The sequence below is a fragment of the Microcaecilia unicolor genome, chromosome 12 (genome assembly GCF_901765095.1).
Source record: "Microcaecilia unicolor chromosome 12, aMicUni1.1, whole genome shotgun sequence".
In the NCBI taxonomy this organism is placed as follows: Eukaryota; Metazoa; Chordata; class Amphibia; order Gymnophiona; family Siphonopidae; genus Microcaecilia; species Microcaecilia unicolor.
The window spans coordinates 107,091,328-107,163,416 of record NC_044042.1 but is presented as its reverse complement, the minus strand read 5'-3'; the positions used below and the strand labels follow the sequence as shown (position 1 = coordinate 107,163,416).

Genomic DNA, 72,089 nt, shown 5'->3' with positions numbered 1-72,089 from the left:
TGGTCTATGGACTTTTCCTTTAGGAAGCCAGCCAAGCCTTTTTTAAAACCCCGCAAAGCTAACTGCTTTTACTACATTCTCTGGCAACAAATTCCAGAGTTTAATTGCATGTTCAGTGAAGAAAAACTTTCTCTGATTTGTTTTAAATTTACTATTTTATAGCTTCTTCGTGTGCCCCCTAGCTAGTATTTTTGGAAAGAGTAAACAAGTGCACTCATTATTTTATAGACCTCTATCATATCTCCCCCTCAGCCGTCTTTTCTCCAAGCTGAAGAGCCCTAGCCACACTTTCCTTGTTGTCATGGAAAGTGTCTGGAGAGTGCTAAGTGTTGTGTTCGTGAAAAATAGTAGTTTGTGCGTACCAGAAAGAAAGGTGAAAATCCTGCCTTAATCTAAAATCAACCTAGTGCCTGATTAGAACTTTTATCTAGAGAGAGAAAACGAGAGAGAAATGGATAGTACTTTCTAAAGAAGCAAGAATTACACGAGCAAAGTAAAAAAAGAAATTGTTTTATAAACTGTGACAACAACCCAGCGCGTACCCAACATCTAGAGCGGCATTTGGTGGATTCAGACAAAATAAGCAAACCTATCAATTAAGCAAACATATTGGGCACTAACAGGAAGGGAGGCAGGGACCTGTAGTGCGATGATGGACGGGTAATGGTGCGCTGGTATAAGCTGTTGTATAGGTTAATCACAGGCACGATTCACTGAGCACTATCATATCACAATTTTATAAGTATATTTTATTGACTAATAGGGCAGAGATTTGACAGGTGTCCATGTCATTCTAAGTTAAAATTTAATACCAAGAAGTGTAGAGATGTACACAGATGGAACTGTTATACCCTAATGTTCTCTCGCCATTGTTCTATCGCCGATCACTTCCCCGTTGTTACATTCTACTGTTCCATTCCCAAACTATGTTTGACTTTGACTTGTTTTCCCAAAACATGTATGACTTCGACTGTCTTCCCATAACTCTTCTCAATATAACCCATAACCGTATTGTAACCAATGTAATTCCATGACTCACAATGTATTGTAAGCCACACTGAACCCGCAAATAGGTGGGAAAATGTGGGATACAAATGCAATAAATAATAATAGTGATGCACTTGGGGTGCAGATACCCAAAAGAGAGATACCGAATAGGAGGGGAGAGATTAGTAAGCTCGACTCAGGAGAGAGACCTTGGGGTGTTGGTGTCTGAGGATCTAAAGGTGAAGAAACAATGTGACAAGGCGATGACCGTGGCCAGAAGGATGCTAGGCTGCGTAGAGAGGGGCATAACCAGCAGAAGAAAGGTGTTGTTGATGCCCCTCTACAAGTCATTGGTGAGGCCCCACTTGGAGTATTGTGTTCAGTTTTGGAGGCCGTATCTTGCTAAAGATGTAAAAAGACTGGAAGTGGTGCAAAGAAAAGCTACAAAATTGGTATGGGATTTGCGTTGCAAACTGTACGAGAGACTTGCTGACTTGAACATGTATACCTTGGAGGAAAGGAGAAACAGGGGTGACATGATACAGATGTTCAAATATTTGAAAGGTATTAATCCGCAAATGAACCTTTTTCGGAGACGGGAAGGCGGTAGAACTAGAGGTCATGAATTGAGGTTGAAGGGGGGCAGACTCAGGACTAATGTCAGGAAGTATTTTTTCACAGAGAGGGTGGTTGATATGTGGAATGCCCTCCCGCGGGAGGTGGTGAAGATGAAAACGGTAATGGAATTCAAACGTGCGTGGGGTAAACACAAAGGAATCCTGTTTAGAAGGAATGGTTCTGTGAAATCTTAGCTGAGATTGGGTGGCAACGCCGGTAATTGGGGAACAAAATAGGAGCTGGGCAGACTTCTACAGTCTATGCCCTGATTGTAACTGAATAGATAGGGATGGACTGGAGTGTAAATTTTAAGGGGCTTCGACGTTAGCTCCAGAACTTAGTACAAGAACAGTGCTGGGTAGACTTCTACGGTCTGTGCCCTGAGAAAGGTAAGAACAAATCAAACTCGGGTATACGTATAAAGTATCACATACTATGTAAATGAGTTTATCTTGCTGGGCAGACTGGATGGACTGTACAGGTCTTTATCTGCTGTCATTTACTATGGTTGTACTTTCTATGTGGAGGTTTCCCACGTAGAGGTTTACTATGCCTTTTCTCCAGGTTCCCCAGGTGTCCTCAATACCTGCTTCAGGGTCCTGCATCCTAAGCTACTGCCAGGTGAAACTTTTGCAGATTACTAATAAGTCTAAAGTTTTAGGTGTAATATTGGATTCGAGATTATCCTTTGATGATCATATTACAGCTTAGAGTAATTTGGTCTAGTCTTAGCCAGTAGCGTAGCCAGACCTCAATTTTTGAGTGGGCCTGGGGGTGGACTGGGTGGGCATGACCCACATATTTCCTCTCTGTCCGTCCCCTCCCTTAAAGATAAATACCTGGGCTGGCGGGGATCTCCGGGCCCTGCCAGTTGAAGAATCTTCTGGAGGCCCCCAAGGCTTGAGAAGTCTCATCCCTGCACCAGTCACCAGCGTGGCGGGAAGCAGCGTTCAGCAGCGTTGCCTGCCTGCCTTTTAAAATAATTCGTCTCCCCAGGCTCTGCTGCATTTACTTCTTCGCCCGTCGCAAAGCGCTGCCGTTCACACAGGCAGCTCTGCTCCCCTTTGCCGCGTCCATCCGGCCCCCTCTGATCCACTTCCTGTAGTGGATACATAGGGCCAGATGGATGCGGCAAAGGGGAGCGGAGCTGCCTGTGCGAACGGCAGCTCTTTGCGATGCAGCGGAGCCTGGGGAGACGAATTATTTTAAAAGGCAGTCAACGTTGCTGAACGCTGCTTCCCGGACCTGGTGGAACCGCGGGAGAAAAGGCAGTGATAGCAGCAGGATGTTGGATGGGCGGGCCTGGAGGGAAAGTGGCTGGGCCTGGGCCCGTCCAGGCCCACCCGTGGCTACGCCCCTGGTCTTAGCATGGAGAATTTCAGAATAACAGCCCAGACTGTTCTTTTACCATTTCTGGATTATTCTAATTCTCTATACGGAAGACTTACATTGAAGTTATCGCACAGATTACAACTCCTTCAGAATACAGCTGCCTGTTTGATTAATTGTAGAGTGAATAAGTTTGAGAGAGTGAATCCACTTTTTAAAAAATTACATTGACTTCTGGTTCATTCACATGTACAGTTTAAAATCGCCTGCATGGTTTTTAAAACTTTAGCGGGACAAAATTTGATCATATTGTCTGCTAGACGTGCTTTTCATTCTATACATTTAAATATTCCGTTGTTTCCAAATTTTCAAGGAATTAGGCTCTTAAGAGTTATTGGAGTAACTCTTTTCAATACTTAGCTGTAAAGATTTAGAATGATATTCATTATTACTACTACTACTACTTAACATTTCTAGAGTGCTACAAGGGTTACGCAGCACTGTACAGATTAAGAAAAGGACAGTCCCTGCTCCAAGGAGCTTACAACCTAATGGGCGAAATGTCAAGTAGGGGCAGACCGGATTTCCTGAATAGAGGTATGGTGGTTAGGTGCCGAAGGCAACATTGAAGAGGTGGGCTTTTAGCAAGGCTTTGAAGATGGGCAGGGAGGGGGCCTGGCATATGGGCTCAGAGAGTTTGTTCCAGGCATGGGGTGAGGCGAGGCAGAAAGGGCGGAGCCTGGAGTTGGCGGTGGTGGAGAAGGGTACCGACAGGAGGGATTTATCTTGAGAGCGGAGGTTACGGGTAGGAATGTAAGGGGAGATGAGGGTAGAGAGGTAGGGAGGGGCTGTAGATCGAGTACATTTGTAGGTTAAAAGGAGAAGCTTAAACTGTATGCGGTACCTGATCGGGAGCCAGTGAAGTGACTTGAGGAGAGGGGTGATATGAGTGTACCTGTTCAGGTGGAAGATAAGACGTGCAGCAGAGTTTTGAACGGACTGAAGGGGGGATAGATGGCAAAGTGGGAGGCCAGACTAGATCTATTTTATCTTATTTTTTGTTTAGAAAACAGTTGAAGGCCTTTTTATTTTCAGATATAGACTTAGGCCCCAATAGACCACGGGAGATAGCTGGGCTGTCTCCCGCAGTTGGATATTCAATGCTGGTCCATTTCCAGTGACCAGCATTGAATAACCGGTTAAACTTTGGCCGGCCCGATCTTAACCAGCCACGCTGATATTCAGTGTTGGTCACTTAACGTAAGGCTGGCCAAAGTTATTGTGGTGGCCAAATATGGCCGCCAAACATGGCTGCTCTCACTTTAAAAATTGACGAATAACCGTCTATCTTTAAGCCGCTAAGCAGCGATATTCAGTGTCTGATAGCTGGCTATCCGTCACTGAATTTCACCAGATAGCCGCTTAAAGTGCCGTTTTTGCGGCCATTTTCGTTTGAATATCGGGCTGTCTTATTTAGTCTGTACTATTCTGGTGTGTTACTTTGGAATTCCATCTGATTGCGATGCTTCTTTTCTTGTAATCTGCAATGAGGCGGGGCTGGAGGTTGGGAGGCGGGGATAGTGCTGGGCAGACTTATACGGTCTGTGCCAGAGCCGGTGGTGGGAGGCGGGGCTGGTGGTTGGGAGGCGGGGATAGTGCTGGGCAGACTTATACGGTCTGTGCCAGAGCCGGTGGTTGGGAGGCGGGGATAGTGCTGGGCAGACTTATACGGTCTGTGCCAGAGCCGGTGGTGGGAGGCGGGACTGGTGGTTGGGAGGCGGGGATAGTGCTGGGCAGACTTATACGGTCTGTGCCAGAGCCGGTGGTGGGAGGCGGGGCTGGTGGTTGGGAGGCGGGGATAGTGCTGGGCAGACTTATACGGTCTGTGCCAGAGCCGGTGGTTGGGAGGCGAAGCTGGTGGTTGGGAGGCGGGGATAGTGCTGGGCAGACTTATACGGTCTGTGCCAGAGCCGGTGGTGGGAGGCGGGGCTGGTGGTTGGGAGGCGGGGATAGTGCTGGGCAGACTTATACGGTCTGTGCCAGAGCCGGTGGTTGGGAGGCGAAGCTGGTGGTTGGGAGGCGGGGATAGTGCTGGGCAGACTTATACGGTCTGTGCCAGAGCCGGTGGTGGGAGGCGGGACTGGTGGTTGGGAGGCGGGGATAGTGCTGGGCAGACTTATACGGTCTGTGCCAGAGCCGGTGGTGGGAGGCGGGGCTGGTGGTTGGGAGGCGGGGATAGTGCTGGGCAGACTTATACGGTCTGTGCCAGAGCCGGTGGTTGGGAGGCGGGGATAGTGCTGGGCAGACTTATACGGTCTGTGCCAGAGCCGGTGGTGGGAGGCGGGGCTGGTGGTTGGGAGGCGGGGATAGTGCTGGGCAGACTTATACGGTCTGTGCCAGAGCCGGTGATGGGAGGCGGGACTGGTGGTTGGGAGGCGGGGATAGTGCTGGGCAGACTTATACGGTCTGTGCCAGAGCCGGTGGTGGGAGGCGGGGCTGGTGGTTGGGAGGCGGGGATAGTGCTGGGCAGACTTATACGGTCTGTGCCCTGAAGAGCACAGGTACAAATCAAACTAGGGTATACACAAAAAGTAGCACATATGAGTTGTCTTGTTGGGCAGACTGGATGGACTGTGCAGGTCTTTTTCTGCCATCATCTACTATGTTACTATGTATATGCTAGAAGATAGGTTGCGCCCAAAGCCCTCGTCTCTAAGAGCCAAGAATTGTTCCCTTCTATCTTGTGTTGTTTTAGTATCCATCATTTTAAATTGCACACGTATTTTCAGGAAGACTGCAAGGTATAACCAAATGGTACATAGGAATAAATAAAACTGCTAGTACCCAACCGGCTCCTGGTGCGTAGGCCATATGCTCCAAAGATGAACACACCACCCGAACTCTCGTCCACGCTCTCATTACCTCTCGCCTTGACTACTGCAACTTACTCCTCACCGGCCTCCCACTTAGCCATCTATCCCCCCTTCAATCTGTTCAGAACTCTGCTGCACGTCTTATATTCCGCCAGAACCGATATACTCATATCACCCCTCTCCTCAAGTCACTTCACTGGCTTCCAATCAGATACCGCATTCAATTCAAGCTTCTCCTTCTTACCTACAAATGCACTCAGTCTGCTGCCCCTCACTATCTTTCTACCCTCATCTCCCCTTACGTTCCCGCCCGTAACCTCCATTCACAGGATAAATCCCTCCTCTCAGTACCCTTCTCCACCACCGCCAACTCCAGGCTCCGCTCATTCTGCCTCGCCTCACCCTATGCTTGGAACAACCTTCTTGAACCCTTAAGCCAAGCCCCCTCCCTGCCCGTCTTCAAGTCTTTGCTTAAAGCCCACCTCTTCAATGCTGCGTTCGGCACCTAACCCTTACCGTTCAGTGAATCCAGACTGCCCCAATTTGACTGCCCCTATCGGACCGACCGTTCACTTGTCTATTAGATTGTAAGTCTTTGAGCAGGGACTGTCTCTCTTTGTTAAATTGTACAGCGCTGCGTAACCCTAGTAGCGCTCTAGAAATGTTAAGTAGTAGTAGTAAGTTAGTTGTTGAATGTCTCCTGGAAAAAATAAACCTATAGTAGAGCTTTAATGTTGAGAGGGTGTCCACTGTTTGTATGGTCCGAGGTAAAGAATTCCACCAAAAAGGGACCAAAACATTAAATTTTGAATTACAAAAAGTACTCAAGGGCACCTCACAAAGTCCCGGAACTACTAATTGGAGCCTGCTGGAGACCAGACCTTCTATGTGATTCTGAAAGTTTCTCTGGCATTGGAACTGTGTGTCCATTCCCTGATACCATCTGAAATCTGCATTCCCAGCCTTCAAAGAATTGGCATGGAATGGGAGGAGGCAAGGAAGAGACGGAGGAACAGGAGCATGGGAAAGGGTGTGTTTTACAGGACAGTGCTGCCATTGATGAATTCTGCGAGAACTATTCCGAGGGCAAAGTCCTATGTCAAAGATTTTATTCAGGCTGTAATTTGACTGATCCTTCCCTTCCCCTGGCAAACATTTAACAAGGATGGAAAATAGACCTAAACTTAACCATTTGTACTGTGATCTTGAGGTCTTCCCCATGCACCATTTAGGAACAATAATCGTGAAGTGGCGAATGTTTGTCTCAAAGCTGCCTAGTTACCCAGTTCCAGGAAGGAGACTTTTGGCCTATCCTGGTTTTCATCTTACACCCCAAAGCACTGTGGGATTCGTAATCCTTGATTCTACCCATTGAAGTCAGTGCTGCAGGTCCCATAATGCAGCAGGATAGAGTTGTTAAAAAAGCCTGACAGCTCCACATATAAAAATGTTCATCCATGGTAAGCCCTTAGTTGGAGCCTGCAACATGTCTCATTCCAAAGTCTTTCATGTCCTAATTATTCAAAATTGCTCAAATTTTCTGTCCTTCCACCACTAGCATCATCAAAATAAGCAAGCATGCAGCTTATGGTGATAGGGAAGAACCTGGAAACTACAGGCCGGTAAGCCTCACTTCGGTTATTGGAAAAGTAATGGAAGCCATGCTGAAGGAAAGGATAGTGAATTTCCTAGAAGCCAACAAGCTGCAAGATCCGAGACAACATGGTTTTACCAGAGGGAAATCGTGCCAAACGAATCTCATTGAATTCTTTGATTGGGTAACTGGAGAATTGAATCATCGACGTGCTATAGACGTAATCTACTTAGATTTCAGCAAAGCTTTTGACACGGTTCCCCACAGGAGGCTCTTGAATAAACTTGACAGGCTGAAGATAGGACCCGACGTGATGAACTGGATTAGGAACTGGTTGATGGACAGATGACAGAGGGTGGTGGTAAATGGAGTTCGCTCGGAGGAGGGAAAGGTGAGTAGTGGAGTGCCTCAGGGATCGGTGCTGGGGCCGATTCTGTTCAATATATTTGTGAGTGACATTGCCGAAGGGTTAGAAGGTAAAGTTTGCCTATTTGCGGATGATACTAAGATTTGCAACAGAGTGGACACCCGGGAGGGAGTGGAAAGCATGAAATGGGATCTGAGGAAGCTAGAAGAATGGTCTGAGGTTTGGCAATTAAAATTCAATGCGAAGAAATGCAAAGTGATGCATTTAGGGAGTAGAAACCCACGAGAGACGTATGTGTTAGGCGGGGAGAGTCTGATAGGTACTGAGGGGGAGAGGGATCTTGGGGTGATAGTATCCGAGGATCTGAAGGCGACGAAACAGTGTGACAAGGCGGTGGCCGTAGCGAGAAGGTTGCTAGGCTGTATAGAGAGAGGTGTGATCAGCAGAAGAAAGGAAGTGTTGATGCCCCTGTACAAGTCATTGGTGAGGCCCCACCTGGAGTATTGTGTTCAGTTTTGGAGGCCGTACCTTGCAAAGGATGTTAAAAAAATGGAAGCGGTGCAAAGAAAAGCTACGAGAATGGTACGGGATTTGCGTTCCAAGACGTATGAAGAGACTTGCTGACCTGAACATGTATACCCTGGAGGAAAGGAGGAACAGGGGTGATATGATACAGACGTTCAAATACTTGAAAGGTATTAATCCGCAAAAAAATCTTTTCCAGAGATGGGAAGGCGGTAGAACGAGAGGACATGAAATGAGATTGAAGGGGGGCAGACTCAAAAAAGATGTCAGGAAGTATTTTTTCACGGAGAGGGTGGTGGATGCTTGGAATGCCCTCCCGCGGGAGGTGGTGGAGATGAAAACGGTAACGGAATTCAAACATGCGTGGGATATGCATAAAGGAATCCTGTGCAGAAGGAATGGATCCTCAGAACCCTAGCCGAAATTGGGTGGCAGAGCAGGTGGGGGGAAGAGGGGTTGGTGGTTGGGAGGCTAGGATAGGGGAGGGCAGACTTATACGGTCTGTACCAGAGCCGGTGATGGGAGACGGGACTGGTGGTTGGGAGGCGGGAAATACTGCTGGGCAGACTTATACGGTCTGTGCCCTGAAAAAGACAGGTACAAATTCAAGATATGAGTTTATCTTGGGCAGACTAGATGGACCATGCAGGTCTTTTTCTGCCGTCATCTACTATGTTACTATGTTCCTGTATTCAGCTGTTTTGTAGAACACAAACTCAGTGGGACAAATGCATAATTATTTATATATATTTCTGTTTCCTCTTTAAAGCATATTTATGGTTGATTAATTTCTATTTTGATGGAGTTCTTTTTGTATATGAGTTTTGCATTTTAAAAACGTTCCTTATATTTATACTAGTTAAAAAGGCCCGTTTCGAAACGCAATGAAACGGGCGCTAGCAAGGTAAATTCCCACCCATCCTCCCTTCCTGGCGAGTTGCAGACCCCCTTCTTCTCTCCCTTGTGAGTTCCAGAGCCCCCTCCCTCCCAGTTCAAGGCCCCCTTCACGCCCCTCCCACCGAATTGCGCGCTCTCTCTCCTCCATCCAATTTGACCCCCCCTTCGCGTTACTGCCTGGGCCACCCCCACCCCCGTGGCGCGATCCTGTGGACACCAACCTTTTGTCCATAAAACCTCCCCCCGAAGCCTCTGTGTACATCTGGTGATTGCTGATGGAGGCGAACATCTGCGTTCCCCGCCCCCGACGTCATCGCGTTTTGACACGAGACCGGAGCTACAGTTCCCTGTAATGTACTATAATAAAACGCACCCTCATTCTGAAGCCCTACTGTTCCGCCCTCTACGTCATCACATTGTGATGCGAGGGCGGGGCAGAAAGACATGTTCAGTTTGATGGCTTCACCGCCACGAACCCTTCATGAAGTAAGTGACGTCAGAGGGCTTCAGAACATTGAGGGTGCGTTTTACTATAGTAGATTGTTCTTCACCAGTATGGTTTTTATTTAATTAATTTAATTTAATTCCTATTCAATTTTGATGCTCATTTTAAGTCATGTTTGTTTTTAGAAAGTAGACCCCCGATGAAGGCATTTGCTGAAATGTGGCCATGTCAGGGTTGCCAACTGGATCCAGATTCATCTAACAGGGTTGATTAAGTTTTGGTTTTACCCCATTGCATGCAGGGACTTATAGCTCTGATTTCCCTATTGCATTACCTAAGAAAAGCAAGAGTACAAGTCCCTGCATGCAATGGGGTAAAACCAGGACTGGATCAACCCTGTCTGTTGACTCTGAATATTTATATACTAGCCGTTAAGCCCGTAACAACGGGCTAGTTTTTTGTTTTCCTATTGGCCCCCTCCGGGTCCACCAACCCTGCTCTCTCCCCTGCCCTCTCCCCAGTGTTTCCCTCAGTTCCGCCCCCTCCTCCCCTCCCTGCTCCCTCCTCCTCCGATTTCCACGCCCATGTCCAAGCCCTCCTCCCTATTGGGCTGTACTGCTGGTGGAGGCGGGGCTTGGACTTCTACACTCTTAGTGTTCTGAGTGACTCTACTGCACATTTGCAGGAGAGTCGGTCACTTGCCGTTTATATGTTTGATGAGCCATTTCAGCAATACAGCCTTCTTTGCCGCATTGGTGTTCCTATCTTCTTCATTCTTTGTACCTGACTCTTTGTCTCCCTATTCCAGCTGCTTTGTATCTGGGATATGGAACAAAATATTCACATGAAAGATTCATTTTACTTTCAGAAGAAAAGTCAAAATGTCACTGTTTACTCAGGCTGGTCTCTACTGTGGACCAGGAGTTCTCAACCCAGTCCTCTAGACATACCCAGCCACTCCGATTTTCAGGATATCCACAATGAATATGCATGAGATAGATTTGCCTAGAATTAGGGTTACCATATGGCTCCAGAAAAAGGAGGACGGATTGAGCCAGCCGGGTTTTACTTCCATTGCTTTCAATGGAAGTAATTGAGCCAGCCGGGTTTTACTTCCATTGCTTTCAATGGAAAGCAATGGAAGTAAAACCCGGCTGGCTCAATCCGTCCTCCTTTTTCTGGAGCCATATGGTAACCCTACCTAGAATGGAGGTTGTGCATGCAAATCTATCTCATGCAAGGAGTTTTGATAACAGGAGATGACATGAGCATATCTGACCCATTATGTGGGCTGAAGCCAGTAGGCGGAGCTTGTCTCCCTATCAATGTTGTTATCTTGGGTGTACCAAGATGACTTTGGCTGCATTGAAGAGAATTAAAACCTCCTTGGGAGGAGTGGGTGGAGACCGGTTTCTGCCTTGTGACATCATGCCATCTCCTGTTATCAAACCGCCTTGATCTGATTCATATTCATTGTGGATATCCTGAAAATCCGACTGGCCAAGTGGTCCCTGAGGAGACCATGGACACATAACTTTAGTCTTGGAGGGCCAAAAACTGATCAGGTTTCAGGAGATCCATAATGAATATGCCTATAAACAACTCCAGTAACTATATAAATGTGTATCAAAAGGTTTACAAATCATCATTTGTAAACATTAAAATATTTGTACTATATCATTCACCCACCACATCACCATTCATATCAGCCTATCTAAAATCTTCTTCTCTTATACACCACATACCCTTGTTGTGACCGGATAACATTCAATGCTTGTTAAATAACCCTTTACTATAACCCTAAATTGTCATTCATGCAGCAATATCCATTAACTATCTTACAGGTCTTTTCATAGCTGACATTGTCCCATTATTAAACATGTTACAATCTACTAATCCAGATTAAATCAAATTTATTTGTTTATTGATTTGGATTTATTTACCACCTTTTTGAAGGAATTCACTCAAGGTGGTATACAGCAAGAATATGTCAAACGTCTATATATATAAAAGGCACTTTGAAGCCTCAAGCCGGAAACTTGAGGCGCTCGAGATATCTGGTTTGGCCTGCAGGCTCCAGTCACTGTAGCTCTGCCCTCGCGTCAAAACGTGATGACGTTGAGGGCGGGGCAACCACGTCACTGAGGGACGAAGGGACGAAGAGGAGAGGTGTGCAACTCGGAACGGAGGCACGGAGGGGGTGTCTGCAACTCGGGGGGGGGGGGGGGATTACCCTGCTAGCGCCCGTTTCATTTTTGCCAGAAACGGGCATTTCTTACTAGTAAGCAATAGACAGAGCAGTAAAAAATATTCAAACAACAATACAAAGTATGGCATAATATTACTCCTTGGGAGGACCTAACCTTGACGGAGTATAGAGGGAGATCCTGTTCTTCAAGTACTCTGGGCCATTTCCTTTAAGGGCCTTGAAGGTCAAACATAGAGTGAAGTTTATGCAAAAATGGTGTGATGTGGTCATGTCGCTTACAACCTTCTATTAGTCTGAATCAACTGGAGCTGGTGCAAACCCTTTGTAGTCAGACCAGTGTAGAGTGCATTACAATAATCCAGTCTTGATGTTATCATGCCATGCACAACTGAGACGAGGCTTGCCTTCTCAATGTAAGGAGACAACTGGAGCTGGTGCAAACCCTTTGTAGTCAAACCAGTGTAGAGTGCATTACAATAATCCAGTCTTGATGTTATCATGCCATGCACAACTGAGACGAGGCTTGCCTTCTCAATGTAAGGAGACAACTGGAGCTGGTGCAAACCCTTTGTAGTCAGACCAGTGTAGAGTGCATTACAATAATCCAGTCTTGATGTTATCATGCCATGCACAACTGAGACGAGGCTTGCCTTCTCAATGTAAGGAGACAACTGGAGCTGGTGCAAACCCTTTGTAGTCAAACCAGTGTAGAGTGCATTACAATAATCCAGTCTTGATGTTATCATGCCATGCACAACTGAGACGAGGCTTGCCTTCTCAATGTAAGGAGACAACTGGAGCTGGTGCAAACCCTTTGTAGTCAGACCAGTGTAGAGTGCATTACAATAATCCAGTCTTGATGTTATCATGCCATGCACAACTGAGACGAGGCTTGCCTTCTCAATGTAAGGAGACAACTGGAGCTGGTGCAAACCCTTTGTAGTCAATCCAGTGTAGAGTGCATTACAATAATCCAGTCTTGATGTTATCATGCCATGCACAACTGAGACGAGGCTTGCCTTCTCAATGTAAGGAGACAGGCAGAGCAGTTGTCGCAAGTGACAGAAGCTGCTCTTGAAGGTTGCTTGGATTTGAGTAAGCAGAGTAAGTGTTGAATCTAGTTGTATTCCAACTTGTGCTTTGAGGGGGAGTTCATATTTCGCAGAAGAGATTTTGATGTCAGGTATGTGCCCACTTGTGTTAAGGGCGCATAGAAGCTCGAATTTACATGGGTTCAGGTAAAGTTTGTTGTTTTTAGCCCATTCTTGAATTCATGTTAGACAGGTAGTCAGTTTAGTCTGGGCTGTTGGTAAGTCAGGTATCATACGTCACTCCTGAGAGCTATCAATGAACATCCCCTTTATTCTTCAGTCGTCTGCGTCACTCCTATGACCTGAAGTGTGAGAACATATGATACAATAAATCAAAATTACCCTGTGTCCATTTTTGGTCTGAGACCTTGCCGCCAGCCATTGACCTAGCGGTAAAGACTCACATGGTAACCGAGCGGTAATGACCTACACACGTCAAGTGCCACTTGGCGTGCGTCTGATACGCGCGTCCGAAAAGAAAAATTATTTTTCAGACGTGTGTGTCGGATGCACGCCAAAAATGAAATTAGCGCAAGAGCCATGAGGTAGCCTTGTGGTAACTCCATTTTGGCACGCATTGGGCGCATATAGATGCTTACGCAGCTTAGTAAAGATATTATGGCATCATTTACACTGTACTGACGTTTATCATATTTCAGTTATATGATTGTTCTGCAGTGCTGTTAAATGTGTATATTTCTGACATTGTTTCATGTCCTATTATTAGGATTTAATTTGCCATTTCCAAATTTACTTTATCGATTGCATTTATGCTTATATTTGGTCACTTTAGTACTGTTATATTGTTAACAAAATTGTAAGTTTTATATTAAATTGTACCTGCTGTACATCGCCTTGTGTGAATCTCTTCATAAAGGTAGTTAATAAGTCCCAATGAATAAATAAAAGAATAAAATCATTTTTCTGGGTACTAGAAAATTCTTTGTGCATTGAGTGAGAACACATCTGCATATCTGATTCTGCATATTCATGAATCATCGATCTGTCTGTAGATTGCTATGTATTCTTGCCAGCCTATCTATATCTCCAAAGTGCAGTGGACTGAGGACCAGGGGAACTGGGTTCAATTCAAACATCCTGTTCCGAGGGAATGGATCCTCAGAAGCTTAGCTGAGATTCGGTGGCAGAGCCGGTGGTGGGAGGTGGGGCTGGTGGTTGGGAGGCGAGGATATTGCTGGGCAGACTTATACGGTCTGTCCCAGAGCCGGTGGAGGGAGGCGGGGATAGTGCTGGGCAGACTTGTACGGTCTGTGCCCTGAAAATGACAGATACAAATCAAGGTAAGGTATACACAAAAAGTAGCACATATGAGTTTATCTTGTTGGGCAGACTGGATGGACCATGCAGGTCTTTTTCTGCCGTCATCTACTATGTTACTATGTTCAATTCCCACTGCAGCTGCTTGTGACTCTGGGCAAGTCACTTGGGCGCCCTTTTACTAAGCCATGTAGACCCGTACACGGGACCTACTTGCGTCAATTTGGAGTTACCGCCTGGCTACTGTGTGGCCCAGGTGGTAATTTTGGTTTTTTTTTTACGCGCGTCCGCTATGTGCGCGGGAAAATAATTTTTATTTTCCTGCGCACAGCGGAAACTGGGCGGTAATAGTCATTCTACATGCGTAGATGATCACTGCATGGTTACCGCATGAGACCTTACCGTTAAGTCAATGGGTGGCGGTAAGGTCTCAGACCCAAAATGGAAGTGCAACAATTTTTATTTTGCTGCACGTCCCTTTTCATCAAAAATTTTTAAAAAAAGCTTTTTTTTTGCAGGCACACTGAAAAATGGATCTGTGCACACCCAAAACACGCACATACACTAGTTCAGCCCATTTTTCAGCGCACCCTAATAAAAGAACCCCTTAATCCTCCTTTACCCCAGGGTCAACCGCTTTGACTGTAACCACAGAAAGGTAGTATATCAAATCCCATTCCCTTTCCTACAGATGGTGTTCCCTTAATGCCAATCCATCCATACTTGGCCCAGTGAGGCCACCTGAAGGGCCACCTCCAATCTGTGTCCCCATAACATAAGCTTTGCTGCATTTGAAAACAAGTTGCACTTTTAAAATCAACTTCGTCTGCTAAATTCCCCAGAGAAAAAAGTATAGGTTTGAACCTTTAATTAGGAATCTAATCCAAGTATACTTAGACTAAGCTGAGACTTATTTTTAGAAAAAAATATAAAGTTGCACAAGACAGACGTTTACTGGGAGTGCTGGGGTTAAATTCTTGCAATGACAGGAGAAGGAAAGGGAAGGAAGGAAGGAGGGAGAGATTAAAGAATTTGACAGATGTAAATAGCTAGAGAGGAGTCAGCATGTCCCAGTGTTTGTCCCCAAATGAAAAATGACATAATTTATTTGTGTAGTAAGTGCCCAGAGCTGCTTTCTTTAGTCTTAGAAATAACTTTCCACCTCCAGCATGAAATTGCTGGCATAACAAAGAGATAAAGATATCTGTTTAATTTAAGAGCTTCGTAATCCATGAGTAAATATATTTTTTCTCTGCATGGACCCAGGAGCAGATTTGCAGCTACTCAGAGAAACTGGAACTTATATGAGCCAGAGAGGGAGGAGAGTGGGGGGGGGGGGGGGGTTCAGAAAGAGCAGCGAAGATTGTATGAGCATGTGAGGAGAGAGAAAAAAAGGGGAACAGGGGGAAAAAGAGAGTGAGCGGCAGAGATTGACACGGAAAGAGTGAGGCGGAAGGAAATGAGTGCGACACACGATTAGGAAGTCTCACAGAAGCATGGACCTTTTTTTGCATTGGCGCATAGGTGCCAACTTTTCAAAATTGTTGGGGGTGCTAAGCCCAGTGAAAATAACCCCTCCCTAGACACATACAAGTGGAGGAGTGGCCTAGTGCTTAGGGTGGTGGACTTTGGTCCTGGGGAACTGAGGAACTGAGTTTAATTCCCAGCACAGGCAGCTCCTTGTGACTCTGGGCAAGTCACTTAACCCTCCATTGCCCCATGTAAGCCGCATTGAGCCTGCCATGAGTGGGAAAGCGCAGGATACAAATGTAACAAAAATAAAATAGATACTATTGGAGATTCTACATGGAATGTTGCTACTATTGGAGATTCTACATGGAATGTTGCTATTACACTAAGGACGTCAGACTCACAGAAGCCTGCGCGGCCACATTGGTGATCTGCAAGGGCCGACTTCTACATGGAATGTTGCTACTATTGGAGATTCTACATGGAATGTTGCTATTCCACTAGCAACATTCCATGTAGAAGGCTGTGCAGGCTTCTGTTTCTGTGAGTCTGACGTCCTGCACGTACGTGCAGGACATCAGACTCACAGAAGCAGAAGCCTGCGCGGCCACATTGGTGATCTGCAAGGGCCAACTTCTACATGGAATGTTGCTACTATTGGAGATTCTACATGGAATGTTGCTATTCCACTAGCAACATTCCATGTAGAAGGCTGCGCAGGCTTCTGTTTCTGTGAGTCTGACGTCAGACTCACAGAAGCAGAAGCCTGCGCGGCCACATTGGTGATCTGCAAGGGCCGACTTCTACATGGAATGTTGCTAGTGGAATAGCAACATTCCATGTAGAATCTCCAATAGTAGCAACAGTGGAGAAGTGGCCTAGTGGTTAGGGTGGTGGACTTTGGTCCTGGGGAACTGAGTTTGATTCCCACTTCAGGCACAGGCAGCTCCTTGTGACTCTGGGCAAGTCACTTAACCCTCAATTGCCCCAGGTACAAATAAGTACCTGTATACAATATGTAAGCCGCATTGAGCCTGCTACGAGTGGGAAAGCGCGGGGTACAAATGTAACAAAAAAAAAATATTGGGGGTGCTCAAGCACCCACAGAGTCAGCTCCTATGCATTGGCGTGAGGAACCGTGTGTGGTAGGGGCTCTCTTGACGGTTTAGTTGGACAAGAATACGCAAGTGTGATAGGGGAGTTTGCTTTCCCCAGTGAGGCCAGTGAAATGTGGGATCCAAAGGGATCTGTCCACCCCCCTGTACTGTTTAATGTCTATATATGTAGCCCCTAACAGGGTTGCTTGATGAGTGTGGCCTTTCTTATCTGCAGATGATATTCCATTGAGCTGTATGCGGCCTATCAAAGACAGGACTGAACTGGGGACTTGAACAGGTTACACCTTCCTTCCTTCCCTTTCCTTCTCCTGTCATTGCAAGAATTTAACCCCATGGATCTTCCTCCACTCCCATCCCACTATCTGTTGGAGTTCCCCAGGGATCTGTCCTTGGACCCCTTCTCTTCTCAATCTACACCTCTTCCCTGGGCTCGCTGATCTCGTCTCATGGTTTTCAGTATCATCTTTATGCTGATGACACCCAGCTATACCTCTCCACACCTGACATCACTGCGGAGACTCAGGCCAAGGTATCGGCCTGTTTATCCGACATTGCGGCATGGATGTCCAACCGCCACCTGAAGCTGAACATGTCCAAGACCGAGCTCCTTGTCTTTCCTCCTAAACCCACTTCTCCTCTTCCTCCACGCTCTATCTCTGTTGATAACACCCTCATCCTCCCCGTCCCATCTGCCCGCAACCTCGGAGTCATCTTCGACTCCTCCCTCTCCTTCTCTGCGCATATCCAACAGACTGCCAAGACCTGTCGCTTCTTCCTCTTCAACATCAGCAAAATTCGCCCTTTCCTCTCTGAGCATACCACCAGAACTCTCGTCCACGCTCTCATTACCTCTCGCCTTGATTACTGCAACTTACTCCTCACCGGCCTCCCACTCAGCCATCTATCCCCCCTTCAATCAGTTCAGAACGCTGCTGCACGTCTTATATTCCGCCAAAACTGATATACTCATATCACCCCTCTCCTCAAATCACTTCATTGGCTTCCGATCAGTTATCGCATACAATTCAAGCTCCTCCTCCTTACCTACAAATGCACTCAGTCTGCGGCTCCTCACTACCTCTCCACCCTCATCTCCCCCTATGTCCCGCCCGTAACCTCCGCTCACAGGACAAAGCCCTTCTCTCAGTACCCTTCTCCACCACTGCCAACTCCAGGCTCCGCTCATTCTGCCTTGCCTCACCCTATGCCTAGAACAATCTTCCTTTACCCATACGCCATGCCCCCTCCCTACCCATCTTCAAATCTCGGCTTAAAACTCACCTCTTCAATGCTGCCTTCGGCGCCTAACCGCTCGAGAAATATAAAATGCCCCAATCTATCCACCCTATCAGATTAACTCGTCCTCTAGATTGTACACTTGTCTTTAGATTGTTCTCTTGTCTTTTAGATTGTAAGCTCTTTGAGCAGGGACTGTCCTTCTATGTTTAAATTGTACAGCGCTGCGTAACCCTAGTAGCGCTTTAGAAATGTTAGTTAGTAGTAGTAGTAGTAAATTAAAGCTCAACCAAGACAAAACTGAGCTGTTATGGGTACACATCTCATCAGTTTTAGGTTGTGGTGCCATGTTTAAGTGGACAGGACAAATCGTAGCCCCTGCGGATGAAATTAAGGATAATTTTGGATGACTCCTCCCTTTAGATAAGCAAGTTGCATCAGTGTGGAAGAAAAGCCATTAGCATCTGTGGAATTTTCAATTTATGCATCGTTATTTTGAACAGACTGATTTGGTCTTACTGACTATGCCTGGGTTATTTCACATTTGGGATTATTGCAACGTGAAGAAATTGCAACTGCTCCAAAATACGGCTGCCAGAGTGATACTGGTCCTGAGTTGGGTGACAATTGGGCTCATTTTCAAAAGAGAAAAACATCCAAAAAGTGGCATAAATCGGCATTTGGAGATTTTTCTTACAAAAACGTCCAAGTTGGTATTTTCAAAACCAATTTTTAGACGTTTTTTCTTTGAAGTGCAGGACGTCAGACTCACAGAAACAGAAGCCTGCGCAGCCTTCTGCATGGAATGTTGCTACTATTGGAGATTCTACATGGAATGTTGCTATTCCACTAGCAACATTCCATGTAGAAGTCGGCCCTTGCAGATCACCAATGTGGCTGCGCAGACTTCTACATGGAATGTTGCTAGTGGAATAGCAACATTCCATGTAGAATCTCCAATAGCAGCAACATTCCATGTAGAATCTCCAATAGAATCTATTTTATTTTTGTTACATTTGTACCTTGCGCTTTCCTGCTCAATGTGGCTTACATGGGGCAATGGAGGGTTAAGTGACTTGCCCAGAGTCACAAGGAGCTGCCTGTGCCTGAAGTGGGAATTGAACTCAGTTCCTCAGTTCCCCAGGACCAAAGTCCACCACCCTAACCACTAGGCCACTCCTCCACTGTTGCTACTATTGGAGATTCTACATGGAATGTTGCTATTCCACTAGCAACATTCCATGTAGAAGTCGGCCCTTGCAGATCACCAATGTGGCCGCGCAGGCTTCTGCTTCTGTGAGTCAGACTCACAGAAACAGAAGCCTGCGCAGCCTTCTACGTGGAATGTTGCTAGTGGAATAGCAACAACATTCCATGTAGAATCTCCAATAGAATCTATTTTATTTTTGTTACATTTGTACCTTGCGCTTTCCCGCTCAATGTGGCTTACATGGGGCAATGGAGGGTTAAGTGACTTGCCCAGAGTCGCAAGGAGCTCCTAACCTTTAGGAATCGAATTGTCATTCCTTTGTAGATTTTATGACAAGGGCACCTGACTGAATATACTACATGGTCAGAGAGGCAATTAGTGAAATGCTGTAATTCATGTGTCTTGTTGGTGTTGGCATTGAAAACATTTTTTGTTTGGTTTGTAATCTTACAAATTTGGCAAGTGCCACATTTGTAATGACCACGGATCTATTTTTCATTTCTTTTCTTTCTTGATACCACATTCGCAGGGCTTAAAATGTCCTTAATTTATTTATTTGTTGCATTTGTATCCCACATTTTCCCACCTCTTTGCAGGCTCAATGTGGCTTACATCATGAATAGCAGAGATACATGAGAAATAAACATTTAGTATTACAGAAGGCTCTTGGGTAACATGATAGTGAAAAGCATGATATTAATATAACATAAGTACATAAGTAATGCCACACTGGGAAAAGACCAAGGGTCCATCGAGTCCAGCATCCTGTCCACGACAGCGGCCAATCCAGGCCAAGGGCACCTGGCAAGCTTCCCAAATGTACAAACATTCTATACATGTTATTCCTAGATTTGTGGATTTTTCCCAAGTCCATTTAGTAGCGGTTTATGGACTTGTCCTTTAGGAAACAGTCTAACCCCTTTTTAAACTCTGCCAAGCTAACCGCCTTCACCACGTTCTCCGGCAACGAATTCCAGAGTTTAATTACGCGTTGGGTGAAGAAAACTTTTCTCCGATTTGTTTTAAATTTACTACACTGTAGTTTCATCGCATGCCCCCTAGTCCTAGTATTTTTGGAAAGCGTGAACAGACGCTTCACATCCACCTGTTCCACTCCACTCATTATTTTATATACCTCTATCATGTCTCCCCTCAGCCGTCTCTTCTCCAAGCTGTATAGCCCTAGCCTCCTTAGTCTTTCTTCATAGGGAAGTCGTCCCATCCCCGCTATCATTTTAGTCGCCCTTCGCTGCACCTTTTCCAATTCTACTATATCTTTCTTGAGATGCGGCGACCAGAATTGAACACAATACTCAAGGTGCGGTCGCACCATGGAGCGATACAACGGCATTATAACATCCTCACACCTGTTTTCCATACCTTTCCTGATAATACCCAACATTCTATTCGCTTTCTTAGCCGCAGCAGCACACTGAGCAGAAGGTTTCAGTGTGTTATGGACGACGACACCCAGATCCCTTTCTTGGTCCGTAACTCCTAACATGGAACCTTGCATGACGTAGCTATAATTCGGGTTCTTTTTTCCCAAGCAAATAGTAGAGACAGTTTTGGGTATATGTGAAGGAATTCATATTTGTTGGTCTTTGTGGTATGCCTTGTTAAAGAGATGGGTCTTCAATAGTTTGCGGAAGTTAGTTAGTTCATAGATCGATTTTAGGTTGCGTGGCAGCGCGTTCCAGAATTGTGTGCTCAAGTAGGAAAAGGTTGACCATGCGTTAGTTTGTATTTTAGTCCTTTGCAGTTGGGGAAATGAAGGTTGAGGAATGTGTGGGATGATTTCTTAGCATTCCTGGGCGGTAAGTCTATCAGGTTTGACATGTAGGTTGGAGCATTTGCATGAATGATTTTGCGGAACGTGATGCGTTCCTTAAGAGGGAGCCAATGCAGTTTTTCTCGTAAGGGTTTAGCACTTTCATATTTAGTTTTACCGAATATGAGTCTAGCTGCCGTGTTCTGGGCTGTCTGAAGTTTCTTGATTATTTGTTCTTTGCAACCAGCATAGAGTGCATTGCAGTAGTCTAAATGACTAAGTACCATTGATTATTTCCTCTTGAAAACACAGTGCACAGACTTTTTTTCTTGAAAAATTGGACTAGATTGCATAATGTCCCAACGGTTTTTCACAATTCGTGCTAGATTGGGACTTGCTTCAGTGTATCGCATTACCATGGTGAAAGTATTGTCATCTTCCTCTCTGATATTGGAACTAGATAAAAGAAGTTCTTGATCATTAAATTTTGCTCTTCTGTACGCTTTTTTGAGGACTTTTTTTGAATAACCCCTTTCTTTCAAATCAGTCATCAAGACTTTAGCTTGTTGCTTAAAAATCAATGGATAAGTGCATAGTCTCCGTAGTCTAAACATTTGTGAGAATGGGAGACTTTTTAAGCTGCACCAGATGACAACTGGAGTTATGTAGAAAGGTAACATAGTAACATAGTAGATGACGGCAGAAAAAGACCTGCACGGTCCATCCAGTCTGCCCAACAAGATAAACTCATATGTGTATACCTTACCTTGATTTGTACCTGCCTTTTTCAGGGCACAGACCGTACAAGTCTGCCCAGCAGTATTTCCTGCCTCCCAACCTCCAGTCCCGCCTCCCATCACTGGCTCTGGCACAGACCGTATAAGTCTGCCCTCCACTATCCTCGCCTCCCAACCACCAACCTCTCTTCCCCCACCTGCTCCGCCACCCAATTTTGGTTAAGCTTCTGAGGATCCATTCCTACTGCATAGGATTCCTTTATGCATATCCCACGCATGTTTGAATTCCGTTACCGTTTTCATCTCTACCACCTCCCGCGGGAGGGCATTCCAAGCGTCCACCACCCTCTCCGTGAAGAAATACTTCCTGACATCTTTCCTGAGTCTGCCCCCCTTCAACCTCATTTCATGTCCTCTCGTTCTACCGCCTTCCCATCTCCGTAAAAGATTTGTTTGCGGATTAATACCTTTCAAATGTTTGAACGCCTGTATCATATCACCACTGTTTCTCCTTTCCTCCAGGGTATACATGTTCAGGTCAGCAAGTCTCTGCTCATATGTCTTGGAACGCAAATCCCATACCATTCTCGTAGCTTTTCTTTGCACCGCTTCCATTTTTTTAACATCCTTCGCAAGGTACGGCCTCCAGAACTGAACACAATACTCCAGGTGGGGCCTCACCAACGACTTGTACAGAGGCATCAATTATTACGATCGGTGTCTTTTTTTGTAAACCTTAGTTTCAAATTTGTTGTCATTTATAGACACCTCTTCATCAAGGTAGTGAATAGTTGTAAATGAATGTTGTTCAGTAAATTTAATGTCAGAGTTGCAGCTGTTTATCCAAAGCATGAATTTCTCTAACTCTATCATTGTACCTCTCCAAAGCATGAAAACGTCATTAATAAATCTCCACCAGTGGGCTATCGCATCACTAAAAGGCGACTGGGCAATCCATTCTGCTTCAAATTGTGTCACGTATAGATTTGCAATGGACGGAGCGAAGGTTGCTCCCATCACGATCCCGCTGGTTTGCAAATAGAATGTGTCGTTGAACATAAAATAATTTTCTTTCAACGCTATTCTTGCCAAAGTTAGCAGAAAGTTGGTGGGCACAAAGTGTGGTCTAGCCCTGGATTCAAGTGTGTTCCTAATAGTTTGCATTGTATCATTCTGTGGGATGGAGGTGTAAAGCGAACAAACATCAAGGGTTACCATTAGCATTTGACAGTGATCAAAATCAACATTTTTTAATTTGGATAAAAATTGCGTGCTGTCTCTGATGAAATCGGACGTTTGGAGACCTGCCTTGGTTGTTAGCGCGGACCCGGCGAGGTGCAATGGCAGGGATCTCGTGCTGCATGGTGGGTGGATGAAAGGTGAGAGAGAGAGAAACATGGCGAGGGGAAGTGGTGTGAGTGCGCCGCCACTCCGGTTTATCCCGTCTCGAGGTAAGAGCGAGAGCCCCGGCATTAGCCACCCTGAGTAGCTTTGCAGAAATGGTCCTTGCCTTGTTCGGTTGCCCCAATTTGACCGCCCCTATCGGACTGTCCGTTCACTTGTCTCTTAGATTGTAAGCTCCTTGAGCAGGGACCGTCCCTCTATGTTAAATTGTACAGCGCTGCGTAACCCTAGTAGCGCTTTAGAAATGTTAAGTAGTAGTAGTAGTATTTGTGCCCCCAGCTGGACCCACCATCCTTATCCCATTAAATGCCTGGTCTCCCAGGGTGCGGCCTCCTCCTTTTCCCTCGGTTCTCCAGCCCCCCCCCCTTTGTCTTCCTTGCAGGGGGGAGGGAGGGGAAGGTATGTTGGTGGGTTTCTGGGCAGGGATGGGCTCAGTGTCAAGATTAAAATAATTTTTAAAAAGGTTGTATGTTTTTTGTTGGGTGGGGGTTGTCTCTGCAGTGCCCAATACATTAAAAAAATAAAATGTTTTATATTTAATATTGGTTTGGTTCAGGGTGGAGGGAGAGGGAGATTGGGAAGAGCAGACTATGGGGGATAGGTAGAGGGTAGAACAGGGCTGACGCTAAGCTACAGGGAGAGATGGGGGAGTTAGGGTAGAGCTGATGCCTAGCTGCAGGGATAGATGGTGGGGAAGGGAAGGATAGGGCTGATGCTGGGCTGTGGGGATGGATTGGGGGATAGAGAAGGGCTGATGCCGGGTTACAGGACAATTCTTAATTTTTGGTCCTCTATTCTGTAATTGTTGAGGGTTGGTATGTGTTCTGCATGTGAGTGAGGTGAGAGATTCTGCTGGCATGTACTTGTGTGGTATGAGTCTGACGTCTGAATTTTCCAGTGGAATGTGCATTGCTGCTATGAATATTCACCTCTGCCTTCATAAAAGTACTGTCATTGGTAAACGTGTTCAGAATTGGTGTTAAGCAGCTTCTTTGCAGCCTTTAGTGTTACTTCACAAAGTACCTGGCAGTGAGGGGATTTGTAAGCTCTTTGAGCAGGGACTGTCTCTCTATGTCAATTGTTCAGCGCTGCGTGCGTCTGGTAGCGCTATGTAAAGGGAAATAGGACTTGATATACCGCCTTTCTGTGGTATTTTGCAACTACATTTAAAGTGGTTTACATATATTCAGGTACTTATTTTATACCTGGGGCAATGGAGGGTTAAGTGACTTGCCCAGAGTCACAAGGAGCTGCAGTGGGAATTGAACTCAGGTCCCCAGGATCAAAGTCTGCTGCACTAACCATTAGGCTACGCCTCCACTCATTCCACCAATAAGAGCCAACCTCATCAGTGATGTCACAATGGCTTGATTGCCCGATACTTGGCTCACTTCTGATATCGTGATGTCATGATGCCTCATTCCACCAATAAGAGCCAACCTCATCAGTGATGTCACAATGGCTTGGCTCACTTCTGATATTGTGATGTCATAAGGGAAAGGGAAATGGGACTTGATATACCGCCTTTCTGAGGTTTTTGCAACTACATTCAAAGCGGTTTACATATATTCAGGTACTTATTTTGTACCAGGGGCAATGGAGGGTTAAGTGACTTGCCCAGAGTCACAAGGAGCTGCAGTGGGAATCGAACCCAGTTCCCCAGGATCAAAGTCCGCTGCACTAACCACTAGGATAAATACTAATAGTAGTAGTATTAATGAGGTGCCATCAGAATTTGAATACATTTTTCCTATGTAATTATATTGCAGGATCCTGCCATGTGTGTTGAGAAGTTTGCCGTTGTAGTAGACATACGTATGGTCAATTTTAAGATATGGGATAATGTAATCATATTTAAAAATATCAATTTTTCCATTAAGTATGTATGTGGTTATATTGATGCAGGGCAGCTGTTGAGTTGACTACTTACATAGTACATAGTAACATACATGCCTTGGCACACAGCAAACCCACAGGGTAATCGCAGCACAGCCACTTCTTAGCGCCGATCTGTAAAAGGAAATCTAAGTTCTCAGCATTGAACGTTACAGGGCTGTTGAAGAGCCAAGCTTTTACCTGCTTCCTGAAGTAGAGGTAGTCTTGTGTTAAGTAACATAGTAGATGACGGCAGAAAAAGACCTGCACGGTCCATCCAGTCTGCCCAACAAGACAACATATGTGTAAACCTTACCTGGATTTGTACCTTGATTTGTACCTGCCTTTTTCAGGGCACAGACCGTACAAGTCTGCCCAGCCGTATTTCCCGCCTCCCAACCACCAGTCCCGCCTCCCATCACCGGCTCTGGAACAGACCGTATAAGTCTGCCCTCCATTATCCTCGCCTCCCAACCACCAACCCCTCTTCCCCCCACCTGCTCCGCCACCCAATTTCAGCTAAGCTTCTGAGGATCCATTCCTTCTGCACAGGATTCCTTTATGCATATCCCACGCATGTTTGAATTCCGTTACCGTTTTCATGCATTTTTTTTTTTTGTTACATTTGTACCCCACACTTTCCCACTCATGGCAGGCTCAATTCGGCGGGCAATGGAGGGTTAAGTGACTTGCCCAGAGTCCTGTGCCGGGAATCGAACTCAGTTCCTCAGTTCCCCAGGACCAAAGTCCACCACCCTAACCACTAGGCCACTCCTCTACTGTTGCTATTATTTGAGACTCTACATGGAATGTTGCTATTCCACTAGCAACATTCCATGTAGAAGTCATCCCTTGCAGATCACCAATGTGGCCGCGCAGGCTTCTGCTTCTGTGAGTCTGACGTCCTGCACGTACGTGCAGGACGTCAGACTCACAGAAACAGAAGCCTGCACAGCCTTCTACATGGAATGTTGCTATTGGAATAGCAACATTCCATGTAGAATCTCCAATAGTAGCAACATTCCATGTAGAACCTCCAATAGTAGCAACAGAATCTCAATAGTAGCAACATTCCACGTAGAATCTCCAATAGTAGCAACATTCCATGTAGAATCTCCAATAGTATCTATTTTATTCTTGTTACATTTGTACCCTGCGCTTTCCCACTCATGGCAGGCTCAATGCGGCTTACATGGGGCAATGGAGGGTTAAGTGACTTGCCCAGAGTCACAAGGAGCTGCCTGTGCTTGAAGTGGGAATCGAACTCAGTTCCTCAGTTCCCCAGGACCAAAGTCCACCACCCTAACCACTAGGCCACTCCTCCACTGTTGCTACTATTTGAGATTCTACATGGAATGTTGCTATTCCACTAGCAACATTCCATGTAGAAGTCGGCCCTTGCAGATCACCAACGTGGCCGCACAGGCTTCTACATGGAATGTTGCAACATTCCATGTAGAATCTCCAATAGTATCTATTTTATTTTTGTTACATTTGTACCCTGCGCTTTCCCACTCATGGCAGGCTCAATGTGGCTTACATGGGGCAATGGAGGGTTTAGTGACTTGCCCAGAGTCACAAGGAGCTGCCTGTGCCTGAAGTGGGAATCAAACTCAGTTCCCCAGGACCAAAGTCCACCACCCTAACCACTAGGCCACTCCTCCACAATGTGGAGGCTAATCCGGAGAAGGCTCACTTGAGGGTATCACGTTGTGGTTTTATTAGTTCTAATGGACCCACAACCCTCATTGATTAGTCCATTGACATTAATACAAGAATTTGGACAATTTGCTGGTTGTAATCCATATCTTCAGAAGTCGATTGATTTGCTGGCCTCTACTTGGCTAAACAGGGAAGGGACCTCCCCACTGAGTTGAGTGACAGATTCTATAACCTCTGTGGGTATCACAAGTCCAACTACTTTGGGTACATTATGTTCTGTCAATGAACAACCATTTCTTTCCTGCCCCTGAAGAAGCCACTCCTCAAGGTAGGCCCATGGAAAGCTCACTGAAGCTCATTGGGGGAGTTGTAGTGTGCCCAGAGGAGGGGAGATCTGGAGAAATGGAGATAGAGAGCGGGACTGAAAAAAGGTGGATGGAGTGTGAGTGCAGGGAGAGGGATGGAAAAAAAGATGGGTGGTGTGGAGTGTAGAGAGCGGGACTGAAAAAAGGTGGATGGAGTGTGAGTGCAGGGAGAGGAATGGAAAAAAAGATGGGTGGTGTGGAGTGTAGGTGCAGGGAGGGGGCTGGAGGGTAGGTGCAGGGAGGGGGCTGAAAAAAGGTGAAGTGTGGGGGGGGGGGGGGGGGTAGAAAAAGGTGGATGAGGTGTGTGCATACCATGGGAATGGGGTAGAGGTCTGCTGCATGGAAGTGCATGGGAAACTGCGATGGGCCTAAATGTTTATTTATAATGCCTGTTGAGCCCATAAAATTGCATAAAATCTTTCTTTCTGCTTTGAGCAGGGAGATGCGGGAAAGGAAAGACTGCAAGGATGGTGAGGGAATGGGGATGGAGAATGCTGGGATAGTGAGGGGGATGGAGTTACGAAGTCTGCTTGACTGCAGGGATGGGGGTGGGAACAGGAGAAAATCTTTTGTTGTGGGGATGGAATGGGGATGAATCTGTATCACCGTGTCACTCTACAATGAAGGTCGTGGCTAATGTGTTACACTGAGGGATACAATATAAATTCCTATTGATATTGCATATCTTGCTGTAGAGAGCCTAAAAAGATGGATATTGAGTGGATGATACATGTCCAAAGTGCCCCCAGGCTACAGCTCACCTTAGTCACATGTTCTAGAATACAAGCATTTTGGTCTTGTATTTGTCGAAGTAGAGTTCAGCCTTTGCCATCTATTCAGTTTGATAAGCCATGTGTGGTATTGCCTTTACCCAAGGGGATGCAAGGTGAGCCACCTTCTCGTCTTCAGTGGAGATGATTAATGATTACATTGTTGCAATATGAGAAACTGGATGTACTAGACATGAGTATGTCACAAGGGAAGAAGCCACAGCAAATTTGGGAGCCTTTTTGGAAGTCCTTCTTGCCATTAGCCCATAGCAGAGTTTTTAAAACACATAATAAAGACATTGATTTCCAGAGACTTGGCATTTAAAGGAAGATGGGAGGAGTGGTGATGGTGAGGGGGGGAGTTGAGTTGGAACATCACCAGAATACATAATAATGTTACAGGGATCAAGATAGGGGTTGGCGGTTGGGAGGCGAGGATAGTAGTGGGCAGACTTATATGGTCTGCGCCAGAGCCGGTGGTGGGAGGCGGGGCTGGTGGTTGGGAGGAGGGGATAGTGCTGGGCAGACTTATACAGTCTGTGCCCTGAAAAAGGCAGGTACAAATCAAGGTAAGGTATACACATATGAGTTTATCTTGTTGGGCAGACTGGATGGACCGTGCAGGTCTTTTTCTGCCGTCGTCTACTATGTTACTATCCTTGTTGCACTATGTTGTATGTGTATTTACATCAACTCATTTTGAATAAAAAGAATTCAACATTGTCCAGAAGGCTCAGCAAGAATATATTACAGTAGTCTAACTCGGTCAGGACAACAGACTGCCCAAAACCGCCTGTAGTTGCCGCATCTCAAGATATGCCTCGATTCGATAACCAGTCTTCACCATCGCAACTATCCGAGTCTCCAGAATGAATGTAGGATCCATGCAAACTTAGGGCCCTGTTTACTAAGCCGTGCTAGAGGAGCGTTAGCGTTTTTAGCGTACGCTAACCGTGTAGACGCCCAAAATATTCCTATGGGTGCCTACACAGCGCGCCCTCATTTCTAGCCTGTGTTAGAAACGCTAGCACACCTTAGTAAACAGGGCCCTTAGTATTTTTGATTCACTTTATAGCATGATTTCCCAGACGTAAATCTGTATTTCATCCTCCTCCCCCACAAAAAAAGTTTTTACGGCCATAAGGATTCTGTCTAACGATAAAATACTCCAATATGATTATCTTGATATCATTAACTGGATGTTTTAAGAGATCCAGATAGGACAGTGTGTAGCCAGACCTCAAATTTTGGATGGGCCACTTCCCCCTTGCCGCCCACAAAAAACATTAAATACCTAAGCTGATGGGGATCCCCAAGCCCCAACAGTAGCAAAGGTCCTCCAGAGGAAAAACAGCTCCCTTTCATTCTTGCTTCAGCTGGCGACATTGTGTACGCGCTGCCCTGTTCCGTCATGCATACTCAGGTTTCGCGCAAGTGCATAAACTGAGCTTGTGCGGCAGGAGGAGGCCAACGCGACAGCAGCACATACACAGTGCCTCCGGCTGGAGCAAGTAGGAAAGAAAGCTGGAGGACCTCTGCAGCTGGTGGGGCTTGGGGATCCCCACTTGCCATAACAAGGGCACTAGAAGTTTGGGTGGAACTGAGTCCAGATATGCAGATACATTTATGCAGATATCTTAGGCCTCTTATATGTGTACCCTACTGATCTGAATATGATATGTGATAAAGTCTTAACAGAACGTCAAGTGTACTTAGATGGATTGATATTTTCCCCTACCCTCTTTCTATCCATCTGAGACCCTGGTGTCCTCTTGGTATAAGGTGGAAGAGGTTTCCCGTTGCCTTCTACAGTCCACACCACCTGGTTTTCCTTGTGAGAGCCCACCCAGCCTAACTCTTTCTAATTTCCAAGATCTGGCAAGGCCAACCAGCAATGCTGGGGGAGAGACTGGTGTAGATGTTAAAAGAATATGAGAACGTCAAAGGTATGACCTTAGATTGAACATGTTCTGATCATTTCTCCAACTTCCTGTTTTCTACATAACCCATATTTTACTGCACCAGGCATTTTTGGTGTTCAGGAGTCCAATCTGACATGCAGCTGGTATTTTGCACATCTGTATCCAATAGAAAATCTGTCCTGTTTTTTTTAGGTACACAGCTGCCTAAAGTGAGTGGTGTGCTGGAGCCGGCCTGCTAAAGCTGTTTGTTAAATTTTGTTAAAGTAGGTTCCTCGTGGCTACTTTAACAACCGGCTCCTAAAATTTGAGCTTGGGCCTCTTCCTGAACTCGTTTTTACTGTGGCGGTGGGGAGGATGCCGAGCCCCGCCAGCCAAATAAGTAGACTGCTGTCACTCTCCGTTGGTTGTTTCCGGCTCTGAGCAGCATGCTGGGACTTCTTGTACGTGCTCTGGGAATGGGCGAGAAGTCCCGGCATGCTGCTCAGAGCCAGAAACAAGCGGCAGTCCATTTATTTGGCATCCCTGCCAGCAAAGGTATGTCTTGTGTGCCCACACTGGTGGGGGTGGGAGGAGAGAAAGGAATGCAATGCCCCCCCCCCTGAAATTTCAGGGCTGGCTACACCTGAAGAGAGAGCCCATTGTTAAAAATTTACCAACACACCGCCGCCTAAAGTCCAAGAGTAGGAAAGCAAATGTAATCTCTTGTTCCCTAACACTTGCTGCCCATGACTCAGCTGGTCAGTGCTAGCTGTCGAGAAGCCATGAACACCAGACTAGTGTAGATTTTCCAGGCAGAGGACACCCCCCCCCCTCCCAACTTCCAAACACATTCACCAAGCAGATTGATAAAATTCACACGACCACCATTACAATGATTGATCTCTACTTTATTAATATAGTTCAAATAAACATAGCCAATACTTTACGGAAGGCGATATTAATCCTTATTTCCTACAAGTAAACCGCTTTGCATAAATAATTTATGTGAAGAAATAAATATTCATTCTTTTGACTTCATAAAACTTTCCTGGCCAGGTGCTGTGGCTCCCCTACAGGTGCGGCCCACGAAATCAAACAGTGCGCCAGAGTTTTGTAATCTATGCCCAGAATTAGCAGGTCTACTATATGGCGTTAAGTCCAGCATCTGAGAACGTCTTTTCCTTTAAGAGAATAAAAAAATAAAACCACACTCTTTCTGCTTTGTCTTGGACAAGCATCTTCCAGAGCCTTGATTCTGCAAGCTTGCCCGGCTGTGGAGACAGCCCAACCTGCCCAGGAGTTTGCCTGGTGGCAAGTTCTTCCCTCTTGCAGATTAGTGGGGGAGGAGGATTGACTTCACTTCCATCCTCTGCAAAATATAGTTGGCAGCTCAACGTGTGTTTTGCAGAATTGAGGCCGTATTAAGAACCTAATCCCACTTCTTGTGCATTAAAAACTATTTTTTTAAATAGTTATTTCTTTATCAAAAAAGGCCTTAAATTCGCTTCCATTCCTCTGGGCGTAGCACACACTGGTACTGTTACTGGACAGTCCCCCATGTTACCAGCAACAAGCCCTGATTTTACCCCTGTTTGATGCATGGATTTGAAATTTGTTCTGAAGAAATCGGACCTACAAATCCATGGAAGTAACAAGGTGAGGCCTGTCCCTGATGACAAGGACCCTCTTGGATGCCTGAGGTCAATGGTGGTCCAATAATTTAGTGTGAATGACCTTTGTGGCATCTTTGCCAGCCTGAACCAATTAAAATTGATGTGTGTGTGTGTTTGTTTTAGCGTTCAGCCAACATGACTGATCCCAGGATTATTTACTTAAAAACATTTACATTCTACTGATCACCAGTCGTCCTGAGCTGTTTATCTGCTTATAGGTAATAATTAAAATGTCCTTATTAGTGCGGAACAGCTGAAATATTCAATAGTGTCTCCATAGAAACTGTTTTTGTTTTATTTGTAGTGAAAAAAGACAAATTATAACCAAAGGAAAATTTGAAAGGCCGTAAGGATAAGCATGCTAGTGGATTCAAGATGGCAGCATCGGAACAAGGGCAATATCTGTCTCCAGGGATTCCGAAGGCAGATCTGGGGAACCCCAGCCAGTCAGGATTTCAGGACATCATAATATTGTGAAGACCTGACTGGCTGGGATTCCCGCAGGACGGATTTGAGAACCCCCGGGTCAGACTTTAGGCAAATGGTCTATAAAAGAGTGCTTATTTTCTTTCAAGAGGAATGAAAGCACACTCTTTGGTGCAATCAGTTTGCTGATGAAGGGGCCCTTTTGGAAAGATGCGCTAAGAAATACGCTTAGCATGTCCTAAGGAGGAACTTTCCCACGCGCTAAGCCCATTTCTAGCGTGTCCCTAAAATAGAGCTTTTTATTTTATTTCTGCAGTTCCCGCAGTGCAAGACCTACAAAATAACGCAGGGGCAATTAGTGTTTCCTCTTGAGAAGGTGCTAAGTCAGTGTTAATCCAGTTAGCACACGCCAAAGCGAGCACGTTAGCTGGATGATGTTTCCATACCCATGACACACCCCATCCCGATAAAAATATTTTTAAAAAGAGCACGTGATTAGCGTGTGCTGACAGACGCTTTAACACATTTTGCGGTAAGCCTTTCTCCCCTCATGAAGCGTGCGTTAGAGCGTTTAACGTGGTTTAGGAAAAGGGCCCCTAAGACTACAGTGGAGAGTTCTCATAGCTGACCTGATGCTGAAGATAATCAAATCCTTGGCATCGGTCAGATTTTTTATTTATTGGGATTAAGAAAGCGCCTTTATAGAGAGATTCACCCGAGGTGTTATAGGACCTATTTAAGAATTATTCAAAGATGATGCTCTATCCAAATGAGTCACAGGGGGCAGTGGCGGCCCTACTGTTAGGACAACCCAGGTGAGGACCTCAGCCGGCACTCCCCACCCTCCTCCCCATGTTTATCTTATTTTTTATTTTCCAAAAGGCGACAGCGATTCCTATAGGCTGCCCTGCCGCTGGCACCAGCCTCTTCCCCCTGCTGCTGCTGCCATTCCTACCTTTTGTAAAAGAAAAAATAAAGTAAACACAAGGAAGAGGGTTGAGGTGAGAAGGGGGTAGATGCCAGACTGGGCGGGGGCGGCATCTCATCCCTGTCTCGGGGCGGCAGATTGCCTTGGGCCGCCCCCGACATGGGGGACTTCAGAGTTCAGCATTATCGTTTCAGAATACTGGTGGCTGAAGAACCTGGTCCGGGCTGATGCAAGTCCTGTTCCCCTCATCCCAAGCATGTGCAATCCCAGAGAGATACGTTATCATCATTACACTCTACTAGTATTCAACCGTGTACCTTTCATCCTAACATTATCTCAATGCACTTGGTCATGATTGCATTTCCTGTCTGTAATTTATGCAGTTACTTCTAGAGTAGATGTAGATATTAATGATCAGCTGTTAATGAGATCTCCAGGAGGAGAGAGAGGAGCAGGAGAATGGTTATTTTCTTCCAGTCATGTTTGGGTAACCCAAGGCACATGGGGGTGAGAAATTTTGCCACAGTGCCATCGAGGAACAGCTGGGATTAACACACAAAGATGTGTTAAGAGTCTGGATTAAAACACTCAAGTTTTGGTGCTTACGTTTCCTTCAAGAGCTTACACCTCAACCAGAGTAGCACAGACCCAGAGTGGTTTAGAACAAGTAGAAGTAAATCGATTTTTTACTCGTTCAAAAAGTACGAAGACTAGGGGACACTCGAGGAAATGACATGGAAATACTTTTAAAACAAATAGAAGGAAATATTTTTCACTCAACGAATAGTTAAGATCTGGACCTCGTTGCCAGAGGAGGTGGTAACGGTAGTTAGCGTATCTGGGTTTTAAAAAGGCTTGGACAAATTCCTGGAGGAAAAGTCTATAGTCTGCTATTGAGACAGATATGGGAAGGAACTGCTTGCCCTGGGATTTGTAATATGGAGTGTTGACCTGGCTTGGCTACTGTTTGGAAAACAAGATACTGGGCTAGATGGACCATTGGTCTGACCCAATATGGCTACTCTAATGTAGATAAAGTCATGGCCTCTGCTAGCCTTTGTCGTAGCTTATTTAATATTAACCTGCAATTGTGGCTACCAACCCCATAAACTGGGTATTCACACGGAGTATGGCAAGCATGGCTCATGTACTCTGAATGTAGCAATATTTCTGAGTACCCTGTGTGTGTGATGGTGGGTGAAAGTAATACCAGTTGGAATGAATGTCTCTGCTCTTAGACCCAACCAGACTGTGCATTTGAGATATAGCTTCATTTAACTTAGTGCCTAGAGCTAGGTGTTTTTCATTTTGATCTCTGTTCGTTTCCTCCAGTTTCTGTAACACACACAGGGACAGGCAAAGAGTCTTTCCTACAGAACAGAGCGTTACAGGCTGCTCATAACATCTCATTCTTCAGCTTCATTCCTGTTCCCGGGGCCTTTTCTCCCTCCTCAAAGAAGAAATTGAGTTCTGTTTCCGAGCTGAGCTCCAGGGATGGAGGAGTTGCCCATCGTTCAGTTATTTTTACGCCGTTCTCTGCGTGAAGCAAAGTGTTAAACTGCTGACTTGTTGCAGGCCATCCCTAGTAGGTGTTTTCCAGCTCGTGGTGCACATTGCTCTTGACCCTGGGCAGGCGTGGCTTCTTGTTCTTTGGGGGCCTGAGGGCGTCCTTCCCGAGGTCTTTCAGCTGGGATTGGTTGTGAGAGCGCGTGTAGCGTTTGCACCGGCAAGACGTCACCACTGGGTATTTATAAGTCCGGTTCGCCTCTCCAGGGCACACCAGCTGGATGCGTTGGGCACGGCTGTGGGCCGGGACACAACGATAATCTGTGGCGCTCTGGCGCCACCATTTCCCGCGCCCGATGGAGTTTGGGAGAAGGTAGGCTGGCACACACTGGCCCGAACAGACCAGCTCCTTCATGGGCTTGGTACTGCGACAGGGCCCGTCGGTAACATAGCGGGTGAAATGCTGCTCCCTGCATCGAAAATCAGAGGCCTCTGGAAAGAAAGAAAGCAAACATGTATTGTTAATTGTGTGTTTTATTATATCTTCTATACATCCAAAGTAGAGGAGTGTGGTAGCCGTGTTAGTCCACTCTTAAGGTTATCAATAGAAATCAAACAAAATAAAACCTGGAAAAGAAAATAAGATGATACCTTTTTTATTGGACATAACTTAATACATTTCTTGATTAGCTTTCGAAGGTTGCCCTTCTTCCTCAGATCGGAAATAAGCAAATGTGCTAGCTGACAGTGTATATAAGTGAAAACATTCAAGCATTACTATGACAGTCTGACAGGGTAGCAGGAGGGGGGTGGGTAGGAAGTATGCATGGGGACATCAAAGCATATCATTGATATTCTAACAGGATGGGTGTGGCTAGGTGAGGGGAGGGTGATCAACAGAGACATACAGCTTTATGGTTTATAATGGGCTAGGAACCCCAGATCCTTGTTAAGTCCTTTCTGTTGGGTGTTAAAATATTCAATCATTCTGACTTCAAAGGTCTTACGTTCTTGTATGGTTTTAAAGTTACCTTTCAGGATTCTCACTGTGAAGTCACTGGTACAGTGTCCTGGTCCTGTAAAATGCTGACCAACAGGGGTGGGAGCCCTACTGGCACCAGTATTGTTCATGTGATGTCTATGTAAATTGAATCTTGTCTTAAGCATCTGGCCTGTTTCTCCAATATAGCATCCTTCGTTACATTTTTTACACTGAATGATATATACCACATTGGAAGATGAGCAAGTGAAAGATCCCTTTATGTTGAATGTCTTTCCTTTGTAGATGACTTTGGGGTCCTGTGAAATGTTTTGGCATAGTTTGCAACTGGATAAATTACAGGGAAGTGCGCCCTTCTGTTCCTTTTCAGTCTGTGATGGAAGTTTACTATACATCCATATACTACAGAGATGCACGAGTTTAGTCTAAGGGTCACAACAGGCCAGTAACCCTCTAATGAATATGCGTGAGTTGTATGCATGCAGATCTCTCTACATAAGTACTGCCACACTGGGACAGACCAAACATGTATCAAGTCCAGCATCCTGTTTCCTACTAGGGATAGCCTGAAAACTTCATGAACGTGTGGGCTTTGGGGACTGGATCTGTGTGCTTTGATATACAGCAAACAATCAATGGCATAGCCAAGGGTGGGCTTGGGTGGGCCTTGAGCTCAGGCCCACCAGTAGCAGCACACCTATGATGTGGCCGGCAGAGATTCCTAAGCTGAAAACTCCCAACAACTGTCCCTCCTGCATACCTTATAAATAGCAGATCTTTGCCTGCAGGAAGCAGCGACTGATACGTACTGCTCACACCGCCCCCACAGCCTTCCCTCTGACGTATTCCCGCCTATGCGGAAACAGGAAGCTGCATCAGTGGGAAGGATGTGGGGCCTACATGAGTAGTGTGTATTAGCTGCTCCTCACTGAAAATCTGCTATTTAAAAGGTCTGCAGGAGAGGAGGGATATTTGAGAGCATATGGCATGCAGGCGAGAGGAGAGACCAAATCACCTATGGGATGGGGTGGGGTTCTTCTGCCCACCCATCTTGGACCCAGGCCCCCCCCTAACGAATATGGATATGACGCTAGCATGAAAAGGAGACGTGAGAGGAAGATTCTGGGACCCTCACTGGAGTCTCCTCTCTTGCCTTTCAGATACCTACACAGATGGGTCAGGTACATATTTCCCAAGGGAGCTACTGCAATGGTGAACTCGCACCAGCCAGCAGACACCTTAGGGTAGGGCTTTTCACAAGTGTCCTTGGGATCCCACTGCCAGGGAGTTTTCAGTATATCTACAATGAATATGAAATGATATAAAATGTGCATATATACCCACTAAAATGTATGTAACTTTATTTATTTATTTATTGCATTTGTATCCCACATTTTCCCACCTATTTGCAGGCTCAATGTGGCTTACATAGTTTAGTAATGATATTGTCATTCCAGGATATCAGATACAATTAGTAATATGTAGAGCTTAAGTAAGGGGAAGAAGGAAGTATTGGGCGGGTAAGTTTAGAAGGTGGGCTTTCATAACTGAATGGGTTGGTGAAGTGGATTAGTGAGGCTATAGGTTCTTTTTGTAGGCCTTGTTGAAGAAATATGTCTTCAGAGATTTGCGAAAGTTAATTATTTCGTCGATTGTTTTCAGGTCTGTAGGTAGTGCATTCCATAACTGCGTGCTCATGTAAGAGAAGGCAGTGGCATGCATCAGCTTGTATTTTAGTCCTTTACAGCTGGGGAAGTGCAGATTGAGAAATTTGTGGGATGATCTTGTGGCGTTTCTGGGAGGTAGGTCCATGAGGTTTAGCATGTAGGTTGGGGCGTCTGCGTGAATGATTTTGTGTACAATCGTGCAGATCTTGAACGAGCCAATGAAGTTTCTCTCTTAGGGGTTTTGCACTTCCATATTTATCTCATACATATTCATTATGGTTATCTACCAAAGCTCAGCTGCCTACGGAGTCATAAGAACACAAGAATAAGCAGTACTGGGTCAGACCAATGGTCCATCTAGCCCAGTATCCTGCTTCCAACAGTGGCCAAGCCAGGTCACAAGTACCTGGCAGAAACCCAATTATTAGCAACATTCCATGCTACCAATTCCATGGTAAGCAGTAGCTTCCCGTCTCAATAGCAGACTATGGAATTTTCCTCCAGGAACTTGTCCAAACCTTTTTTAAACCCAGATACGCTAACTACGGTTACCGCACCCTCCGGCAATGAGTTCCAGAGCTTAACTATTTGTTGAGTGAAAAAATATTTCCTCCTATTCCATGTAACTTCCTTGAGTGTCCCTAGAACACTTCTCTAAGCAGAGTGTCCCTTCCACCACAGTAGTGGTCTTCAGCTTGATCCTCTACGATCAATTGCCCCGGTTGGCTTTTCAGGATCTCCACAATGACCCTGCATGAGATATCTGCTTACACTGCCTTCTTTGCATGCAAATGTGTCTCATGCATATTACTGTGGATATCCTGAAAGCCCAGTTGTCTGGGAAATTTGGGAGACCAGTTCGAGGGCTACCTCTCTTCAGAAAGGAAGAGTCTTCTTTCTAGGTCATAACACAAACGGTTTCTTTAATCCCAGGGGCCAGTAGCACGTTGAGATTCCTCCTTATGCACCCCTGCATCTTACTCCTCCTTCAGATGTGGGCATGTGTGTTTCACTCAAAGCAGGCTGAGCCCTTTGCACACTTCTTGATCTATGTAGAGGTTGCAGGAAAGTGTTTCTGTAATGGGTTTTTGGAAGTTTCGCATTCTAAACATTTTCTGAAGGATAAGAATGCTTAAACCTGCTTGTCATTGGAAGTGCTGTGGTCAGTGGAAGGTAGTCCTTTCTCTCTCTTTTTTTTTTTTGTGTGGGGGGGGGGGGGAGTTAATCACCTTTACAGTGGTGTGCTGGAGCAGGCTCTCTCAGGCTCGCAAGAGCCGGTTGTTAAGTTTTTAAGAATTTTGGGAGCCGGTTGTTAAAGTAGGGCCCTCCATGGCTACTTTAAGAACTGGCTCCCAAAATGTGGGCTTGGGCCCCCTGCTGAATTCTCTTTTACTTTGCTGGTGGGGATGCTGAGCCCTGCCAGCCAAGTCAATAGACTACTGCTGCTCCCCGCTCCTTGTTTCCAGCTCTGGGCAGCAGGCTGAGACTTCTCGAGCATGTGAGAGAAGTTCCAGCATGCTGCTCAGAGCAAGACGTTGGGAGTGGTGGCTGCCAGCAAAGATATGCCTAGTGTGCCCACACGAAGGGAGGGAGGAGAGAGAGGCAAGTGTTGCTCCCCACCCCGGCCAACCCTGGCCCTTCCAACTGCAGAGCTGGCTACGTCCGGAGAAAGAGCCTGTTGTTAAAAATTTACCAGCACACCCCTGGCTGTCCATGATACAGGCTGTGCTGGTTTGTATATTACCTTATGGTTCCTCTTATTTTGGACAATTGCTTTCCAAGACTAGGCTGATCCAGAGTCATTTTTTTTTCCCTGTTAAAGGCATGGAGATGTAATTTTTATCAGAAGTTGGACTACATGCCCCTGTTTGCCAACTGACCTGGGTTGTCTCTGATTATGTGGAGGCACTTGGGAGCCCTAATTCCTGTGGCTGAGGATATCGGCATTTCATTCCCAATCCCAGTCATCCTAAAGATATACAACAGGGTCAAGATGTGGTTTTCATTTTACTCTGCTGTTTGCAGGGAGACGTCCTGTTTCCCTTACGGACTCAGAACAACGCCTCTATGCATGCAAAAGGGATCAAAACCAAGACTGGACCTAGCTGTCTGGGTTGATGTGGTAAAAGTTGGAAACTCAAGGCCACAGAAATGACCTAAGCACCAGATCTGCGGTGCAGAAGATTTCAACAAATGGTCTGTGCAGCTGCTGAGGATGCAGCTCAGATCAGCGATGTGGCTCTCTCATATTCAGGAAGATAACATCTGACCTGATTCTGATCCACCCTAGTCAGTGTTATTACCTCTGGGCAGGTGGTTCATTTACTCAAGGCACAAGGCAGTTAGCTTAGCGGGGTTTAAAAAAGGTTTGGCTAGCTTTCTAAGTCCATAAGCCATTATTAAAATGGACTTGGGAAACTCCACTGCTTATTTATGGGATATATTGTACTGTTTTGGGATCTTGCCAGGTACTTGTGACCTGGATTGGCCACTGTTGGAAACAGGATGCTGGGCTTGATGGACCTTCAGTCTGTCCCAGTTTGGCAACACTTATTATCGTTTATTTATTTTCTATACCGCTTCTTAATTGCGTACACAAACCAGAACGGTTTACATTTCTTTAAAAATACGCATAACTTTAAAATAACCTATAGGAACTCCATTTCTTTGACAGGAAAGCACGGCAAACCAAAAGCATCCATTCTGAGAATAAAAACAACAATAAAACAATCCATTCATAACAAATTTATGTGAACAAACACATGTTTTTTTCTGCATATACATTCTGCCCCCGTTTCCCTTTCTTTCATCCCAGATGACTTTCAAACGTATTTTGGAATAGGCATGTTTTTAGAAGTTTACGAAACTTAACATACGACTCTTCTGATCTGATAATTTTTGGAAGGCAATTCCAGAGAGCAGGAGCTACATGGAAAAATGCTGAAAATCTAGTAGATTCCCATCTAGCCTTTTTTGGTGATGGAATTATTAACCTGTTATCATTTAACGATCGAAGTGTTCGTATAGGTGTATAGGGCAGAATGACATTCCCTACGTATTGAGGCGTCAATAAATGTAAAGCTTTAAAAGTCAAAGTAAGAAATTTAAATTTTATTCTGGCTTCAACTGGAAGCCAGTGTAGATGATACGAAAAAGGTGTGATCCTGTCATATCGTGTGGCTCTGCAAATAATTCGTGCTGCGGTGTTCTGTATCGTCTGCAGCCGTTTTATATTGATCTTAGTCAGTCCTGCGTAGACGGTATTACAGTAATCCAGACGTGTTGTCATATACGCATGTGTTAAAGTACATAACGAGGATTTATCAACAGAATTTCGAATAGAACGCAATTTTCGCAGGTGATAAAATGATTTCTTTACTTATGTACTTACATAAGTACATAAGTACATAAGTAGTGCCATACTGGGAAAGACCAAAGGTCCATCTAGCCCAGCATCCTGTCACCAACAGTGGCCAATCCAGGTCAAGGGCACCTGGCACGCTCCCCAAACGTAAAAACATTCCAGACAAGTTATACCTAAAAATGCGGAATTTTTCCAAGTCCATTTAATAGCGGTCTATGGACTTGTCCTTTAGGAATCTATCTAACCCCTTTTTAAACTCCGTCAAGCTAACCGCCCGTACCACGTTCTCCGGCAACGAATTCCAGAGTCTAATTACACGTTGGGTGAAGAAAAAGTTTCTCCGATTCGTTTTAAATTTACCACACTGTAGCTTCAACTCATGCCCTCTAGTCCTAGTATTTTTGGATAGCGTGAACAGTCGCTTCACATCCACCCGATCCATTCCACTCATTATTTTATACACTTCTATCATATCTCCCCTCAGCCGTCTCTTCTCCAAGCTGAAAAGCCCTAGCCTTCTCAGCCTCTCTTCATAGGAAAGTCGTCCCATCCTCACTATCATTTTCGTCGCCCTTCGCTGTACCTTTTCATAAGTACATAAGTACATAAGTAGTGCCATACTGGGAAAGACCAAAGGTCCATCTAGCCCAGCATCCTGTCACCGACAGTGGCCAATCCAGGTCAAGGGCACCTGGCACGCTCCCCAAACGTAAAAACATTCCAGACAAGTTATACCTAAAAATGCGGAATTTTCCAAGTCCATTTAATAGCGGTCTATGGACTTGTCCTTTAGGAATCTATCTAACCCCTTTTTAAACTCCGTCAAGCTAACCGCCCGTACCACGTTCTCCGGCAACGAATTCCAGAGTCTAATTACACGTTGGGTGAAGAAAAATTTTCTCCGATTCGTTTTAAATTTATATCTTTCTATACAGTATGATTTGCTACATTTATCAGCTGGTCTCTCTAAGTTATGCTCCAAGACCCATATTTCTGCCGTTTTATTGTGATTTGATTTCCTTTCAGCTACAAGTTATAGCCATTTTAGGCGTCAAATTCAAGACATACTTGCTTAGAAAACATGTTTTGAATGGTAATTATGGGTTAATATTATTATTATTTACTGCATTTGTACCCCACATTATCCCACCTATTTGCAGGCTCAATGTGGCTTACAGAGTGTTGTTATGACATAGTCATGACAGGATCTTAGATACAATCGGTAATAATCAGAAGATGTATGAGGGATTAGAGAGGTAAGTGATTAGGTAGGGTGGTGTAAGAGGTGTTTATGTTGATCAAATATTATTTGCTGTGTTTTCTTGGTTACTGATGCTGCATAGAACCCTAAGGTTAACGACAGAATATAAGTTCTATTGTTATGTTATATTTTCAGTATCTCAGCTAAACTGAGCCTTACCAATCTCGATTAAACATGAAATTCAATAAAAATGATTTTCTCACCTGGCACATAAAAGTGGCCGCTTTCTATGTGACGCATAGAAGGAAAAATGTGAGTTCCGAACAATGTAAAAATCTGTCTATAGTACACCAGTGTGTATATTTTCACCCACATCGAAAGGTGTGTGTGTGTTGTCCTTCAGGTGCTAGGAAAAGGGACATTAGTGGGGATTAGTGAAATGACTTCAATATCTTTTCCCCAGTTGTTTGTCATAGGTCCTTACCTAAGTTACAAAACAGAAAGGAGCCTTCAAAAGACTTTGTTGCTCCCTTTCAGTGCTCTAGAGAAGGCAAGAAATAATCGGGATTTTTGGCTTTTCTGCAATAAATTATTTTCGAGACCTTCCAGCCACAAAGCCATGACTAGGTGTGCACAGTTACCGCTTGTGGAATGCCCTGTTGTTACCTTTAAGTGCTTAAGTGGAGTGGAGGAGTCGCCTAGTGGTTAGTGCAGCGGACTCTGATCCTGGGGAACAGGGTTCAATTCCCACTGCAGCCCCTTGTGACTCTGGGCAAGTCACTTAACCCTCCATTGCCCCTGGTACAAAATAAGTACCTGAATATATGTAAACCGCTTTGAATGTAGTTGCAAAAACCTCAGAAAGGCGGTATGTCAAGTCCCATTTCCCTTTCCCTATTTGAGATTCCATGCGGAATGTTGCTACTATTGAGGATTCTGTTGCTACCATTGGAGATTCTACATGGAATGTTGCTATTCCACTAGCAACATTCCATGTAGAAGCCTGCCCTTATGTGCAGGATGTCAAACTCACAGAAACAGAAGCCTGCGCGGCCGCGTTGCTGATCTGCAAGGGCAGGCTTCTTCATGAAATGTTGCTAGTGGAGGAGTAGCCTAGTGCTTGGTGCAGCGGACTTTGATCCTGAGGAACTGGGTTCAATTCCCACTGCAGCTCCTTGTGACTCTGGGCAAGTCACTTAACCCTCCATTGCCCCTGGTACAAAATAAGTACCCGAATGTACTTTGAAATTAGTTGCAAAAACCTCAGAAAGGCAGTATGTCGTCCCAGTTCCCTTTCCCCTTAAGTAGCATTTAAATGTACTTTTTCAGCAGACTGAGAACCAGAGAAGCATTCAAGTTAGAGAATGACATTGGGACAAAGTTTGTCCCCGTCTCCGTTAGTTCTGTCCTCATCGGCAGACGCCTCGAACAATTATGATTTTATATTTAAATCTTTTTATTAAAGTATAAAAAGGAACAATGTGCTGTGTAACTGTTGTGTATAAATTACAAACAGAAAATAATAATAACAACAGCTAGCAGCTATAATAACCCTCCTCATCACCACCCTCTACCCTTCCATCCCCAACAATAGCTGACTTCTACTACTCCAAGGAATCCTAATCCACCCTGTTAAAATGTCCAGGGGTACAAAATGCAACCCGTTCTATACGCCCTAGAGGGGAGAAAGATGCCCTATGAAGCATCGTTATGATTTTCTAATCTGTGGATGAATAAGAAGTCATCAACAATCTCAGGAATCAGTCTAGCTCTCCTGTTTTCCACAGTCCTTCCTGCAATAGAAGATGTCTTCTCAGAAGACGTACAGGATCCCCCATGCAAATTTTGCTACTTGCGGCCACCATGTTGGCTTGTTTTTCCAAAAAAGGAAAAAAAAAATCAAAATATCGTTGTCTGCATCACTTAAACATAAGTAACAGTCCAGTTCATTTAACAGGCTTCAAAGTACAAAATGACATGGGGACAAAGTTTGTCTCCGTGAGCTCCGTCCCCATCCCCACGGTTCCTGTGGGTTCCCGTCCCTGTGCCATTCTCTAGTTCAAATCCTACTGCTGCCCCTTGTGATTTCGGGCAAGTCCCCCAACCCTCTATTACCTTAATGCAGGACAGGAGGGCTGGAATTAAAAATAAAAAGATGTGATTTGAGGTAAGTCATGGAGGAGTTTTAGTTAACAGGTTTCAGTGGGGCTGGTGGTCTGGCTCTCTTCTCCAGTAACTCCCACAATCAGCCAGGAAGCTACAGGACTTTTACTCTTGCAGTCCTTACCCCACACTGTAGGCTTTGCCTGGGCATCACCTTATTAACGCACCTGCAAGCTGAGCATGCCAGCAAAATGTCATCTATCCCTAAGAAAGATCACAGGGTGACCTCACTTGCACTTAAATCAGATGGCGCCTTCTTACTCTGGACTAAATCCCTTGAGCTGGGGGATACTGCCTTCAGGACCATCACTGAAATGACACTCATATGCACAAAAAGTGGCACATATGAGTTATCTTGTTGGACAGACTGGATGGACGGTGCCGTCATCTACTATGCAAACCCTACCAATCTGCTCCAGAGTATCAGAATCAGCTTAAACCAGCCCCAGGCTTAGAGATCTCAATTTTATTTATTTATGTCTGTCTGTATGTCCTGTTTGCCAGCCTACCTTATAACTTGCCTTAAGCCACCTGCAGCCCGACTGCTCTAACTCTGGATCCCGGGTTCAATTCGGAATCGGATTTAAACGCATCCTGCAGTCGAGTCTGTATTTAATCTCGCTACTATTAAGCGCTCTAGAGAATGCAGCTTTCCCAAAACGCATTCTAGCCAGGAAAAGGCACCAGATCTAGCCCGGTTACCCTCTCGGGTGGGACGGTAGAGGTCATTTCAACCTTTCCAGGTAACGATATTTCGTTTAGACGCGGACAGAACGTTCCGTGCGATTCCGGATTCTCGCTGCGGGCTGTCGGTGTGGATTTCCTATTCTTATGAAATATCTGCCAGGCTGGGCTTACCTTTCGGGTCCGGGCTCCGGGGCTGGTACCTGCCCCCGTACTTGGCTCGGTTCATGGTGTTATTATGCGCCGGCTCCTCAGGGGGTCTGGCGTTGGCAGCCAGCTCCGGGATAACTTCGGTGGCATCGTTCTTGAGCGCCTGCCACCCCTCCAGGAGCCCCAGGGGCACGAGCAGGCAGACGGCCAGGGAGACCTGCATGCTGGCGGTTAAAGCTCTGGGGACAGGGCAAGCGGTCCCCCCCTTTTTTAAAGACTGGGGGTAGAGGAGAGCCGGCCAATCCCCAGTCATGAGGGTGGGGGCTCATGCCTATCCTGAAAGTAGGAGGCAGCAAGGGGTGGGCAGGGGTTGGACCTCCATCCCCTCCCCCACTGTCCTCCTGTCCTCTGCCCCCCCCCCCCCCCCCCACCTAAGAGTTCCTAGAATGCACCAATTCACAAAAAGGAGCGAATACCACATATCCCGTCAAATACAGTAGCAGGGAAGGAATGGATAAGAGATTCTGCTCTCCCCATGGCTCACCCCCTACTGTGTATCTGTCAATAGAGGCTTTAGGCAGGGGCCATGGGGGAGAGGCTAAAGCTGAGGGGTGCACCCATCCACCTGCCCCCAGAATCTGCAGCCTTAGGCTCTCTCCATTGCCTATCCAGCCACCCCAGCAGCAGCCTCGTCATCACCCTTCCTGCCCTCCCCTCCCCTCCCAGTACTTCTCTGAAACTCTCCCCTACCCTCAAGCGGCAGCCTCTTTCTCCGTCTTCTCCTCCCTCCCCCACAGCACACAGGTATCAGCTCTATCTCCCTCTCCCCCCTCTAGCAGAACACAGACACCCAGCTCTTTCTCCCTCTCCCCTTCCCCCAGCACAAAGAACCCAGATTTTCCCCTCCCCCACAACACAGACACCCAGCTCTCTCTCTCTCCCCCCCATAGACCCTCAGCTGTCTCTCTCTCTTTACCCCCTCCTCTACCTCGCCATGATAGAACAGACACCCAGCTATCTCCCCCTGGCCCACAGAGAGCCCAGTTCTCACCCTCTACATCCACAGCACACAGTCCTCTCTATCCCCTCCCCCTTCCAGCACACAGATACCCGGCTCCAGTGGCATAGCTAGGAAGGACTAAATGGGCCCCCCTATAACACCAAGGTGTTGAGGAGCGGTAACACTTTCCAAGCTCCGATAAACAAACCTTGCGAAAAAGCAATATTTTCATAGTACTGGAAATTGAAATATAATTTCCCCAAAGCTGATATATTACAATTAATAAATTCAGAAACAAAAAATATTTTTGTACCTTTGTTGTCTGAGCACTGGTTTGGTCCCAGTGTCAGCATATCTCTCCCCTCCAGCACACAGACAGCCATCTCTCTCTCTATCCCCCCCCCCCCCCCAGCACACAGATGGTTTTCTCTCTCTCCCCCAACACACAAAGTCATTTCTCCCTCCCTCTCTCCCCCCAGAATGCAGACACCATCCCTCTCTCCCCCAGCACACACAGAGCCATCTCTCTCTCCCTCTCCCCCAGCAGCAGATGGTCATCTCTCCCTCTCCCCCAGCACGCAGGTGGTCATCTTTCTCTCCCCCAGCATGCATACAGTCATCTCTCTCTCCCCAACACACAGTCATTTCTCTCTCCCCCAGCATGCAGACACCATCCCTCTCTCCCCCAGCACACACACACAGCCATCTTTCCCTCCCTCTCCCCCAGCAAACAGATGGTCATCTCTCTCTTCCCAACACACAAAGTCATTTCTCTCTCCCCCAGCATGCAGACACCATCCCTCTCTCCCCCAGCGCACACACAGCCATCTCTCCCTCCCTCTCCCCCAGCATGCAGATGGACATCGCTCTCTCCCCAACACACAGTCATTTCTCTCTCCCCCAGTGCACACACAGCCATCTCTCCCTCCCTCTCCCCCAGCATGCAGATGGACATCGCTCTCTCCCCAACACATAGTCATTTCTCTCTCCCCCAGCACACACAGAGCCATCTCTCTCTCCCTCTCCCCCAGCAGCAGATGGTCATCTCTCCCTCTCCCCCAGCACGCAGGTGGTCATCTTTCTCTCCCCCAGCATGCATACAGTCATCTCTCTCTCCCCAACACACAAAGTCATTTCTCTCTTCCCCAGCATGCAGACACCATCCCTCTCTCCCCCAGCACACACACACAGCCATCTTTCCCTCCCTCTCCCCCAGCAAACAGATGGTCATCTCTCTCTTCCCAACACACAAAGTCATTTCTCTCTCCCCCAGCATGCAGACACCATCCCTCTCTCCCCCAGCGCACACACAGCCATCTCTCCCTCCCTCTCCCCCAGCATGCAGATGGACATCGCTCTCTCCCCAACACACAGTCATTTCTCTCTCCCCCAGCGCACACACAGCCATCTCTCCCTCCCTCTCCCCCAGCATGCAGATGGACATCGCTCTCTCCCCAACACACAGTCATTTCTCTCTCCCCCAGCACACACAGAGCCATCTCTCTCTCCCTCTCCCCCAGCAGCAGATGGTCATCTCTCCCTCTCCCCCAGCACGCAGGTGGTCATCTTTCTCTCCCCCAGCATGCATACAGTCATCTCTCTCTCCCCAACACACAAAGTCATTTCTCTCTTCCCCAGCATGCAAACACCATCCCTCTCTCCCCCACCACACACACAGCCATCTCTCCCTCCCTCTCCCCCAGCATGCAGATGGTCATCTCTCCCCAACACACAAAGTCATTTCTCTCTCCCTCTCTCTCCCCCCAGCATGCAGACACCATCCCTCTCTCCCCCAGCGCACACACAGCCATCTCTCTCTCTCTCTTTCCCCCCAGCATGCAGATGGTCATCTCTCTCTCCCCCCCAGCAGACACCCAGCTTTTTCTTTCTCCCCTCCCAGCAAACTGACATGCAGGGGGAGATGCTCAAAGCAAACAAGGCTTCCAAAGTTTCATTTAGACTGATTTTAGCTAATGAGCTCACTAGTATTAAAATGAAGTAATTAGCAATTTCCCTCCAATACAAAGAAAACTGGTTCACAAAAACCCTCTGCCCTAATGACTGGAAACTACCCACAGCTCTGAGCTGTTCTTAGGGACCTGTGCTAAACCTTTCCCTGAGCCCGAGCATCCCCCACGACCAAAAGAAAATCCATGGTGGTCTGGTGGACCCCTTCCAACCTTCCCCAAACTAGGACCAGATAGAATACATCCCAGAGTATTGATAGAATTGAAAAATTAACTTGCTAGTAATATGTAATTTATCTTTAAAATCAAGCATGGTACTGGAAGATTAGAGGATGGCCAATGTAACGCTGATTTTTAAAAGGGTTCCAGAGGTGATACGGGAAATTACAGACTGGTGAGCCTGACATCAGTATCGGGCAAAATGGTAGAGACTATTATAAAGAACAAAATTACAGAATTATATTCTAAAGCATGGATTAATGAGACAAAGTCAACATGGATTTAGTGAAGGGAAATCTTGCCTCACCAATCTACTACATTTCTTTGAAGGGGTGAACAAACGTGGATAAAGGTGAGCCGGTTGATATTGTGTATCTGGTTTTTCAGAAGGCGTTTGACAAAGTACCTCATGAAAGACTCCAGAGGAAATTGGAGAGTCATGGGATAGGAGGTAGTGTTCTATTGTGGATTAAAAACTGGTTAAAAGATAGAAAACAGAGAGTAGGGTTAAATGGTCAGTATTCTCAATGGAGAAGGGTAGTTAGTGGGGTTCTCCAGGGGTCTGTGCTGGGACCGCTGCTTTTTAACATATTTATAGATGACCTAGAGATGGGAGTAACTAGTGAGGTAATTAGATTTGCTGATGACACAAAGTTATTCAAAGTCGTTAAATCGCGGGAGGATTGTGAAAAATTACAAGAGGACCTTACGAGACTGGGCGACTGGGCGTCTAAATGGCAGATGACGTTTAATGTGAGCAAGTGCAAAATGATGCATGTGGGAAACAGGAAACCGAATTATAGCTATGTCATGCAAGGTTCCACGTTAGGAGTCACGGACCAAGAAAGGGATCTAGGTTTTGTCGTTGATGATACGTTGTAACCTTCAGCCCAGTGTGCTGCTGCAGCTAAGACAGCAAATTGAATGTTAGGTATTATTAGGAAAGGAATGGAAAACAAAAATGAGGACGTTATAATGCCTTTGTGTCACTCCATGGTGCGACCACACCTCTAAGATTGTGTTCAATTCTGGTCGCCGTATCTCAAAAAAGATATAGTGGAATTAGAAAAGGTGCAGAGAATGGCGACAAAAATGATAAAGAGGATGGAACAACTTCCCTATGAGGAAAGGCTAAAGCGGCTAGGGCTCTTCAGCTTGGAGAAAAGGCGGCTGAGGGGGAGATATGATAGAGGTCTATAAAATATTGAGTGGAGTGGAACAGGTAGATGTGAAGCGTCTGTTCACGCTTTCCAAAAATACTAGGACTGGGGGGCATGCGATGAAGCTACAATGTAGTAAATTTAAAACGAATCGGAGAAAATGTTTCTTCACTCAATGTGTAATTAAACTCTGGAATTCGTTGCCAGACAATGTGGTAAAGGCTGTTAGCTTAGCAGAGTTTAAAAAAGGTTTGGACGGCTTCCTAAAGGAAAAATCCATAGACCGTTATTAAATGGACTTGGGGAAAATCCACTATTTCTGGGATAAGCAGTATAAAATGTTTTGTACTTTTTTGGGATCTTGCCAGGTATTTGTGACCTGGATTGGCCACTGTTGGAAACAGGATGCTGGGCTTGATGGACCTTTGGTCTTTCCCAGTATGGCAACACTTATGTACTTGGGATTCTGAATGGAATGTTACTACTCTTTGGGGTTCTACATGGAATCTTGTTACTCTTTAGGATTCCAGAATCTTGCTATTGTTTGCAGTTCTACATGGAATGTTGCTACTCTTTGGGATCTTGCCAGGTATTTGTGACCTGGATTGGCCACTGTTGGAAACAGGATGCTGGGCTTGATGGACCTTTGGTCTTTCCCAGTATGGCAATACTTCTGTACTTGGGACTTGGGATTCTGAATGGAATGTTACTACTCTTTGGGGTTCTACATGGAATCTTGTTACTCTTTAGGATTCCAGAATCTTGCTATTGTTTGCAGTTCTACGTGGAATGTTGCTACTCTTTGGGATCTTGCCAGGTATTTGTGACCTGGATTGGCCACTGTTGGAAACAGGATGCTGGGCTTGATGGACCTTTGGTCTTTCCCAGTATGGCAATACTTCTGTACTTGGGACTTGGGATTCTGAATGGAATGTTACTACTCTTTGGGGTTCTACATGGAATCTTGTTACTCTTTAGGATTCCAGAATCTTGCTATTGTTTGCAGTTCTACGTGGAATGTTGCTACTCTTTGGGATCTTGCCAGGTATTTGTGACCTGGATTGGCCACTGTTGGAAACAGGATGCTGGGCTTGATGGACCTTTGGTCTTTCCCAGTATGGCAATACTTCTGTACTTGGGACTTGGGATTCTGAATGGAATGTTACTACTCTTTGGGGTTCTACATGGAATCTTGTTACTCTTTAGGATTCCAGAATCTTGCTATTGTTTGCAGTTCTACATGGAATGTTGCTACTCTTTGGGATCTTGCCAGGTATTTGTGACCTGGATTGGCCACTGTTGGAAACAGGATGCTGGGCTTGATGGACCTTTGGTCTTTCCCAGTATGGTAATACTTCTGTACTTGGGACTTGGGATTCTGAATGGAATGTTACTACTCTTTGGGGTTCTACATGGAATCTTGTTACTCTTTAGGATTCCAGAATCTTGCTATTGTTTGCAGTTCTACATGGAATGTTGCTACTCTTTGGGATCTTGCCAGGTATTTGTGACCTGGATTGGCCACTGTTGGAAACAGGATGCTGGGCTTGATGGACCTTTGGTCTTTCCCAGTATGGCAATACTTCTGTACTTGGGACTTGGGATTCTGAATGGAATGTTACTACTCTTTGGGGTTCTACATGGAATCTTGTTACTCTTTAGGATTCCAGAATCTTGCTATTGTTTGCAGTTCTACATGGAATGTTGCTACTCTTTGGGATCTTGCCAGGTATTTGTGACCTGGATTGGCCACTGTTGGAAACAGGATGCTGAGCTTGATGGACCTTTGGTCTTTCCCAGTATGGCAACACTTATGTACTAATAGTCTGCTGGTCTAGCGGGCCCAATGACCCAATACGGCGGGCCTTAGGGCCAGGCCGAGTCTGATCCCCAGCACACCCCTTAGTGGAATTCTCCCCCCCCCCCCCCCCAGCCTCCTCCATATACCTTTGGTAGGAGTCAGGAGGGATGCCTACCCGCTCCTGCCTTTGGGCCCACTCTCTTTAAAATGGCAGCATCCTGGGAGGCACTGGGAGGAGACTAAGTTCCATATAAGGAGTTTTTTCCTTATATGGTACTTAGGTCCCTCCCAGCGCATCACAGGATGGGTGTGTCGAGAGGTATCCCTCCTGCGTCCAACCCAAGGTGTGTGGAGAGGTCTGGGGGTGGTGGGATTCCAGTAGACCATGAGGGCCAGTGGTGACTAGGGTTCAGGCTCAGCCTGGTCCAACCTGGGCCTTTGGACAACCAGGCTATTTTTTGGGTGGGGAGTTGGGAGGGGTCCACTGGCCCGCCAGGAAATAAACCGTATCAGGAGCCCCCTTCCCTTTACTAGACATGTGCACAAGAGCTGTACCTACCAGGAATTTTCGGACCAATGCTCAACAGTAACAGCATGCATATAATTTGCATGCTATTAGCGTTTAGCATCTTTCGCTATTTGTTTTTCGTTGTGAGAGCCGGTATTTTCCAACGCCACAGTTCTAGTTACCTCACTCCTCTCTTTCCCCTTAAACCAACCTCTCCTATTCCCCCATTCTCTGTTTCTGTGGATAGCTACTACTACTACTATTTATCATTTCTATAGCGCTACAAGGCATACGCAGCGCTAACACTCTTATCCGTCCTGTCTCATCAGCTCGTAACCTTGGGGTCATCTTCGACTCCTCCCTCTCCTTCTCTGCACATATTCAGCAGACTGCTAAAACCTGTCGTTTCTTTCTCTATAATATTACCAAAATTCGCCCTTTCCTTTCTGAGCACACTACCAGAACCCTCATCCACACTCTTATCACCTCTCGCTTAGACTATTGCAACTTGCTTCTCACAGGTCTTCCACTTAGCCATCTCTCTCCTCTTCAATCTGTTCAAAATTCTGCTGCACAACTAATATTCTGCCAGGGTCGTTATGCTCATATTAGCCCTCTCCTCAAGTCACTTCACTGGCTCCCTATCCGTTTCCGCATACAGTTCAAACTCCTCTTATTGACCTATAAGTGCATTCACTCTGCAGCTCCTCGGTACCTCTCCACTCTCATCTCTCCCTACATTCCTCCCCAGGAACGCCGTTCACTGGGTAAATCTCTCTTATCTGCACCCTTCTCCTCCACTGCTAATTCTAGACTCAGTTCCTTTTATCTTGCTGCATGATATGCCTGGAATAGACTTCCTGAGCCGGTACCTCAAGCTCCATCTCTGACCGTCTTCAAATCTAAGCTAAAATCCCACCTTTTTGATGCTGCTTTTAATTCCTAACCCTTGTTCACTTGTTCAGAACCCTTATCTTATCATCCTCACTTTAATATTCCCTTATCTCTTGTTTGTCCTGTTTGTCTGTCCTAATTAGATTGTAAGCTCTGTCGAGCAGGGACTGTCTCTTCATGTTCAAGTTTACAGTGCTGCGTACGTCTAGTAGCGCTATAGAAATGATAAGTAGTAGTAGTCTTTGGGATTCCGGAATGTTGCTACTCTTTGGGATTCCGCACGGAATCTTACTACTCTTTGGGGTTCTGGAATCTTGCTACTCTTTGTCCTTATCCTTTATTTGTCCTGTTTGTCTGTCCTAATTAGATTGTAAGCTCTGTCGAGCAGGGACTGTCTCTTCATGTTCAAGTTTACAGTGCTGCGTACGTCTAGTAGCGCTATAGAAATGATAAGTAGTAGTAGTACCCCTCTCAGCCTGTAGGACTAGTCAGGGTGCTGGTCACAAAGAGAAGAAAATGAGAGAAGCTGCACATCGGGTTGTCATCCACTTCTACCGCTTGGGTGCTAAATGCAAAGTTCAAAGCACACAGGAGACCACAGAGCCCCACAGTTCAAACACTGCATTCACCAGTGGGTGGCAGAGAGGGAGGTTGTGAACTGATGCACAGCTGTTCTCCTTCTCTTCCACTTGTGATCAGCATCAGAATGGAAGAGGATCTTGCTAAAGATGTAAAAAGACTGGAAGTGGTGCAAAGAAAAGCTACGAGAATGGTATGGGATTTGCGTTAGAAGATGTATGAGGAGAGACTTGCTGAAAGGAGAAACGGGTGACATGATACAGACCTTCAAATATTTGAAAGGTATTAATCCGCAAACGAACCTTTTCCGGAGATGGGAAGGCAGTAGAACGAGAGGACACGAAATGAGATTGAAGGGGGGCAGACTCAGGACTAATGTCAGGAAGTATTTTTTTCACGGAGAGGGTGGTGGAGATAAAAACAGTAATGGAATTCAAACATGCGTGGGATAAGTACATAAGTAATACCACACTGGGAAAAGACCAAGGATCCATCGAGCCCAGCATCCTGTCCACGACAGCGGCCAATCCAGGCCAAGGGCACCTGGCGAGCTTCCCAAACGTACAAACATTCTATACATGTTATTCCCGGAATTGTGGATTTTTCCCAAGTCCATTTAGTAGCGGTTTATGGACTTGTCCTTTAGGAAACCGTCTAACCCCCTTTTAAACTCTGCCAAGCTAACCGCCTTCACCACGTTCTCTGGCAACGAATTCCAGAGTTTAATTACGCGTTGGGTGAAGAAACATTTTCTCTGATTTGTTTTAAATTTACTACACTGTAGTTTCATCGCATGCCCCCTAGTCCTAGTATTTTTGGAAAGCATGAACAGACGCTTCACATCCACCTGTTCCACTCCACTCATTATTTTATATACCTCTATCATGTCTCCCCTCAGCCTTCTCTTCTCCAAGCTGAATAGCCCTAGCCTCCTTAGTCTTTCTTCATTTTAGTCGCCCTTCGCTGCACCTTTTCCAATTCTTGAGATGCGGCGACCAGAATTGAACACACTACTCAAGGTGCGGTCGCACCATGGAGCGATACAACGGCATTATAACATCCTCACACCTGTTTTCCATACCTTTCCTAATAATACCCAAGATTGTATTTGCTTTCCTAGCCGCAGCACACTGTTTAGAAGGAATGGTTCCGTGGAATCTTAGCGGAGATTGGGTGGCGATACCGGTAACTGGAAACAAAACGGGAGCTGGGCAGACTTCTACGGTCTACGTCCTGATCTTGACTGAATAGATAGGGATGGGCTGGAGTGTAAATTTTAAGGGGCTTCAACGTTAGCTTCAGAACTTAGTACAAGAACAGTACTGGGCAGACTTCTATGGTCTGTGCCCTGAGAAAGGTAAGGACAAATCAAACTCTGGTATACATATAAAGTATCACATACCATGTAAATGAGTTTATCTTGATGGGCAGACTGGATGGACCACACATGTCTTTATCTGCCGTCATTTACTATGTTACTATGTTACTGTTTGGGGTTCTACATGGAATGTTGCTACTAATTGGGATTCCGGAATCTTGTACCTCTTTAGGATTCCAGAATCTTCTGAACTTTTAGTACAAGAACAGCGCTGGGCAGACTTCTACGGTCTGTGCCCTGAGAACGTCAAGAACAAATCAAACTCGGGTACAAAGTATCACATACCATGTAAAATGAGTTTATCTTGTTGGGCAGACTGGATGGACCGTAAGGTCTTTTTCTGCCGTCATTTACTATGTTACTGTTTGGGGTTCTACATGGAATGTTGCTACTAATTGGGATTCCGGAATCTTGTACCTCTTTAGGATTCCAGAATCTTCTGAACTTTTAGTACAAGAACAGCGCTGGGCAGACTTCTACGGTCTGTGCCCTGAGAACGTCAAGAACAAATCAAACTCGGGTACAAAGTATCACATACCATGTAAAATGAGTTTATCTTGTTGGGCAGACTGGATGGACCGTTCAGGTCTTTATCTGTCGTCATTTACTATGTTACTATATGTGTGGATCAGAGGTGCCACGGAAGGGGGAGGGAGAAGAGAACCTGCTGCCAGAGCTTGTTGCATGGGCGGTGGTCACTGCGTCATATCTTCAGCTTTACACCCCCCGCCAAATTAACTTTCAGGCCCAGAGTCCTAAGATTTTGATAATAAAACTCAACAATTATAATCATCACAGAAACATCCTGTAAAAAGTAAGTTAAAGTAACTACAGATGGTTCTTTGAGTTTCTGTGACTGTCAGAACGACCGAAACCTAACAAGCCAGCAACATGGTTTTGAAACCAGTTCTAGCCGGTCTAGCGATCAAGTAGGAAAATGAGACATGCACAAAAGGGTCCTCTGAGCCATTTTCCTGTCTGGGTAGCAGCTAATGAAAACGGAATGCAAATGATCTAAAAGCCATTATAATAAGCTAATTAGTATTATAATGTGCATGCAAGGCGATGCACAGCCGTTTTCCGACCCCGTGGAAAACCTAAGGGGAGGTCTGCACCTCTCGTTAATGTCTGGCTGGGGCTGCTGCGAGCTGTTGCTGGTGCAAAGAAGCATAACGGGCACTTCTGTGGCAATTTATTGGAGGCTGTAGACGGCTATAATACACGTAGCTTGTCTGTGTGTATGAAGCCGTCTTTGGCATGCGCAGAGCAGCCACGATTAATGCGTGGCTGCTCTGTGATGCTCTGCTGACTGACTTTGCCCCCTAGGAAGGAAATCGCATGCAAATGAGCTAACAGCGAGCATGCCTGTGTTTTTCCGAATCGCTAAACAGCAATCAGGGATCGGTAAGGGAAGGGCATTTTCCGTGGAGTTAGTGCACCTGGGCCCTATTGTTTTGCATTTGTTGCCTCCAAGAAACTCCTGCTCTAGGTGACCGCCTAGAGTCTTGCCTGATGGTTGGGCCGGCCGTGCGTGTCGCTGATGCTGCATGCTTCCTGCAACCCCAATGGAGCCGCCCCCTGTGTTCGGGCTGCAAAACCCAGGCACCAGGTCTGATTTTTTAGTCACCATGGCAACCTGGTGCCTGGGATTTCTGGAGCCCTACTCTAAACTTCGCATGCTAAATGTGATCTGCTTTCAGGGGGTAAAACTGAGCCGCTGCCTGAGGATTTCAAATGCACATCAAATATATAATTAAAAATAATCCCATGGCACAAAGAATCTCTTTGTTGTTAAATTCATCGTCAGCTCTTACCTTCAAGTCTGAATTTGACTGTGTTGGAGAGAAATCATTTTAGAATCAATATGTCGTGTGGCCGGGCTGTTGTCACACATTTGTTTTCACATGTGTTTGTTCTGTTTTCACCCTGGTCACTGAATCACTGTTCTCACCACAGCTTATTTTCATTCCTAGTTTTTAAAGGGACCAATGTAATAAAACAATAGTAAAAAAAAATAAATCTGTTCATCTTTAGCCTCTTTTTGTTTGACTGTGCTAAAAACTTACTTTCCTTTCAACACAGTATGCTAATGATATGCAAAGTGCAAGATAGTTAAAACAACTGTGCTAAAATGGAAATGGGGGGAAGCATTAGTAAGTTGGAAAAGCATGCAGAGCAAGGCTCATGGAATTCTTTCCAACTCATTATACATGTTTGTGGCAGGGGCGTAGCCAGACTTCAGTGGTAGGGGGGGGTCCAGAGCCGAGGTGAGGGGGGCACATTTAGCCCACCCTCTGCCGCCATTGCTGACACCCCCCCTGCCATTGCCGACACCTCCAACAACTTTGGCCCCCCCTGCCGGTGACCCTCTTGACACCCCCCACCGTCGCCATCGCCTACCTTTGCTAGTGGGGGACCCCAACCCCCGCCAGCCGAAGTCATCTTCCTTCGGCTGCCAGGGTTGGGGTTCCCCGTCAGCAAAGGTAGCAGGTTGGCGGCGGAAGGGGGGTTGAGAGGGTCACCGGCAGGGGGTCCAGGGCCAAATCTACAGGGGGGGGAGGGGCCCAGGCCCCCTTGACCCCATAGCAGCTACGCCCCTGAGTTGTGGATGTATGCATGTCTGTGCCGCCTGTCCCTTGTTGATTGTGGGGATGTGTGTTTATGTGTACCTGTATAGTGTGCTGCTTGTGAATTTCTGAATGGAATGTTTATCTCTGTTATTGTTGCCCTTTGTGTGGGTTTAATTGTGCAACTCACTTATGGTGGAGCAGTTGGGCAGAAGGGAAGAGGGAGGAAGATGTAGTTTAGAAAAGGTGAAACAGTTGTGGAGAGATAGTTATGGGGGACAGGGCAGTTTTGGTGGGTGTGAGCAGTTTGAGAGGATGAAAGCATTTGAGGTGGTTTTGGGAAGCAGGAGCAGTTCAGGGGGTTGGGTTGGGGCAGTTGGAGCAGGGGCGTAGCCACGGGTGGGCCTGGATGGGCCCAGGCCCACCCACTTTTGCTACAGGCCCGCCCCGCCCGCGACAGCCCCCTGCACTGACCTGAAGCGCGTTCTCCCTCCAATCCAGCACCGGTGATCATAGCCAGCCTTCTACCACGTCCAGCAGGAAGTTGCAGAGTAGGCAGGACGCGCCTGAGAAGAAGCTCCGATGACGCGCGCTGGACGTGGTAGAAGGCTGGCTATGATCGCCGGTGCTGGATTGGAGGGAGAACGCGCTTCAGGTCAGTGCAGGAGGCTGTCGCGGGCGGGGCGGTCGCGGGTGGACGGTGGAGAGGAAAGAGGTCTGTGCCCACCCAGTCCACCTCCAGGCCCACCCAAAAATTAATCGCTGGCTACGCTACTGAGTTGGAGGCAGCATTTTGTTTAGGCGAGTGGGAACAGTTTAAGAGGCAACCGATGACTCCACCGAAGTACTCTTGAAAAACCTCATGGGGCAAAATCTTTGACATGTAGAATTTACTGGAACAGAATTTAGCTACAGCTTGTTGAGCATCCAAGAGAGAGTCAGATTCTCTGAGAACGAGTAGGTATGATGAGAGCAGTCCCTGAACAAAATGGCACCCCAGGCAAGGGTTGCTTTCGAGAGTTGCACGGGGACAGAAAACTTACCCATCCCTGCCCGTCCCTGCTAGAATCTCACCATCCTCACCCGTCCCCACTGGAATTGTACCCATGCCCACCCATCCCCACAAAAATTTAACCCATCCCAACCCATCCCCACCCGTCCCCGCAAGAATTTAATGGTACATAAAAGAAATTCTGGTCAGCTCCCTCAGTCTCTCTCTGGATTTGAGCCACATCACTGTAGGCAAGGAAGGAACGGAAGCTGAAACTTAGAACACTCTGGTGTGCACATGTAAGATTTGTCTCTGATTTCTGGCACTGTGTGCTGAGAGGTCACCACATGCACGCGCCAGTAGGTCAGGTGACATCTGATGCTCATGCCTGTGTCAGAGCTGAGGTCTGCTCATCAGCCTGGGAGCAAAGAGGATTAATTGTAACATAGTAAGTGACAGCAAATAAAGACCTGAATGGTCCATCCAGTCTGCCCAATAGTCACACTCATTGTCAATTCATGATTAAATCAACGAGTGTGATATTATATACTTTCTTTCATGTTTCTGGAACATAGACCATAGAAGTCTATCTGGCCTATACTTATGTTCCAACTGCTGGAGTTCTCGTTGAAGCCCACTCCAGTCTATTCGTCTTCTCATTTGTGGGATACAGACCGTAAAAATCTGTCCAGCACTGTCCTTATGTTCCAGCCACTGAAGTTGCTGTCTAAGCCCTTTCCAGCCCATCCTACACCAGATTGCCATGTATGAGACACAGACCATACAAGTCTGCCAGGTATCAGCCCTAGTTAATCACAGCCAGAGTCGCCATCTAAGCGTCACTTGACACATCCACACACATGCAGCCATTTAAGGGTAGGATTTTTATAACTTCCATTTTCTAATTAGAGATCCTCTGTGTTCATCCCAAGTCTTTTTGAATTCCATCATCATTTGTGTCTCTACAACCTCCTTAACGGAAGACTTTCCACATTTGTGCTGTTAAAGCAAGGAGGAAGAGGAGGAGGAGGAGACAGCACTCAAGGTACTCGGTAGATGAGAGGCTGATGCAGTGCAGCTTACACTTCCGCGGGAACCCTGCAGAACTGCTTCCATCCCCGCAGGAACCCCCCAGGACCTGCTTCCGTCCCCACGGGAACCCCGCTGAATTGCTTCCATCCCTGCGGGAATCCTGCGGCTTCCGCGGGATTCCTGCGAACTCTGATCCCGTGCAGCTCTCTACTTTCAATGCCCCTCCTCCTTTTCTTTCATGCTCCTGTACTCAGACTGAACCAAGTGGGAAAAGTGGCACAATCCCCCATTCATCCTCACCATCCCCTGCCTTGGCAGCAGCCTAGCGGTCAGAGTAGCAGTTTTGACATTTAAATGTGCCCAGTTCAAATCCCACTGCTGCTCCTCGTGATCTTAGGGGCTCTTTTACTAAGCAGTGTAAGCGTCTACGCACGCCAAACGCATGCCAAAATGGAGTTATCACTTGGCTACCATATGGCTCTTGCGGTAATTTCATTTTTGGCATGCGCCTAAAAAAGAATTTTTATTTTTGGACGCACGTATTGGGCGTGCGTAGGTCATTACCGTGTGAGACCTTACCGCTAGCTCAATGGTTGGCAGCTAGGTCTCAGACCCAAAATGGACGCGCGGCAATTTTCGATTTGCCACACATCCATTTTCTGCAAAAACATATTTAAAAAAGGCATTTTTTAACGATTCCAGATGCACCAAAAACACGTGTCTACTGCAGGTCATTTTTCAGAGCGCCTTTGTAAATGGGCCCCTTAACCCTCCATTGCCTCAGGTACAAACTTAGATTGGGAGCCCTCCAGGGACAGGGAAAAACCTGAGCTACTAGTAAAAAAAGGTGTGAGCAAAATCCAAATTAATAAAAAAGGTTTGCCCTGCTTGTTTGGGTATTGCATAGGCACCATTTCCTCTAAGTCACGTTCCCTTCTATATATGAAATTGAAGTTCCAGTTTCTCCTGGTAAAAGCAATGATTACAAGTCCCATAGTGCAGTAGGTCTCAAACCCCGGACTGGCTCAACCATTTCCTTTTGCCTTTCTATCTATAGTTCTTGAAAGTTGATTAATCGCTCTCTTTTTCTCTCGCTGTCTCCTGGGGTTTACTTTCTAGTACAATGGATTGTGGGATTTGTAGTTTCTGCCTCTTCAATGTAAGGTCAGAAAAGCAAGACTGATTTAGCATCTTCCTCCAGAGACTGGGCTATTTAGTTGAGGCTGGTTTAAGGACAGTAGCTGGGCTACCAGACACGCCTTTTGCCATTTATACCCACTGACCCACGGCATGGCAGCTGTCCACTGAATCGTGCAAGTATTTCCCAGTTCTTGTGCTTCATCTCACCCTCGGGTTAAGCAGCACACAGCTAAACAAATAAATAAAGCAATCAGAAAAAGACATGTCCTTTAAGAATTGTTCCATATTCGCAACAAAAAAAAGTCCTGTATCTCCAGGTGTAAATCTTAGCACAGTAAGTCCAGTTGCACACAAAATAGTGATGTTCAAATGTGTTCGTATGAGGAAAGGCTAAAGAGGTTAGGGCTCTTCAGCTTGGAAAAGTGACAGCTGAGGGGAGAAGTGATTGAGGTCTACAAAATCCAGAGTGGTGTAGAACGGATAAAAGTGAATTGATTTTTTACTCTTTCAAAAAGTACAAAGACCAGGGGACACTTGAGGAAGTTACATGGAAATACATTTAAAACAAATAGGAGCAAATAGTTTTTCACTCAACGAATAGTTAAGCTCTGGAATTCTTTGCCAGATGATGTGGTAACAGCGGTTAGCGTATCTGGGTTTAAAAAAGGTTTGGACAAATTCCTGAAGGAAAAGCCCAGAGTCTGCTATTGAGACAGACATGGGAAGCAACTGCTTGCCCTGGGATTTGTAGTATGGAATGTTGCTACCTTTTGAGATTCTGCATGGAATCTTGTCACTCTTTAGGATTCCAGAATCTTGCTATTCCTTGGGGTTCTAAATGGAATGTTCTACTCTGAGGTTCTGCATGAAATCTTGTCACTCTTTAGGATTCCAGAATCTTGTCACTCTTTAGGATTCCAGAATCTTGCTGCTATTTGGGGTTCCACATGGAATCTTCTCACTCTGTAGGATTCCAGAATCTTGCTATTCCTTGGGGTTCTACATGGAATGTTCTCACTCTGTAGGATTCCAGAATCTTGCTGCTATTTGGGGTTCTACATGGAATCTTGTCACTTTTTAGGATTCCAGAATCTTGCTATTCTTTGGGGTTCTACGTGGAATGTTGCTACTCTTTGAGATTCTGCATGGAATCTTGTCAGTTTTTAGGATTCCAGAATCTTGCTATTCTTTGGGGTTCTACGTGGAATGTTGCTACTGTTTGAGATTCTGCATGGAATCTTGTCACTTTTTAGGATTCCAGAATCTTGCTATTCGTTGGGATTCTACATGGAATGTTCTACTCTGAGGTTCTGCATGAAATCTTGTCACTCTTTAGGATTCCAGAATCTTGTCACTCTTTAGGATTCCAGAATCTTGCTGCTATTTGGGATTCCACATGGAATCTTCTCACTCTGTAGGATTCCAGAATCTTGTCACTCTTTAGGATTCCAGAATCTTGCTATTCCTTGGGGTTCTAAATGGAATGTTCTACTCTGAGGTTCTGCATGAAATCTTGTCACTCTTTAGGATTCCAGAATCTTGTCACTCTTTAGGATTCCAGAATCTTGCTGCTATTTGGGGTTCCACATGGAATCTTCTCACTGTAGGATTCCAGAATCTTGCTATTCCTTGGGGTTCTACATGGAATGTTCTCACTCTGTAGGATTCCAGAATCTTGCTATTCTTTGGGGTTCTACATGGAATGTTGCTACACTTTGAGATTCTGCATGGAATCTTGTCACTTTTTAGGATTCCAGAATCTTGCTGCTATTTGGGGTTCCACATGGAATCTTCTCACTCTGTAGGATTCCAGAATCTTGCTATTCTTTGGGGTTCTACATGGAATGTTGCTACACTTTGAGATTCTGCATGGAATCTTGTCACTTTTTAGGATTCCAGAATCTTGCTATTCTTTGGGGTTCTACGTGGAATGTTGCTACTCTTTGAGATTCTGCATGGAATCTTGTCAGTTTTTAGGATTCCAGAATCTTGCTATTCTTTGGGGTTCTACGTGGAATGTTGCTACTGTTTGAGATTCTGCATGGAATCTTGTCACTTTTTAGGATTCCAGAATCTTGCTATTCGTTGGGATTCTACATGGAATGTTCTACTCTGAGGTTCTGCATGAAATCTTGTCACTCTTTAGGATTCCAGAATCTTGTCACTCTTTAGGATTCCAGAATCTTGCTGCTATTTGGATTCCACATGGAATCTTCTCACTCTGTAGGATTCCAGAATCTTGTCACTCTTTAGGATTCCAGAATCTTGCTGCTATTTGGGATTCCACATGGAATCTTCTCACTCTGTAGGATTCCAGAATCTTGCTATTCCTTGGGGTTCTACATGGAATGTTCTACTCTGAGGTTCTGCATGAAATCTTGTCACTCTTTAGGATTCCAGAATCTTGCTATTCTTTGGGGTTCTACATGGAATGTTGCTACTCTTTGAGATTCAGCGTGGAATCTTGTCTCTCTTTAGGATTCCAGAACCTTTCTAATTTGGGGGGGGGTTCTATATGGAATGTTGCCACGATTTGGGTTTCTGCCAGGTACTTGTGACCTGGCTTGGCCACTGTTTGGAAAACAGGATACCGGGCTAGATGGACCACTGGTCTGACCCAGTATGGCTACTCTTATGATCTTATGCATATAAAGGAGAGATTGTGATATAATTATGGAGGTGTGATGGCATTTTTATGGAGCTGATTAAGGAAGGGTCAAAGTGTGAAATTTTGATGCTTGAGAGCTCCTGTATGTGGCTATTTATTTTTTTAATTGTGTGTGAAGAATTGTAATCTACCTAGATAGAACACTTGTGATAGTGTGGAATAAAAGTCTTTTAATAAATTAAATACAAATCTGGCTGGTAACCCTAGAAGAGGGAAGTGGAATGTTTTGAATAAACTTGGAGAATAGGCTGTCGATGTATCAGCAAGAGGTGAAGCTGTAGTGGGGTTATTAGAGGACCAAGTAGAATCAGGTCCTCCTCCAACCCCCAGGTCCACCCAGAATATGCACAAATGTTTTCTTTTTAGATCGTCAGATGTGGACTCTCTCCCCCCCCCCCCCCCCCCTTTAGTGTCAATCAGAGCTCCTGAATTTGAACTTATATCACTGCAAACCTAGGGCTTTTCAGAATAGTCAAAGGGAAAAACCACTGTAGGCAAACACATCTCATAAGCTGCGCTGCCTGTCAAGGTGTTTTATTTGTGTTGTACAGACATCATGAATATGACATGTATGTTATATGAATTTTCTACACTGCTAATATAGAGTATAATTTGTATTCCACTGATTATATCATATTTCTGGCTTCCGATCAGATACCGCATTCAATTCAAGCTTCTCCTTCTTACCTACAAATGCACTCAGTCTGCTGCCCCTCACTACCTCTCTACCCTCATCTCCCCTTACGTTCCCGCCCGTAACCTCCGTTCACAGGATAAATCCCTCCTCTCAGTACCCTTCTCCACCACCGCCAACTCCAGGCTCCGCTCATTCTGCCTCGCCTCACCCTATGCTTGGAACAACCTTCCTGAGCCCTTACGCCAAGCCCCCTTCCTGCCCGTCTTCAAGTCTTTGCCTCTTCAATGCTGCGTTCGGCACCTAACCCTTACCGTTCAGTGAATCCAGACTGCCCCAATTTGACTGCCCCTATCGGACCGACCGTTCACTTGTCTATTAGATTATAAGCTCTTTGAGCAGGGACTGTCTCTCTTTGTTAAATTGTACAGCGCTGCGTAACCCTAGTAGCGCTCTAGAAATGTTGAGTAGTAGTAGTAAATGTTCTATTGTGCTGTTTTACCATGTATATTACTGACATTGTATCATATTAATGCTAATACTAGGATGTAATGTGCTTATTTCCAAGTTTGCATTACTGTTTCAATTGTGTAGACATTGGGTCATTTTACTACACTGTAAGTTGTTTATCAAGCTACACCTGCTGTATATTGTCTTCAGGGCAATCTCTTCATCAAGGCAGGTAATAAATCTTAATAGATAAGTAAATATTTATTGTGAAGCTCCCGAAAACCAGGTACAGCTGCAGCAGTTAAGAAGCAGAACTCACCATTCCCTGTTTCTGCAGATTGCTATAAAAAAAAACAAACCCTAAAACAAACAAACAAAATAAAACCAAGATCCAAACAGCACTCTGTCCTACAGAAATCAAGCACCTATCTGCATGTTGGAAATCCTACCTAGAAATACTGCTGAAGGTACTCCGGGGTCACAGTACTCATAGCCTTCCATAATAATGATAATAGAATACTAGGGAAGAGAGCCATCTAGTGGAAAGCTGTAAACTAACCAGCAGAGGCCATACATATATTTTACAGCTGATTACATCTTTCCTGCTAATACTGTTCTCAAATCATTGGCATTTGTTGCAAAAAAAACCAAACAAACAGAAATGCATACCTAGCTTGATCTTCATCATTTATCTGAGTTCATGCTCAACATGGAACGGAAATAGAATAGAAATCCTTGGGAGATGTATGTGTTAGGCGGGGAGAATCTGATAGGTACGGACGGGGAGAGGGATCTTGGGGTGATAGTATCTGAGGATCTGAAGGCGACGAAACAGTGTGACAAGGCGGTGGCTGTCGCTAGAAGGTTGTTAGGCTGTATAGAGAGAGGTGTGACCAGCAGAAGAAAGGGGGTGTTGTGTCCCTGTATAAGTCGTTGGTGAGGCCACACCTGGAGTATTGTGTTCAGTTTTGGAGGCCGTACCTTGCAACGGATATAAAAAGAACTGAAGTGGTGCAAAGAAAAGCTACGAGAATGGTATGGGATTTGCGTTACAAGACGTATGAGGAGAGACTTGATGAACTGAACATGTCTACTCTGGAGGAAAGGAGAAACAGGGGTGATATGATACAGACGTTCAAATTTTTGAAAAGTATTAATCCGCAAACGAACCTTTTCCAGAGATGCGAAGGAGGTAGAACGAGAGGACATGAGATGAGATTGAAGGGGGGCAGACTCAAGAAAAATGTCAGGAAGTATTTTTTCACAGAGACAGTAGTGGATGCTTGGAATGCCCTCCCATGGGAGGTGGTGGAAATGAAAATGGTAACAGAATTCAAACACGAGTGGGACAAACATAAAGGAATCCTGTTCAGAAGGAATGGATCCTAAGGAGCTTAGCCGAGATTGGGTGGCAGAGCCGGTGGTGGGAGGTGGGGGTAGTGCTGGGCAGAATTATACGGTCTGTGCCCTGAAGAGCACAGGTATAAATCAAAGTAGGGTATACACAAAAAGTAGCACATATGAGTTTATCGTGTTGGGCAGACTGGATGGACCATGCAAGTCTTTTTCTGCCGTCATCTACTATGTTACTATGAATTAGCCCATCCAACTGGGTTCAAGACAAGGCTATGGATTTCTTCCCCAGGATCAAGTCTACACAGGACCGATCCTATTCAGTTTGCAGGGTACAATTTGTGGCCCTAATTTCTATATACAATCCTTGACATGCATCTTTGAAAACCTTTCACAAAGCTAACGAATTTCTTTTGAAATATTAACAGGTTCTAAAGGGCACGATAGCTTTAATTAATTTATAGGAACACTTAAGAGAGTTAGGGGCCCGTTTACTAAAGCCACGTAAGCATCTATGCATTCCCAATGCGTGCCAAAATGGAGTTACTGCCCGACTACCACGTGGCTCTTGCGGTAATTTCATTTTTGCCGTGCGGCCGATACGCACAGCTGAAATAATTTTCGGACGTGCGTAGGTCATTACCGCCCAGTTACTGCGTGAAACTTTACCACTAGGTGGCGGTAAGGTCACAGACCCAAAATGGACGTGCGGCAATTTTGATTTTGCCGCACATCCATTTTCGGCAAAAAATTTAAAAAGGCCCTTTTTTTTACAGGCACGCTGAAAAATGGATTGGCGTGCACCCAAAGGCAGCGCCTACACTACTTCAAGCCGTTTTTCAGTGCACCTTAGTAAAGGACCCTTATCTGAGGTGCTCAAGTTATCCAGACATCCCTTTTAAGTTCTTTCTCCTTGGATGGGAACTCTCCAGTCTCATACTTTACCCCTGTGCTCCCCCTTCGCAATGGGCTAACACACGGAGAAAGATCCCAGGACCTCCACACCCACTCTGTTCCACCTGTCTGCATTTTGGGATTCTGTGCACGTTTACAGCTCAAGTATGGGTTGATTTAAAAAATCTTCCAAGCACAAAACACCCACACACACCCCTTCCCCTGCTGAGCCACCAGGAGATGGGAGATATGATATAGACTAGTAAAACATGCCCGTTTCTTGCGCAAATGAAACGGGTGCTAGCACAGTTTCCTTCCGAACCTCCCCCTCTCCCTATTCACCCCTTCGGCGTTCTGAAGGCACTGACCGCCATTGTTGCGGACCTCGGCACGCCACCTTCAATCTGCTGTTTCGTTGGTTATGAAGCCACTGACGCCATTGCTCCGCCCTCGACATCATAACGTTTGACGCAAGGGTGGGGCCCCAACACAGTGGTTTTGGTGGCTTCACCACCACGAAGGCTTCGAAGCGGAAGGAAGTGCCCGGAGGACCTGACAGTGACGTCAGTGTCCTCAGAACGTTGAGGGTGAGTTTTATTATATAGGATGTTTAAATACCTCGTTAAGGAGGCGAGTTTCTTTCAGTTGAAAGTAAGATGTGGAAAAATCTGCTCAATAAACAAATAACCTACAGACCATTCTTTGGACATGGAAACCTTTGGATACACATTTAAAACAATAATTGCCATCATAGTGACAGATGGATATATAAAAGCTCAAGGCAACCAGGGATCCTTTTCCTAAGATGCTCCGAAAAAGGATCTGTACTAGCGTTGGTGTGTGATTTGGGCGCACACAGATCCATTTTTCAGCGTGCTTGTAAAAAAAAGGCCTTTTAAAATTTTGGCCGAAAATGGACATGCGGCAAAATAAAAAATTGGCGCGCGTCCATTTTGCGTCTGAGACTTTACCGCCACCCACAGACTTAGCGGTAAGGTCTCGCGCGTTAAGCGTGTGGTAATCGTCTACCCGCATAGAATGATGATTACCACCCAGTTTCTGCCGCATGCCGGAAAATAAAAATTAATTTCTGGCCCGCACAGCGGACGCGCATCAAAAATGAAATTACTGCAAGGGCCACGCGGTAACTCCAAATTGACGCGCATCGGGCACACATAGGCGCCTACGCAGCTTAGTAAAAGGGCCCCCCAGTGTCTTATATTTACTCACAAACTTTGATATTCACAGAAAACTATCATTTTATTGTCTCCCTTTTGAAAATTAATAAAACATTATTTGAACAAAATGATGTCTCTATATAGCATCTCCCTTTTTTGTTTTTTTCTATAATTTTATAGTTCTATTTATTATTATTATGACATTTGTATCCCACATTATCCCAAACGAGCTCAGGTTTAATGTGGCGTACATTCAAGAAAAAACATTAAAAATATAATACAGTCAGATAATTATAACATTTGCGCATGTAATACGTTTCTTTCTCTGAAGAAACATTATTTTGTATACGTGTTTTGCTAGTTTTGAAAATTAATAAAAAAGATTTGAACAAAAAAAGAAAGAAAGTATGATCTGGAACGAGGGAGCATAGGATGAAAGTGAAGGGGGCAGACTTAGAAGTAAAAAAAGGAACTACTTCTTCACGTAAAGGGTGGCGAGTTTGTGGAATGGCGTCCTAGGGGAGATGAAAACTATAACTGAATCCAAGAAAGCTTGGGACAAGCCCACAGGATCTCTAAGGGAGAGGAAGTGACAGACTGGATAGGCCATAGGGTCTTTATCCGACTCTGTGTTTAAATGCTGGCTGCCTTGGGTACAAAATCTGCCCCTCCCCCCATATTCAAAACCATTTAACCGGCCAGGAACGGCACCCGGCCCGTTAAATGGTACAAAACCATCTAGCCAGCTATCTCCCACTGAATATGCCCAGTCAGTGGATAGCGTCTAGCCGGTCATATCACGTGATATAACCGGCTAGCAGTTAAGTGGCCAAATTTGGCTGCATGAATACCAGTTTGAACTTGACTGGCCAGCGCTAAGTATCAGCTTGGCCGGTTAAGTTCAAACCGGCCAAAAATAAACTAGATCTTCCAACACTGGTCACCGGAAATGACCCGGAATTTTAATATCTGGGCTCAGCGCTGACCACGGGGGAGGCACCCAGCTACCTCCCGCGGTCCGAATATCGGACCCTGGATATTTAGTGACAGGATTCAGAATAGCTGTGGCTGAATTATCTGGAGTCAGTGCTGACCGATTCTGCCGTCTGGTTAGTGGTGATTTCAGCCTTTTTGCCACCCGGTTTATCCGGATAACTCTCTGCCACTAACCAGATAACCTCTGGCTCTGCCCAAGGATCACCCCGGCTCTATCGTGCCAAAGCAGCCAAAGGAAATATTTTGTTGCACGACACAGTATCACTGAATAGCCCTCTCACTGGCACGTATCTCGGCAGGACCCACTGCTACTCACATCAGTTCCTGGCTTTTCGGCAAGTTTATTTGAGATCCTGATCTGTAAAGTTTTCTTTTTCACTGTCAAGAAGTCTCCTGACCAGATTTCAAGATGTTAACATTGAAAATGCAGGAGATAAATTAGCAGACAGTCAGTTTTCTAATGTTTTGTAGATAGTGTGGGATATAATTTTTTTTTTTAAATAAGTGTGTTTGTGGATACCTAGAAAACCTAAGGCTGCCAACTGGATCCAGATTCACAGGACAAGGTTGATCCAGTCCTGGGTTTACCCCGGTGCATGCTGGGACTCGTAGTCTTGCTTTTCTTAGGGAATGCAATGGGGAAATCAGAACTACAATTCCCTGCATGCAACGTGGTGAACCCCGGACTGGATCAACCTTGTCCTGATCCAGTCCTGTTTACCCCAGTGCATGCTGGGACTCATAGTCTTTCCTTAGGGAATGCAATAGGGAAATCAGAACTACAAGTCCCTGCATGCAACGCGGTGAAGCCCGGAGTGGATCAAACTTGTCCTGTGAATCTGGATCCAGTCCTGGGTTTACCCCGGTGCATGCTGGGACTCGTAGTCTTTTCTTAGGGAATGCAATAGGGAAATCAGAACTACAAGTCCCTGCATACAACGCGGTGAAGCCCGGAGTGGATCAAACTTGTCCTGTGAATCTGGATCCAGTCCTGGGTTTACCCCGGTGCATGCTGGGACTCGTAGTCTTTTCTTAGGGAATGCAATAGGGAAATCAGAACTACAAGTCCCTGCATGCAACGCGGTGAAGCCCGGAGTGGATCAACCTTGTCCTGTGAATCTGGATCCAGTCCTGGGTTTACCCCGGTGCATGCTGGGACTCGTAGTCTTTTCTTAGGGAATGCAATAGGGGAACTACAAGTCCCTGCATGCAACGCGGTGAAGCCCGGAGTGGATCAAACTTGTCCTGTGAATCTGGATCCGGTTAACAGCCTTAAGAAAACCTGACCACCAAGGGAGGTGGCAGAGCAGGCTTTGGAATTCTTACCGTCATGAAAATCAAACCAGAGATGGAGTAAATAGCCCCCTCCCCCACTAGGAGTTATGCGCCTTTTTAGTAGGTCAGTGTCCGTGAGTAATTTCTGCCAAACTCATCCTGGTGCATTATGGGACCTGCAGAATTGCTTTCAATAGTGGCGTAGGAAGGGTGGGGGGCGGTGGGGTGGTCCGCCCCCGGGTGCACGCTGCTGGGGGGTGTTGGCGCCTCGCTGGTTCCTTGCTCTCTCTGCCCCGGAACAGGTTACTTCCTGTTCCGGGGCAGAGAGAGCAGGGAACCAGCCCCCAGCGGCGTGCACTCGGCGGATTGGCTCTCCCGCCCGCCCCTCACCGCCTTCCAGATATGTTCTTCTCGGGGGGGGGGGGGGGGGGGGGGGTGCGCAGCGGCGACCCACCCTGGGTGTCAGCTGCCCTTGCGACACCACTGGCTTTCAATGGGCAGAACCTTGGACTACAACTCTTACACTGCTTTGAGATGGCCGTTTAAAACCAGGACATGACAGGTCCCTCTTGCTCCTTTTTAATTCTCCAGCGGAGTTGGAGTTGGGATTTCACACTACGGGCTTTCCTTCACATTACTCAAGACCTTTCTCCTCTATTTTGCATTCCTCCACCCCTGCCTCAAGCTCCGCCGGGACTGTACCGCACTGGGGACCAGGCTTCCTTCAGAATTTTACAGCCAACGAGACATCACTTCCACACAATGACCAGAACTTCCCTACCAGGGGCTGTGACTACTGCCCTTGCAGAAACAAAAGGGGTTCGCAGTTTCCACAAAGATTCAACAACAGAAGGAAGTGGAAAACACAACTTCAAGAGATCAATGCGAGACACCAGGGTGAGATGCTCCAGAAAAACTTTATTAGGACCCTACACGGTCCGTGTTTCGGCTTTTAAAAAAGCCTTCATCAGGGGTCGATCAGTGGGTGCACAAAGTATATACTGATTGACAGTGGAGCCAATGAAATATCGTCTCTAAATAAAATGAAGTACTGTCTCGCACCAACAGATTTTTTTTTATTTAGAGACAATATTTCATTGGCTCCACTGTCAATCAGTATATACTTTGTGCACCCACTGATCGACCCCTGATGAAGGCTTTTTTAAAAGCCGAAACACGGACCATGTAGGGTCCTAATAAAGTTTTTCTGGAGCATCTCACCCTGGTGTCTCGGATTGATCTCTTGAAGTTGTGTTTTCCACTTCCTTCTACTACTGCCCTTGCATCATTTCCAATCCCAGTCCAGGGCTGACTCCACCATTAGTCAGGACTGGGAGAATACCTACGCCCGCAGCTTCAGGAAGCCGCGGTTGTCAAAGCGACCGCACCAATTCAAAGATTTCTAACAGCCCATTTCCCCCAGATTGTTACGGAAGGGGGAGTATTGGGGTGATCCTGATTATTGAAAGGTGCCAAAAAGTTAGGAGGAATGCAACGTTGAAGGTGATAAACCGAATAACCCTGACCCAGCCAGCTTGAGGGTCAGAAGTCCTGACCCTGGAATCAAACCAGAGACCTTCAGCATGCTAGCACACAATGCTTTCCATCTGAGACTCCCCCTCCCCCAAAGGAAATCCAGGGAACTCATCTGGAAGAAGTGCATAATTAAAAGCACACTAGGATAATGATTGCTTTATCAGATATGCCCCGTCAAGGTGTTGACTAGGTAACACCATATCATAAGAAACTGGCTAATCCAGTTCTGGGTTTGCCCCGGTGTAGGCAGGGATATGTAGTTTGATTTCTGTAAGACAGGCAGAACTACAGGGGTGGATCGATCTGTCCTATGTGTCACAGATGCTATTGGGCCATCTTGCAAAACGTGCAAGAGACATGTCATCCACTCTTTGAAATAAAACATATTCCCCTGCCTGTGACCTTTTTCCAGTCTATACATGTGTTTCTGATTAACAAGAAGCCCTGATAAAGTGCTCTTTTGCGCCTGCCGAGATGCTGAGCTGCACTCTTATCCCCACGCTCCGATACCAAGTTATTCTGTTCCATGCTGGAGATTGTAGGCAGTCCTGGATATCCTGGTGCATTATGGGACTGACAACACTGATTTCAATGGGCAGGATCAGGCACGAAAAATCCCGCACTGCTTTGGATGTAAAATCCAAATCCGGGATTATCCCAAAATCTCCAGTCTGGAACTGGCATCTCTGGGTAAAGAAAAGGACAGGTAAGAGCAGAAAAGAAGGACCCAGATGTGGAAAGCTAACAGAAATCAGTGAATCAGAACCTCTTTACCCACATAGACGGACAGAAGGCCCTCTGACTGATTTGCCCAGTGATGGTGTAAGACAGATTTATTGCATTTCAGAGAGTCTAGTAACCCCATACATTCTTCTGCAGCAGGTATATTGTCACTTGGAGACCCCACACAATTTCAATCATGGTGTCCAAATTCAAGGATGAAAGTGACAGAGGACTGCATTCCATCTGGAGCAGAGTAGGCAAAGTGGATACTACAGGGTAAGAGCCCCTCCAAAGACCAGCTGTTCCAAGCTGGAGATTTTGGGACAGCCCTGGTTTTGAACTGCATCCCAAAGCAGCGTGAGATTTGTAGTGCCTGATCCTGCCCATTGAAAGCCTACTACTACTAATTTCTATAACGTTACTAGAGTAACCTGTTATATGCAGGTGCTCTCTCTGCCCCTAGCGGGCTTACAATCTAAGCTTTTGTACCTGGGGCAATGGAGGGTTAAGTGACTTGGCCAAGGGCACAAGGAGCTGAAGGGAACTGAACCCAGGTCGCCAGGCTCAAAGTCTGCTGCACTAACCATTAGGCTACTAATGTTGCAAGTCCCATAATGCACTCTGATGGGGTGGTCAGAAATCCAGGACTGTC

General features: G+C 45.9%; 2 protein-coding genes across 3 annotated transcripts in view; both read right to left on the bottom strand.

Annotated features, from left to right (window-relative positions):
• Positions 1-28,428: 28,428 nt before the first annotated feature.
• Positions 28,429-44,717, bottom strand: SOST (sclerostin). Of its 2 annotated transcripts, XR_003944022.1 has the most exons (3): positions 44,519-44,717; positions 33,882-34,757; positions 28,429-28,438 (listed from the first exon to the last, which is right to left on the bottom strand). XR_003944022.1 is itself a non-coding variant. In XM_030221517.1 (2 exons), exons 1-2 carry the CDS (start codon positions 44,715-44,717, stop codon positions 34,342-34,344), a joined length of 615 nt encoding a protein of 204 aa, XP_030077377.1. In that variant the 3' UTR covers positions 33,794-34,341. The 2 variants fall into 2 exon arrangements, 1 of the variants encoding a protein (XP_030077377.1); XM_030221517.1 differs by lacking the exon at positions 28,429-28,438 and having other exon boundaries at positions 33,794-34,757.
• Positions 44,718-72,045: 27,328 nt separating this feature from the next.
• DUSP3 (dual specificity phosphatase 3) overlaps positions 72,046-72,089 on the bottom strand; it is a 20,395-nt gene continuing 20,351 nt past the window's right edge. The window contains exon 3 of the mRNA XM_030221519.1: positions 72,046-72,089. This exon is cut by the window's right edge and continues 460 nt beyond it. The gene's annotated coding sequence lies outside the window, so the exon portion shown is untranslated.

What these genes read in the sequence shown, in the direction of transcription:
- SOST (XM_030221517.1), bottom strand. Translation starts at nt 44,717, where the DNA reads ATGCAGGTCTCCCTGGCCGTCTGCCTGCTCGTGCCCCTGGGGCTCCTG. An exon ending in CCGGAGCCCGGACCCGAAAG is followed by an intron (nt 34,758 to 44,518) that starts GTAAGCCCAGCC and finishes CTTTCTTTCCAG; the next exon opens with AGGCCTCTGATTTTCGATGC.